The sequence below is a fragment of the Dipodomys merriami genome, unplaced genomic scaffold (assembly GCF_024711535.1).
Source record: "Dipodomys merriami isolate MVZ:Mamm:240054 unplaced genomic scaffold, mDipMer1.0.p SCAF_1, whole genome shotgun sequence".
In the NCBI taxonomy this organism is placed as follows: domain Eukaryota; kingdom Metazoa; phylum Chordata; class Mammalia; order Rodentia; family Heteromyidae; genus Dipodomys; species Dipodomys merriami.
This window is the reverse complement of record NW_027202270.1, coordinates 16,717,984-16,779,891: the sequence shown is the minus strand read 5'-3', so window position 1 is coordinate 16,779,891 and position 61,908 is coordinate 16,717,984. Positions and strand designations below refer to the sequence as shown.

General features: G+C 49.0%; 2 protein-coding genes across 10 annotated transcripts; both read right to left on the bottom strand.

Annotated features, from left to right (window-relative positions):
- Window positions 1–1,191: 1,191 nt before the first annotated feature.
- Window positions 1,192–3,864, bottom strand: Cryba2 (crystallin beta A2). Its single transcript, XM_070026319.1, has 4 exons — window positions 3,699–3,864; window positions 2,922–3,063; window positions 1,753–1,895; window positions 1,192–1,394 (listed from the first exon to the last, which is right to left on the bottom strand). Exons 1-4 carry the CDS (start codon window positions 3,857–3,859, stop codon window positions 1,247–1,249), a joined length of 594 nt encoding a protein of 197 aa, XP_069882420.1. The 5' UTR covers window positions 3,860–3,864; the 3' UTR covers window positions 1,192–1,246.
- A 9,559-nt stretch (window positions 3,865–13,423) lies between these two features.
- Cfap65 (cilia and flagella associated protein 65) lies at window positions 13,424–52,034 on the bottom strand. 9 transcript variants are annotated; one of them, XM_070016891.1, is made up of 36 exons: window positions 51,802–52,034; window positions 51,278–51,401; window positions 48,910–49,007; window positions 48,370–48,541; window positions 46,874–47,058; window positions 42,820–42,922; window positions 42,041–42,207; window positions 41,667–41,866; window positions 41,263–41,408; window positions 40,568–40,790; window positions 39,993–40,258; window positions 38,619–38,819; window positions 38,039–38,479; window positions 36,291–36,428; window positions 34,464–34,485; window positions 34,240–34,355; window positions 33,272–33,496; window positions 31,710–31,868; window positions 31,358–31,508; window positions 30,925–31,056; window positions 29,672–29,885; window positions 29,146–29,274; window positions 24,544–24,720; window positions 24,248–24,314; window positions 23,957–24,067; window positions 19,903–20,094; window positions 19,650–19,808; window positions 18,443–18,586; window positions 18,149–18,262; window positions 17,874–17,981; window positions 16,155–16,199; window positions 15,723–15,925; window positions 15,233–15,364; window positions 14,461–14,922; window positions 13,713–13,856; window positions 13,424–13,595 (listed from the first exon to the last, which is right to left on the bottom strand). In XM_070016891.1, exons 4-36 carry the CDS (start codon window positions 48,532–48,534, stop codon window positions 13,454–13,456), a joined length of 5,583 nt encoding a protein of 1,860 aa, XP_069872992.1. In that variant the 5' UTR covers window positions 48,535–48,541; window positions 48,910–49,007; window positions 51,278–51,401; window positions 51,802–52,034; the 3' UTR covers window positions 13,424–13,453. The 9 variants fall into 9 exon arrangements, 8 of the variants coding, with proteins under 8 accessions (XP_069872992.1, XP_069872950.1, XP_069872949.1 ...); XM_070016849.1 differs by having other exon boundaries at window positions 34,240–34,485; window positions 51,795–52,034; XM_070016848.1 differs by having other exon boundaries at window positions 34,240–34,485.
- Between the last annotated feature and the right edge of the window lie 9,874 nt (window positions 52,035–61,908).

Genomic DNA, 61,908 nt, shown 5'->3' with positions numbered 1-61,908 from the left:
ACCTAACCCAAGACCCATGAGGGAATAGGGGAATGTAGGGCCCTACACTGACTGCCCCATTACTCTTCCATAACACCTTAGACATATCAAGGACTTTTACATAGAAGGCAAGCACAGAAGGCAGGGACCAATAGCTCCACTGTACAGGTGAAGGAGCTGAGGCTTAAGGATGCTATGTAATCGTGTACCAGGTATTTTAATTTATGGTCCAGGGTTTTTCCCAAAGCGGCGGCTGCCAAACTTTGCTTGGCTAGACTCCTGGGGACTGCATCATCACAATGATCAGAACCCTTCCCCATATCCCTGAACCCAGGCTCGTATGTCAGTTAGTGGTAAGGGGTAGCCTCTCCAGCTCACTAGTCCTCTGAAAGGTAAGGAGAATAACAAGTGGCTAGTTTAGAGTAGATGAAAGGAAGGGCTGGAAATGCTGGAGTTGAAGATCAGAAGGTTATTATTATTATTCAGAGGGTCTGGGGACTGAGCTCATAGAAACAAAGACCCCTCCCTTAGAAAGACCTGAGAGATAGTGGAGCCTGCAAGTAATTGCTCTCCTGAGAATGGAGGAAAGACAACCATTTAAAGAGGCTGGTAGTCTTCCTTGACGAGATGGGGAATCAGGATGAAGATAAGGCTAAAAGAGGCCTATGTACGAGAGAAGGTTAACAGAGCATTGTCACAGGTTAACCGAATTCTATCTGGCATGTACTTGGCTCGAGTGTGTGTGTAGGCTGCAGTTCTATTGTGTGTGGATGTGTCCATCCACCCATCTAGAGGATGGAAGATGCCATCTGGGCTTGTAGTACCCCTGGCCTGTGTTGGTGGGCCTTTAACAGGGAGGGGTGTTCACTGGTTGTGTTTAACAGGATCCTCAGGACTACAACCAGCTGGTAACTCTCAGCCCTAATGGAGCCTACCCACACCCAGTCTAAGCCAGTTCATGCTTGATAGACAAAGGTGCTAGCACCTGAGAGAGAGTCAGGTTGCCGGAGAGCAACACTCAGAGAGACACCAGGGCTGGGTGTGTAGCTCAGTGATAAGAGTGGTTACCTAGTGTACTGATGGTCCTGGGTTCCATCCCCAGCATCACGGAATGCATGCATGTGTGCGTGCACACATGGGCACACACACACACACACACACACACACACACACACACACGGCTAGATATGAAGGAGATTAAGAGGGGCAGGCAGTTTCAGGGACCTTTATTGAGGATCCCTAGGGTAGGTGACTGGAGGTGTGGAAGCTAGTGCTGGACTCTCCGAATGGACTGCAGCTGTCCTGTGTGGGCCTGTGTGCCGAATTCACCATAGGTACGGAACTCCCCACTGTGCCGGTCCTGCTCCAATACATACTGGTAGCCTCGGTAGCCTGGGTATTGGTAGGCTACCCACCTAGGTCAGTAGGAAACAGGTGGTCATTGGGCTTTGCACCGACCCTTACATATGTCCGTTTAGAGGTCCTTGCTTCTTGGCTCTCATGTCTGGGAAGGTGATTGGCTGGCGTTCCAGGTTCCTATCACTCTCCTCATCCTGTCTCCCACCCAGGTTCTCAACCCTCCCCCTCCCTTTCCACATCATTCTCCATTTTGTCCCTCTGCCTCTCTAGCCTCTCACATTCTTCCACACCCCCTCTGTCTTCCATGACTCTTAGCACCCCATCATTTCTCCCCATCACCTTCTTTGCAGGTTACAAAGATTCACATTGCCTCCTAGCTCTTTCTAATCTCCCTGTTTGGGTGCCAGGACTCACGCTCCAGAGCTGACTTTGATGGAACCCACATCCTTGTTGGTCCAGCCCATGGAGGGCAGTGATGGGTAGTCATCATTGAGTTCAAACTTGCAGCCACGGAAGTTTTCTCCTTCAAACAGTGTCACTCGACTGTCACTGTGGTTCTGAGGCATAAGGGTGAGAGGATGGAGTGGTCAGGTCCTCCAAAGGGACACTCACAGATTCATCCTCAGCCCCATTTTCTCCCATCCCCACCCAACAAAAAACGGTGCAGCTTCTTTGGCTCCTACAAACACTCCTAGAGTTGACTCCATCATCTCCCCAGAAGTCAGGCAAGCTGGGACGCTCAGAGGCTCCACCTAGCCCCTGCTCTGACTTTGTGTTGGAGAAACTGGAAGAGTTCCTGGCGACCCTTTCAGGTTAGGACTAGAAGGTATTTTGTGACATGGGCTGTTTTTCAGAACAAAACAGAACAAAACCAGAGGTCCTGTGAGAAGTCAGTCCCCTTTATCAAGGCAGTCCTCTAAGAGTCTCATTGACTAGCCACCAGCCCACACACAAGGCAAGGCCTAGCTAAGGAGTTCTAGAGGGCAGACACAGACAGGCCAGAGTATCCCATTGCTTGTATCATGGCTTCCCTAGTACCAGGGCCTTCCTCCTTCCTGCAGGGATCCTCAGCCTCTTGGGATGCTGGGCTGTGTCCTCTGCCCTCTACTGCAGCCCTATGATTTACCAATACCTAAGTAAACAAATGGATAGTGAGGTCCTCCTTTCCAACACAAAGATATACACTGAGACTCAGCCTGGATCCTTAGACTGAGTCCTAGTCTCTTTTCCTTGTGACCTTGAGAAGTCACTTTGCCCCTCCAAATCCCATATCTGCACCTGTTTGTATATGAGGCTAGCAGCAGCCACTCCAACTCTTGGATGGCAGAGGCCTGGCTGTGGGTGTGAAGCACCATTGGGCCCTTCAGAATGTCGTATCTTAGCACTGTCCTTGGTGCTGACTTCCAGGGTTCTGGCTTTGCTCCCACAACCACAATTCTCAGAAACCTGTCTAGTTTCAGGGGAAGCAAGTGTAAGTAAACCAGTTATCTAAGAGTTTGTTGACATACCCTGGGCAGGATAAATAGCCTTTAGGGTACTTGGAGCTAGGAGGCTCAGGAGGAGGGGAAATGGGTTGTGCTCACCGCACAGAGCACTGGCCGGAAAGAAAGCAGCTGGTTGCTGGGGTGGCCGCTGCTGCCACTCCAGGCACTCCATCGAGGGTAGTCTCCCTTCTCCAGAATGAACTGCTGTCCCTGGAAGTCAGGGTACTCAAAGGCCACCCATCTGGGAAAGAAGAAGGGGAGCTGGGAGGCATCTGCTCAGCCTCACTCCTTCCTCTCCCTCCCCCTTGTTTGCTGTGGATAAAAACATCAAAAAGCCCAGTCTCTTTGTTTTCCAACCCTAGGTCCTTCCTTTGAGACACCCCACAACCACTGCTGGCCATTTGGCCTTTCTTGAGGCTGAGTTATCTGAGCTTCGAGGGGCCTCCAGGCTGGAAGAAGATTTTCAGGTTACAAAGATGATCCAACCAAGCTTGTCCTACTCCACGGATTTAGACAACCTGCATAAAGGAAGCACCCCGCCTCCCAGCCCTGTGTGTCAGCAACCAGGCCTCCGTTCTTCCAAGAGCTTCAATCTGGGCTCTAGAAGACTAGTCCCCCCCTCCTCCCTTTTGTTCAATGGAAGCGAGGAGCTAACTTTGCTCAGAGAAAAACTTTGGGGAACAAGGTCACCACACGGAAAACCCTTTGTGCAGACAGATGGGAAGTTTCGGGGGGATTTCCCACATTGGTGAGTCTGTCTCCGGGCTTTTCAGAGACGGAAGTCGGCCTCCCCCTTCCCAGATCCCACTCCCCTCGCCCGAATGGAAGCCGAGCTCCTGGCCAGGCTAGGCCAGCTTGGGCCGGAGGATCACTCACACGCCGCTTTCCACCTTGACCGAGCGCACCCTGCGCAGGCTCCCGCGCTCGCTGATGTTGGCGCAATCGCTCAGCAGCCGACAGCAACGACCCTGGAAGTCCTCCTCGTCCCAGAGCGTGAGGCACGCGGGCGCCGGGCCCGGCGCGGGGGCGCTGCTCATGGCTGCTGGGACAAGAAGGGCGGGACCATGCTCTCACCTAGCCAAAGCCTGCCCAGCTCCAATTGGGTGCGACGGACCCCAGCAGCTGGATCAGGCCTGGCTCCGGACCCCAGGCTGCCCGGGGGCTCTCCCGCATCTCGCCCCGCCCCACCCCGCCCCTACCCCGGGTATTCACCGGGTGTGTGAGCGCACCACGAAGGGAAAATGGAGAGGCTGCGCGCGAGCCTGGCGCGCGGGGCTTTATAGCCAGGCGGAGCGCCCGCCCCGCTCCCTCACCCGCGGGGTGGGGGGCAGCTGATTCAGCAGGCCGGCTTCGGTCCGAGCCGGCCGGCCCCAGGGAGCCAAGGGCTTTCCCAGCGCCGCCGATCTGGCCCCTGGCGGCGGCGATTACAACGGAAAGTGCTGAAGCGCAGATCGCGCGCCAGCCCAGCCCCGGCTGACTCCGCGCTTTCTTTTTCTTTCTTTCTTTCGGGCCTGAGCCGCCCAGCCCCGATGACCAGCTGCGACCTCGTGTTCCTGGGCGCAGCGCGCCGAAGTTCTTCCCAAAGTCTGAGACTCCCCACCCCCTCGCCCCCTTTCTTCATCCCTCTTTGGGTGACGCTCGGGCGGAGGTAGAGAAGGCCCTCCGCCGACACCTCTCCCTCAAACCTCGCACTCCTCTTCTCCCTGGAAGATCGTTGTATCGGGACCCCTGGCGACCCCTTTCTTCCCAAACTACCTTCCAGTGGCTGGCTCTCTAGCTCTCCCCGGGCCCTGGAGCCCGAGGTCAGGCGGTGGCCGGCCCTGGCCGCAAGGTGGCGCCAAGCGCAGAAACAACGGAGAGAGAGGCTTTCATCACCAACCTTGGGTTTAGCAATAATAGTAAGCAAAGCGGATAGCCGTGGCTGGTGGGGAGAACATCTCCATCTCTGGCTCCTACCCTGACTCACGGCGCTGCCAGTGTCTAGGATGCAGGGCCCTAGTCTTAACTTGGCCGGAGAGCTACCTCCTTACTATTGAGTGCTCAGTTTAGACCAGGCTCTCTGTTCAGGCTTCCCATGAGAGGTGTCAGCTAAATGCCCACACTGCTCTGTCTCTATTCTGCATTTCCCAGAGAGAGAGAAGCAGAGGCCTGGGCAGAGGGGTCCATGACTTGGTCAAAGTTGTCAACAGCTAGATGGCCCAGATGAAAATTTAAAGCAAAGGTCCTAGGTCTTGTCCCAATACTCCAGCGCCATGTGTGGTGAGGGGGAGAAAACACAAATACAAGGAAAAGGCTAGGGACTCCCAGGGAATTGCTCCAGGAAAGAAATTTCCCCACCACTGGCAGCTGTCCAGTAGGCACAAAGACCTCTTCTAAAGTGTGTGTGTGCGTGTGCGTGCGCCCGCATAGGATATTCCAGTGGAAGTGTGAAAGAGTAGGAAATGAACTAATAATTTGGTGCTCTTCTGAGCCAAGTGCTTCTGAATCTTCAGAACAGTGCAAAAAGGCCGTGTGCATGTGCAGAAGTGAACAGATCTGAGTTTGAATCCAAAGCCACAGCTCTGCCACACCCATGCTGTCTTGTGACTGACGGGGCTCCCTGGCCACACAGATCACCCCAGCTCCTGAAAAGGTAGCTTTGTTGTCTGCCATCCTTTCTGCCAATTCTTAAAGCCTACTCCCTCCTTAGACCCTTTAGGTTTACTGTGTGCATTCCCTGCTATGTGAATGGTAAGATGTTGGCATGGCTAACAGCTTTGTCACCTCCTGGGCGATAAGCAATTCCAGGCACTCTTGCTACCCACCACATCATGTAGTTTTCTCTTTAGCATTTATCATTCCATAAAGACAGATTTGTGCATGTGCCAGTCCTGGGGTGTAAATTTAGGACCTGGGCACTCTCTTTTATCTTTTCGCTTCCTACTAATGCAGTCACAAGTCCACTTCTTTTTGCTGATTAATTAGAGTCTCACAAACTATTATTCCCTGTCCAGGCTGTCTTCAAACCTTAACCCTCAAATCTCAGCCTCCTGAATAGCTAGATTACAGGCATGAGCCACTGGTGTCCTGCTCAAGACATTAAAAAGCGTGTATTTATGGGTGTGCCAATGTCTCCCTTGCTAGACTGTAAGCTCCACTCCCAGGGGCAAGGACTGGTTACCTTGTCATGGTTGTTCTCAAATCTAGCACTGTGTTAAATACATACATATAGGCACACAATAAAACTTCTCAAGTAAGTAAACAAATTGATGGTTAGGTGTGAGTCAAATGTCAGTAGGAAAGAGGTGCAGAGGAAATTCTCCAGTGGAATAGGGGGTTGTCCATCCTACTAACTTTTGTTGTTGTTGTTGTTGGTCATGGGGGCTTAAACTCTGGGCCTAGGCGCTGTCCCTCAGCTCTTCAGCTCAAGGCGAGCGCTCTACCACTTGAGCCACAGCACCACTTCCAGTTTTCTAGTAGTTTATTGGAGATAAGAGTCTCACGACGGTCTTTCCTGCCCGGGCTGGCTTTGAACCTCGATCCTCAGATCTCAGCCTCCTGAGTAGCTAGGATTACAGGCGTGAGCCACCAGCGCCCCCAGCGTCATCCTACTAACTTCTGACTCTCAAAGTTCTAGGTTACAGGGGCTGGGGGCAGAGTCCGAGTTAGAAGGATATGGGTCAGGACAACTTTAGATGGGTTCGATTAGGGTTTTGATCACACTGTTCCTTAGGGGGAATAGGCTAGACAAACACAAATGGGGTATAGTTTTACCCAAACCACAAGGAAGAATCCAAGCTACAGGCTGAGCCGAGAGCCGGTTGTGGACCTTGGTGTCCTAGCCCCTGCTTGGTTTCACAAGTGTGAGCATGCAAGAGTTAGTCCCATGGTTTTCCTTCTCCCCTTTCCACCCAGCAATTCTAGAGCTGGCCACCAGGAGGCATAGATAGCCAATCCTCACTGGCTGGAAAATCTGCACAACAGAGGTGAAGGGAGTGGGGGTGGGGGTGTTGAGGTCTGGAAGGGCTGCCTAGCTGGCTAGCAAATGCGTCAGATTGTGCATTTGCTTTGTCTGTGATACTGGCCCGGTGTGTTAGTTCCGAGGTGGTTTTTGTTATTGTTTTCAGAACTGGGACATTTCCAGTATAAGGGGTATTGGTCAGACAACAGTATTTCACAGGGAAAAGGGCGACAGAGAAAAAGAGAGAGTGAGAGCAAGAGACAGAGACAGACACTAAGAGAAGACAGGTGGAGGAAGGTCACATTGAGATGCAGGTCAGAATTAGACACCACCTAGCATTTGAGTGGAGATGTGAGAAGCCCCAGCCCCTTTCTAGTCTAAAGTTCTAATCCTGATACTAGCCAGCCTCTCGCTTCTCTATACCTCATTCTCCTTATTAGGAAAATAGTATTCAGATCCCACTGCTCCTTGGCTTTTAGGTGTGTCTGCAGCCGGTTCTCTCAGAACTTAGAGCCCCCAGCTCAGAAGCCCTCCCAGGGTCCTACGCCCTTCTCTGCTTTAGGTGTCATAGTCCCCCAAAATGGGAAGGAGCCATTGAGGGAGAGAGCCCAGGAAGGGCTCTGGTGTGCCAGAATGGGACGCATGGGGGTAATTCCTTCTCTATTCTGTGGCCCCCTCCCATCCTCCTTTTCCCATCGAGCTGGTCCAGCTCCCGCCCGTCTCCCCTCACACCCTCTCACAGCCCCAGCAGCTGTTCCTGTTTGTTTTCCCAGATCAGTTGCACTCAGCTTCCTGAAGGATAGATGCCCAGGTGGCTTTGTTTGCCAGCTCAGCACCATCACCTCTACCTGCTCCAAATCCACAGGCTCAGCCTTCCAGCATGGAGTAGGAAATCGAGTAGAAAAAGCCTGGCATCCTCAGATCTATATCTCAAAGACACCCCAGAATCCCACAGGGACCTCAACAACCTCAGAGAATCCCCAGGTGGAGTCCATCCAGTCTATCAAGATAAGGACCTTTGGATCTCACAGAGAAATCCCAGAACATTACCCCTACTCCCAACCTGCCTCACACCATGATTCTGCACACCAATCTCTTACAAACCTGGAAGATCCCATAGAGAAACCCTCATAGACTCAAGCCCAGTTCCTTCAGTGAGCCTCTCAAGATTCCAACCAGACCCTCTTCCCATGTGGGGATGTGTAGAATCTACAATGAAAGCCAGTCCCGAGCTCCCACACAGGCCTCCATCCCAGTAAAGTCCCTGAAAAGTCTCAGAGAAGTGCCAGATGGAATCCTAGTCCCCAGTCTTCCTTCTCAGTACTCCCGGGCAGTTTAGAGGTGCTGATAGCCAGTATCTTCTCAGGGTAGCCTGCTCCCACCTCTTCCTCTCATTTCACAGGGAAATGATCTGGACTTTGGAAACTGAAAATGCAAATTCTGTGAACGGTGCCCTCAGCTATCCTGGTCCCATCATCAGCCCCTCCTTTCCAGCCCTGCTTCTCCAGTCCCTTGCCCCACCCTGGCTCTGGAAACAGGCAGATGAACTCCTTCCCTGGGGCAGTGCGAGCCTGGTCTCCCGGGAGACAGAGATAGCTCTGTGCAGAAAGAGTAGACTGGTTCAGGCTGGCAAAGGAGGGAGCCCAACCCCCACAGATCCATTGTCCTCTTCTTCCATATCCCGTCTCCCAGAGCCCCTCTTCTCTGCCCCTGGCTGGTGCTGAAGAATGACCACCATCTAGAGAGATGGGAGGCCGGCTGCCTCCCATCACCACCGCCTGCTCACAGGGAGAGAACACCACACAGGATCACAGACAAATGGAAACACAGTCACCCACAGTTATGGAAATGTGGGTATGAGCCCACGTGTTTCACATGTAGAACAGAACACCTCGACATCGTGCTTACGTGTGGATAGACATTTGCTCACTAACTTATTCTTCAAATACTTAGTGAGATGGTATTATGTGCCAGGCACTGTGGGAGATGTAGACACACTTGAGCAGTGCCCTTTTATGTGCCCCACACCCCGCAGTTACACAGGCATTGAAGGGCTCCTAGAGTAGGCATGGGGGGGGCGGAGAATCAGCTTCCCGAGGTCACATCTCAGCTTGTGAATTGAATGACCTTGCACCCTACTTCTCCATTTTTCCTTCTAGCAAATGACAATAATTGTCCAAAGACTATTTTGAATATTTACACATACACAGAACACAAAACGGCCTGTACTATTCATCCACCAAGTACTGGCTGTTAACAGTTGTTGTGTTTGCTAGTTCTGACCACTTTAGCCCTGGGGCTGGATTGGGAGAGCCCAGGGCAGCCAGCATGGCAGCTCTACCCTCCTTGCCACCTTTGCCTTCTAGAAGCCAGCAGAGCATTCTCCACGGAATGCTACAGACGTTACAAGAACCACTGTGCTCATGAGCTAGGATTGAGGGGGTCAGAGCAGGTGCCCCAAATCTCTTTTGCTCTTGCTCAGGTCTCTGCTCTCCAGGAACGAATGCTGGGGTGTGGAACGGAAGATGTCTTCTGTTCCTGATGCTTTTCTTGGCTCTATAAGTGGCCAACACTTGAGCTACTCATTCTCTGTCTTGAGGCCTCAGGTTTTTGCCTGTAACAAGTGGACTGTTGCTCCTGCAGGGGCCTGCCAGCACCGCTAGCTTTAGAGCAGAACCTGGGGAAGGCTCCCTCCGCTCCCAGCCAGCCTCTGCCCGCCCCACCCAGCCACCCACCTGGCCTAGCCAGAGTGAGGGGGCAGCTGCTGCCGTCTCCATGGGGATTAATCTCCAAGAAGGTCATCAAGGCTCTGGCACTGCCTTGGCTGGATGGGGATTAGCACCTGGGTATGAACCCCCACCACCCACGGGCAAGTCTCCCCACTCTTACACAGAACCTGAGCAGCCTCCAAGCTGAGAAGTCCAAGGCTGGGGCAGTCATCGAGTGGGTGGAGGAAGGCAGCTGCCCCAGCTGTTGGCCTGTCCAGCTGTGACCTGGCAGGGAGAGATGGAGTCAGATCTATACTCATCACTCATAACCCTCAGTATCCAGCCAGGCCACGAATCTGTCTTTTAATGGGAAGAGACTGATCTTCTAACATAGCCCTTATTCCACCCCATTTCCAGCCCCAGCTGTCCTCATTTGCAGGCCACCTCTATATCCTCTATTGGGGGGGTAATTTCTGCACCCCAGTATGTTTTCACAGCTCCCTCTTCCTCTGCATACCTCAAGCCTCCCACCTCGGTTACCCAGCCTCTAATCCCTCACCTCTCTGCAGTTCCTACTTCCTGTTCTCCACCATTATGTGTGTGTTCCTCTTCTCCAGGTTTCTCTCTGGTTCTCTCTTCCTTTGGCCTCCCTTTAGGTCTCACCCTTACGTTGAGGGGATGGAAGTCTGCAGCCTCGCTGGCTCTATGCGCTCACTTTGTGCATCATCTCACGTGTTCTGAGCTGCACCGTCTCTTTCCTTCTCCCAGTGTACTTAGGCCTCTTTCTCATCCTTCCCTCCTCACCGTTTTGCTATTTCTCCTAGGCTGTTTCCCATTTCCCCAAGGCTGCATGTCAACTGCTCAGTCCCTTTTCTGTTCCCCTTACTACCTGCTCCCTCCCCCAGCTAAGGTGCTGACAGGGAAGACAGGAAGCAGGCTCTGGGCTAGGAGCTGTGAGGGGGGAGGGGCTGCCCGCACACCAGCTGCTGAGTACCCTCCCCCCACTCCCATCCAGTGCAGCACCTGCAGGCCTGCCAGGCTCCTGGAGGCTCCACCCCAGTCCTTCAGAGGAGGAGGGGTGTGGAGGACTGATCAGATCCCTACTGGCACCCAGGAAATGCGGGTCTTCAGGATGGGTAGGGTGGAGGGCTGGGGGGAAAAGGCCCTGATGAAGAGGCAGTAACTTCTATCGCCAGAGCCATCCCAGCACACTGGGTGGCCTCATTTTTCTTGCCACCCTTCCTCCAAGGACTGTTGCCTGTGTGTATGTGTTGGGGGAATCATAGAAAAGGAGACCAGCGTGTGCAGCATCAGGACCTGGAGTCCCAGCAGGAGAGGAGCTCTTGCCTTTTGCCATAATTGGGGGAGGGGAGTAGATTCTTTTCAAGACAAGCACCTGATTAGGCCCGGCCAGCCAGTGCCAGGCTAAAAGGAACAGCTGAGCGTCAAACAGATGCGTAGTCAGGGAGGCCAGGATAGGGGCCTCACACATCCAGATGGGGGCCTACAGATCTTCCCTCACACCTGGGAAAGTTCCACTAAGAGGCCACCCTCTCCCTAGACTAGCACAGGTAACATCAGGGTCATCTGACTACTACCCCAGAGGGACTCAGAAGATCTTGTGGGGCCTCTGGGTAGCTGAAGGGGGGGAGGTAGTTGAGTGAACATTTAGGGGTCATCTGCCTCCATGGGAGTGCACATATGGTTCCCCATGTGATGTTCCTCCATCCTAAGGGGACACCAAGGCTCTTCATCGCTGTTCAAGAAACCTTCCTCTACTCCCCACCTGGAACTGGTCTCCTTCTCTGGGCCTGACTCAGCACCACCATGCATTCTGGAGAGGTGGAATAGAAACTACCTTGAGTCATGGGACAGATTCAGTTCAGGACCAGCCTAAAGCCAGGCAGGCCTTGTGGACTCCTCAGTTCTGGGGTCCTCCAGCAGGTGTCTGGGGCCTCAGGTCACAGAATTTTGGGTAACTGAATAACGAGTGGCCCACCCCAGGTTTGAGCGATGACTTATGATCCACAGACTCCTGAGCTGTGGGCTATTTGGACATGGCCAGATGAGGGCAGAGGATCCAGAATTATGGAATTTTGGAAAGTCGGGTGAGCGCCTGTGTCTGGGGACTCTGACTTGGTTCTTTGCAATATCTGTCTCAGACATGTTTGGACTGGGGAAAAAAGGGGGGGGCGGAGAAGTGGCATGAAATGAAATCTCAGGATGTCACCAAAGAGATCAGAGGGGAATTTAGATCTTTCTGGAGGCTCCAAGCTAGATTCCCCATAACTCACACCTTTGGCTACAACCACTGAAAGGCACCCATTTTTCCTGTCAGGAAGTTCAAAGTAAGGCCAGGAGCCCAGGATCTAGGATATGGAGGCTGGGGAGCTCTTCCTGTCTGAGGCCAGGTAACTCTCCTCATTGTACAAATGGAAAAGGCTGGGAAACGACTTGCCCAAGGCCACAGACGACGCCGAGACAGAGCTGGACTAGAAACCAGATTTCCACCTCCAAAAGACCGTCTGTCCGGGACCACAGCCTCCGCCTCCAGACCCGCAGGACCCGGCTCAGGAGCCGCGCAGCCGGCGGGCAGTCTGCGGGCGTGGCTGGCTGTCAGGGGCCGAGTGGGAGCCGGATCTCCCCAGAGAGCAGCAACCCATATGGTGGCGGCGGCGGCGTCAGGCAGGTGCCCGCGTGGTGATCTGGCTGGCCGGCCCCGGGACTGGTGCTGAGCAGCCGCCCCAGCCTCACGCGAGCCGAACGAACAAAACGCTCAGGTCCGGTTTGTGCGAGGGGCTCGTCGCGGGGCGGGAGCGGAGGGCCCGGGGCCTGTGGGTGGCCCTTGGCCGGCGATCCGGTGTTCCTCGGGAGGGAGCGAGCGAGCGCTCCCCGCTCCGCCGCCCTCACCCGCGCACGGGCGGCTGACACGTCGCAGGTGCACACCTGGCCCGCCCCTCCCTTCCCGGCCACCCTCCGCCCGGCTTTCCAAGTCCCTGCACCCTGCCCAGCCCGACTTGGCCTCGTCCCCAGCCCACGCCCCGGAGCTTGTGCCCGAGCCCGGGCTCAGCACACTCTTATACTGCCAGTTCAGTGCCCGCCCCTACCACACACACACACACACACACACACACACACACACACACACGCACACACCTGTCCGGGCGCCCATTTGCTCGGGGCAAATATTGACTCACGCAGGCGGAGCGCCCTCCCCTCCTCCTCCGAGGCCGAGGCCGTGGCGGCGGGGGTGGAGGGGAGGGTGCTGGGGACCCGGGCGCCTCTGGAACAACACCAGATGTCACTTTTCCACCCACCTGCCTCCGGGCGGGGAGGAGCTGAGGACAGAGGCGGCCCGGCGGGGTGGGGAATGGGGGCGAGGGAGGAAGGTAGGGGAGAACCGAGAGGTGGCGTCTGTCTGGGGGAAGGCGGGACCTCTCCAGGTCTGGAGACCGGGTCGGCATCCGAGTTGCATAGTAGGTCTGTGACCCGCATAGGTCTGTGACCCGCTGTCTACAGTTACCTTCGCCCCAGAGCCTAGTTCCCGACCTTCCGTGGCGTGCCTCAATTTCCCTCCTTTGCCAACCCCTTAGCTGCGCATCCAAGAAGCTAAGCAAACTATGGAAAAGGCGGGTCGTGGGGCCGCTGGCCTCGCAGTGGACGCGGGGCGGGGGGAGGGGACCGGGCACCACTCTCCGTGGCCACTTTTTTCAACTGATCGAGGCTGGAGTTTGGCTTCTGTCCACTCGAGGACAAGGACGCTAGGGGTCAAGGCCAGCCCTGTGCGGTGCGGAGCGCCCCACGCCGGCGGGGAGCTGCGGGGCGCATCCTTCCAGCGCCCCCTTCCACCGGCGCGCGCTTCCCGCCCCTCTCGGAGCCCGCGCGCACTTTTCCCCGCCGGGGGAAATAAAGTTGAAGTAGACGCAGAGAGGAAAAAAAGCTGGATGCTTTTACTGACAAGGGTGGGAGGGGGCGGGGGGGACCTAGGGCTGAATATTAGAGGAGGTGGGTGGCGACATCGGCCAAGATTCGATCGTAGGGTCAGCGGTCGTATGGTCGGCGGCGGCCACGCTGGACGCCTCCGTTTGCTGCTCTGTTGGCTGCGGGGACGGCAGCACGTCAGTCCTGGAAAACAAAGCTCTAGGTAGGAGTGGGGACGAGGCTTCCGAGCCCCCGGGCGCCCTGGCTCCGTTCCCGCCTCTCCCCCGGGGTGCGCGCGTGCGCGTGATCGCTGGCCCTCACTTCAGGGGCGGCGCGTCCACCGGCCGCATTGTGATGATGCGCGGCCGCGAGGTGAGCACCACCTCCCCGTAGCTGGCCTCCACTAGGACGTTCTGGATCATATTCTCCAACAGCGCCTCCTGCAGGTTGGCGAAGGCACGCAGCCTGGAAGGGGGAGCGGGGACACCGACGTTATCCAGGCCCAGGGCCCTGCGTGCCAGTCCTCCTGCTAGCTCCTGTGTGTGGGCTCTCCACAGTTGCCCACTGGACTCCGCGCCCCGCCACCCCCAACACCGTGGGGACGTGCTGCTGCAATTGGGTAGATGCTCCACGAGGCTAGAAGAGATCATCCTATTGCTGATCTGCTACAACCCAGGCAGTGTAGTTTGGACACCCTAGAGCCAGATCTGGAGGGAGTGGTGACCAGGATTGCTGAGGAGCTGTGTGGGGGTATAGGCAAGGCAATCCCCAAACAGATAGAGTGCATCCGGGGAGGCAGAGGATGCCATTGGAAGATTCCCATTTGAAGAGACCTTGAAGACTAGCTCAGCTTCTGTGATGAGTTGGTAAATATGAACAGACTCGCACAGGAGAAAATAAAGGTCAGTTTTGTTCTGCAACAAACGTCCCAATTCAGGACTTAAGTTACCAACATAACGTCACAGGACCTTGAGTTAGCAAGAGATTTGGTACAGGTAGGGATCAACCTCAACATACCATGGCTACCTAGGAACTTTCGCCTAACCCTTATCTGGGCCTGGTAGCTCACCTTCCAATGGCCTCTTTCTCATCATGCTCCTGCTCTTCCTTCTTCATGTGTCTCAGGTTCTTACTCCACTGCCATTGCAGAGACTGCTGGGAATGCTGCAGCATAGGCTCAACCCCCATCCAGGTCAACTTTACTTCCTTCCCCTCTGTCTCTTCCTCCTCCATCTCCAGCTTTTCAAACTCATAATCTTCTTCCATCTCTTCCATCTCTTCCTCTTCTTCTTCCTCCTCTTCCTCCTCTTTTTCCTCCTGCTCCTCCTCTTCTTCTTCCTCTTCCTCTCTTTCCTTCTTCTCCACTGCCTTGTTGTCAGACGTCATGGATGTGACAGGCATCAGGTACAGGCTGCCGTAAGGGGCCATGGTCTGGGCGGATTGCTCACTCCAAAACTGGCAGAAATAGGGCACTTCCTCTACCAGGTTTTGATCCACAGCCTCCTGAAAGTTCTTGTCTTCCAGCAGGCCCCTGGGTGGCAGGGAGGAAGACATGGGCCTTCTGGGGGAAGGGGCTTGCAGCTCCCTAGGGAACCCTGGGTTTTAGGGCTCCCCAAGGAGTAGCTCTTGCTGGTAAAAACAGATGCCCTTGGGGAAGGCATCATGGAGCATCATAGATTCTTAGTCATGAATAGGAAGGAAGTGAAGCAGACACAGGCAGCAAGTCAGAATGATACAGATGAGAGGAAGCCCCACCCTCCACAGGAAGCCCCACTTTTAGGGGCTTTGATTGAGATAAAGAGATGAGAAGGTGAAGAGGAAGGTCTAGAAGTGGGAGGTACCTGATGATGGAGGTAAGGCAGTCAGTTAGAAGTTGCTTCATGTGCTTGGAGACAGGCTCCACCTCTTCATCTACAGCTTCTTCCTCAGAAGCCTCTGTCTCTTCCCTGTGGCTTTTCTTCTTTGGCAGTTCCCTGGAGCAGGCCATGACACTTTGATTGACCTAGGCAAGCCCACTACCCTGGGGCACAAGCCATGGTGGTAGGTACCCAGTCAGGAGAACAAAGATACTGTGGAGGCACCCCAAGGTTTAAGGCAAATACAGTACTCTATAAACCCAGGGAGCCACGCCTAGCCCTTCATGTCAGTGCAGGACCTACAGAAGCTCTGAGCTACCCAAGAGCCCTGAGTAGGTTCCCCACAGATTCTTTGGCCCCCCTCCTTATAAAGACTTAAAGTAGTAATAGGGGCATCTTGGGTCTCACTCATCCCAGCCCTCACCAATGCTGGGCTGGGCATCCCCTGGTGACCCCTGCCTCCCCAAAATTTCACCAGTGCAAGAAGTGGCGGGGAAACTCGGAGAAGAAGTTGGCCAGGTAGTAGTCAATGGCGTGGGTTCGGGCAGTGAGGCTCAGGCAGAGAATGGCTGGCGTGGGTGGCTGGGGGTGTGACCAAGGTGGCTCCTCCTTTGTCATCCGCAGTTTCCAGCTGGCAGGCGGGCAGGAGGGTTGCTGGTTTGTGATGGGGGGCAGCGTCTTTGAGAAGGAAAAACATGGATGATGGGGTGGTGGTGGTGGTGGTGGTGGTATTTTCATCACTTATGGGTCCCTTGACCTAGCCCCCTAACCAGGTCTTTTGGGTCCTCTAGGGGTAGGGCTTCACTTTCTTCCCTCCCTTCCTGGAGGCTGGGCCAGGGGATTCCAAGTATCTCTGGGAGTGAGCACAGACCTTCCCAAGTCATTCCAAGGAAGTCCCAGCCCTCACCTTATACCTCTTCACAGGTTCACAGGCTGTACAGAAAACTCTCCTCTGCAGAAGCAGACAGGTCCTTGCTTAGAATATGAGAGACACAGCCCATGGCCATTTCTGTGCCTCTTGCTGATCAGGACTAGGCTCTGTGGCCTTCTTGGTCTTTCCCACCTCCCCCCATCCTACCCTCTTCCAGAATCTTCCCTAGGGAAGTGCTGCCTGTTGACAAGGAAAATCTGTTCAGCCAAGTGAAAGAAAAGGAAATGCCACCAAATGTGGGCAGGCTGCCCCTGAGCTGCTTGTCCTTGTTCCCTGGGGACTAGGAAGCAGCCTATGTTATGGAGACTTGACTGGGAAGGCCCTTTGCGAGCTCTCCTGGGAAGAGACTGGTATTCACAGCAGGGAAGAGCTGCAGAGGGAGCAAAGTTTTTCTGGGATCTTTGTGTAGTGGACACAGAGCAGGGCAAGAACACCAGCTCGGAGGCTGGGAATGAGTCAAATGCTGTCTTGTATTTACTATTGCTCTCACTCTAGAAATACAAATAGCCGACATTAAGGGCATGTTCACTGGGTTCACTCTGGGGTAGGCATTTTATGTGCTTTAGCTCATTTAATTCACACATATATGTATATGTACATATAAGTATATAAATGCCCTGATACATTGTAAAGTATATAAATGTTTATACATATAAGTGTGTATGTGTGTGTGTGTGTGTGTGTGTGTGTGTGTGTGTGTGTGTGTGTGTGTGTGTGTGTGTGTGTGTGTACTTACATGGATTAGGACAACCTTGGATTTTGAACTCAGGGCCTTGTGAATGTTAGGCAGATGCTATTTGAACCACATTTCCAGACCTTTTAATTTTTGTTATTTAATTTTATTTTTTGTCAGTCGTGGGGCCTGAACTCTGGGCCTCAGCTCAAGGCTAGCGCTCTACCACTTGAGCCACAGTGCCACTTCTGGCTTTTTCTGCTTATGTGGTGCTAAGGGCCTCATGCATGAAAGGCAAGCGTTCTACCACTGAGCCACCTTCCCATCTCTACTTTTGTTATTTCTTGTGTATAGTCTTGCTTTTTGCTTGGGGACAACCTGGACTGTCATTGGGACGATAAGAGTGTAGCACTATACCTAGCTTTTTGTTGACTGAGCTAGAGGTCTCATGGAATTTTTGCTTGGGATGGCCTCAAACCGAGATCTCCTGATCTCAGCCTCTTGAGTGGCTAGAATTACAAGAAGGAGCCACCTTGATTAGCTTAAAATATGTTTGAGTTTTTAGTTTGCATTTACAAAAGGAGAGCAAATGCTACAAAAAGAATCCTCTACTGTCTAATCACTCAATTCATGGCCAGTCTTGCCTCAATAGTCCTTCCCTGGGTTATCATGAAGCTAATCAAGCAATCAAGTTTGGATGTTCCGTTTCCAAAGCCTCACTCAAAGCTACTATGCCATAGTTTCTTTCCTCAGAATTGCTCTGTATATTCCTGTGTTTCCAGTCCTAGTACCTAGAAGCTCCTCATGGAATCCTGCTACACGAGGCTAGGAATCATCAGCCAGCCTTCTCCACCCCCAAGTGACCAGGGGTGGCTATGGAGATGCTAGGCTGACTCCAGTAGTAGAATCAGATGTCTTGGGGCAGGTTTGCAAGGACTACTACTTTGGCCCACTACCTTTGTGCCTTTGGTAAGGCTAGTCCGAGGAATCTGTGTGTATGAGGCCCTCTTGGCCCTTCTCACCTTCACTTTCCTGTCTGTGATGATAAACTCCTCCTCCTGCCGCTTCTTCTCCTTCTCCCACTCCTTTAACTCCTTGTGGTACTTCCACATGAGTTCTTGCCGATACACCTAGACCCAGCACAAGGCAAGAAGATCTGGAGTGTCTCAGCTTGAGCTCGCTGGATCTGACTGACACGTGCCTCTCTAGAGAGTCTAGGGATCTCAGAGCCATCTCCAACCCCAGGACTGGAAGCTGTATCTTCATCACCATCTATCTCTCTTGGGTTGGTCCCTACCTTACATATCAGGTCCACGCCATAAAAGCTAGCATGCACTGAGGCCTGCAGGGTCACCACAAATGGGACTGTCTCTTCAGGAGCCATCTCCCCTTCCATGGGATCCACAGATATCTGTTAATTTGGGGAGGGAGTCTTCAGAATCTCACAGGAATGGGACTGGATATTAAGACATGGGATATTGTGGGACAAGATGGGATGGGATGACCCGGGATGTACTGAAATTGAGCAAGGGCGAAATCAATTACAAGCCTTGCTGGAGGTTCTGAATCAGCAGGTACAGAAGACTCTCACCTGCCCAAAGTCTATGGAACTTGGCTGCCAGGAGAAGAAGATTGTGTCCTTCTTGGAGGTGTTGTTGAGGAAGAGCATCCGGCTACACTTGCTCTGTACGGGGATGTTTCCGAAGGAGACATGGGACTGGGACAGGAAGACAACCTATGGATGGAGACAGCATAGCGGCAACTTTGGGAAGTAAAGAAACAATAACTATACAGCCATTGCCCATTCTCTGCATTCCCAACAAGTACTGTATGAGATGTTTTCCGTGTATGAGATCCTCCCAATGGACCTATGACATATGAACGACTATTGTTCCCCATTTGACATACATGCTGCTAAGGTTCAGAGAACATAAGCAACTTTTCCGAATGCCCTGTGAATGCAGATCTGGGATGAACTCAGCCTCACTCGAAAGCTTAGGATTTAAACCATCAAAATAAAGTTGGAAGAGGCTGAATCAGGACTAGTTTAAAGAAGGCAGAACTAAAGCATTTGAATCGTGAGTCGATAGTTCTAAATGAATGGGTGATGACCTGCTGGCATCTCTACTGGGCACAGCATAAGAGCTGTGTTGCATGAATTTCTGCAAAGACTGGGATCACACAGAAAAGGTATTTTCTCTCTGTCCAGACCCTGAGTCATTCCAGCCTTTTCTCTACAGTGCTCATCCTGGAGTAGAAATCCAATGATGGTCTGAGTGAAAGGGTAGACACATGGATAGTGATAGGATGGATACATAGATCAGTAACTGGTATGCAGGTTAATGAGTAGAGACGGTGGATGCATGCATGGATAGTTGGATGGCTGGGTGGATGGATGAATGGGTCAGACTTTCAATAATGAGAACCATATGACTTAAAGATAGTATTAATGACTTGATTTTTAAAAAACAATATCCTTCTAGATCCAGGAGAGGAACTATTCTATATGCAGATAATCATTAGCATGGGATGCCTTCTAACATCCCAGTCCTCTGCCCAGAGAAGAGGCCGAGAATGAAGCCCTGCAGCAGGTGGAGCGGCTGATGCAGGAACACTGTGGGCACTAGATGGCAGGGTAAGCCTTTCATGAAGCCAGGATAGTTCCAGCCTCACCTCTCTATCCTCCTCAATCCCACCTCATATCTTCCCCCAGTCTCTCCAGGCCTTTTACTGGCTACCGTGGGCTACTTAAAGCCCCCCCTCTAAGGTCTCAGGCCTCCCCAGTTCCCTTTCCTCACCTGCCCAGGAACCATCAGCCTATATGGTACGGAGCTGGAGTCCCACAAGCAGATGTTGTGGAATGGGGCTGTGTTACCCATGATGTTGGGGTCATAGCCCACTCCCCGGAAGTGGATAAGGGCTGAGTTCCATCCCTCAATGTGTATGGGCACATCCACCTGGGAAGGTAAAGGGTGGAGTAGGGACTCGTCAGAGAGGGACCAGGTGAAGCCGCCACAGCTCCAACCTTCTGTTTTCCAGGCTGCTGCTCACCGTGTAAGTCTTGGCTTCAATAGGTGAGAAGATCCACAGGATCCTAGCCAGGGTGCCTGGCTGGATCTCCCCTTTGGGGTTGAGGCAGCAGAAGACGGAGTGGTCAAAATTTTTTTCCTGAACCTGTGACAGTATACTGGTCTCGACTTGATATGTCACAGGCACTGAGCCACCATTATACAGCTCATAGATCTGTGGGGTGGGGACAGGAGAAGAGCGATTTCCACACCAGTTCAGAACTGCAGACTAGAGAGGCTGGAACTCTGTGTCCTTTATAGGAAGCAGGTTGTTGTCCATAATCACCCTGAGAGTCCCTAAGCATCCCAAACACCTCTGATTTCCCCTACGATTTGCTTACCATGTAAAAGAAATGGATAACTATATATATAAAACCTATATAGCCTGTGACATTTTAGGGTAATTTGCAATTCTATTTGTAAAGGAGAGATTTACCCTATTTTATTTGCCCTCAACTTATCCCCTACCCCCTCTCTGTAGGAGGGATTGTGCATGCTAGTCTTGGGCCTTGAGCTCAGGGCCTGAACACTATCCTTGAGCTTTTTTGTTCAAGGCTAGCATTCTACCACTTGCTCCAGCTCTACTTCTGGCTTTTTGGTGTTTAATTGGAGATAAGAATTTCCTGGATTTATCTACTGAGGCTGGTTTCAAACTGTAATCCTCAGATCTCAAATCAAGTCATAAGGTGATCTTTGTGTGGGTGTCCCTAGCAGTGGAATGTTGAGAAATGTTTATCTATATACCATACACACCATCCAGACCCTTCATTTTTCTTTTCTTTTCTCTTCTTTTCTTTCCTTTCTTTCTTTCCTTCTTTCTCTTTCTTCCTTCCTCTTTTCTTTCTTTCTTTCTTTCTTTCTTTCTTTCTTTCTTTCTTTCTTTCTTTCTTTCTTTCTTTCTTTCTCTTTGTCTTTCTTTGTCTCTCTTTCTCTCTCTCATTCCTTCCTTCTTTTGCAGGTCCTAGGGCTTGAATGCAGGGCCTAGGCACTATCTCTGAGGTGTGTGGTATTTTTGGCCAGTCCTGGGGCTTGAACTCAGGGCCTAGGCACTGTCCCTGAGCTTCTTTTGCTCAAGGATTACAGGCATAAGCCACTGGAGCCCCACCCCTTCATCATTTTATAGGCTCTCATTTTAGTCCCCAATATGGCTGTCACTCTCCATGTATGACTTTAAAGGAAGTCCTATTTAAAGTAGGTAAAGGGGGGGCTGGGACGGTGGCTCAGTGGTAGAGCACTTGTCTTGCATGCATGAGGCCCTGGGCTCAATTCCTTAGCACCACATAAGCAAAAAGAAAAAAGCACTGTGGCTCAAGTGGTAGAGTGCTAGCCTTGAACTGAAGAGCTGAGGGACAGTGCCCAGTCCCAGAGTTCAGGCCCCACGACCAGACCCCCCCCCAAAATAAAAGTAGATAAAGGGGTGAAAGGAAGGTATGAAGTACTCAAAGACTGACTGTAAAGAGCATCCTGGGAGAAAATCAGCATTCTTCTGGTTCAGTTTTCTTTTTTGAGATAAGAAAACTGAATCCAGAGAGTATAAACAGTGAAATGGTCCTGGACCAACTCATCTTTCTCAAATTTCACACCCAAATAGGCTGACTTTATTTTTCTGGTCCGGCCTACTCCCATAATCTCTAGGCCTGATGCTATGGACTGAATGCTTGGATCTGCCCTCACCCCCAAATGTATACGCTGACACCTAATTCCCGAGGTCATAGTATTGAGAAGGAGGTCCTCTGAGATGTCATGGGGATGAAGCTCCCATGGATGAGATTTGTGCCCTTTTCAAATGAGAAGTCACCATCTGCAAACCAGGAAGATACGCTTTCCCCAGACACTGAACTTTCCAGCTCTTTATCTTGGACTTCCTACCCTTCAAAAATGGATGAATTAGCTGGGTGCCAGCATTACACACCTGTAATTCTAGCTACTCAGGAGGCTGAGATCTGAGGATCATGGTTCAAAGCCAGTCTGGGCAGGAAAGTCTGTTAGAATCTTATCTCCAAATTAACTGGAGATCTCCACTTCCAAAACTGGAAGTGGAGATGCGGCTCAAGTGGTGGAACCCTAGCCTTGAGTGAAAAAAGCTAAGGGACAGCGCTCAGGCCCTGATTTCAAGCACAAAGAAGAAAAAAAAAAGGAAATGAATGTATGAATTAAACATTTTCTTCTTTATAACCCACTCAGTCCATGGTGAATTAGTAGCCAGAGTAAAATTGGTATCCACTGTCTACTGAAAAGCCTATGGTATGTATATTTCAAATTTGAGTAATCATTTTTTTTTGTCAGTCTTGGGCTTGAACTCTAGGCCTTGGCCCTGTCCCTCAGTTCTTAAGCTCAAGGGTAGTGCCCCATCACTTGCCACAGCACTACATCTGGTTTTCTGGTAGATTGAAGATAAGAGTCTCAGGGACTTTCTTCCCAGGCTGGCTTTGAACAGTGATCCTCAGATCTCAGCCTCCTTAGTACCTAGGATTACAGGCGTGAGCCACCAGCTCACAGATGTGTAATCAACTATTCATTCTAAAACCTGTTCCTTTACCTAGCAGTTCTCTTTCGTACATGTTTACTGCAAGCCCCTGTGGTTTAAACCACCTTCTCTATCACAGCCTGAGTGGGGCTGCTGGAAGCCAGAGGGTATAGGGGGAAAAAAAGAAAAGAAACAAGAGCTCAGTGCTCAAAGAGCCCTTTTAGGCCCAGGAAGCCCATTTGGCTTTTATTCTAGGCTGAGCAGCTTGAGACCCCTGCCTAGAAACAAGAGCTTTTCAATGGTTGGAGATTTTACAGCTGTGTAATGTTTTAGAAAATACGTATGCTCTCCTTTTAGGAATGCCCAATGTTTTGTGTGTGTGTGTGTGTGCATGTGTGTGTGTGTGTGTGTGTGTGTGTGTGTGTGTGTGTGTGTGTGTGTGTGTACGCGCGCATGCATGCTGGACCTCTGCTCCTTAGCTTTTTCACTCAAGACTGATATTCTACCACTTGAGTCACAGCTTCAATTCTGGCTTTTTTGTGGTTAACTGAAGATAAAGTGTCTTGGCAGACTTTCCTGCCCGGGTTAGCTTAAAAATGATCTCCAGACCTCTACCTCCTGAGCAGCTAGAATTATAGGCCTGAGCCATCAGAGCTCAGCCCAATGTATATTTTCAAAGCAAAGGTGCTTGATTCTTGCCAACTGATAAAGTCCATAATTCCAAAAGGATTAACAATCCTGTATCTTATAATCCAGAAAGACATTCTTCTTAAAGCAGTGATTTCCAAACTGTAGCTGAGGTCTATTAGGGAGTAAGTCTAAATCAACATAATAGACCAAATCCAGAATTTAAAGAATGGAAAAGATTGAAGGTAGGATTGAGATGGGTAATAATAGAGGAAAGCAATAGACAGGGTGATATAGATCAACATGCATCGTACTTAACTTGATTCATGGAATTGTAAACTCCTTGTAAAACTACTTGACAAGAAAACTTTTAAAAAAGAATAAAAGAAGTGGAAGTGGGGCGCCAGTGGCACATGTCTGTAATACTAGCTACTCAGGAGTCTGAGATCAGAGGATCATGGTTCAAAAGCCAGCTCAGGCAAGAAAGCCCATGAGACTGTTATCTCCAATTAACCACCAGAAAACTGGAAGTGGTGCTGTGGCTCAAAGATTGACAAAAAAAAAAAAAAAAGAATAAACAAAAAAGTCATGTATGTTGCACACAGTAGCCAAAGATTTATGATATTTTGGTTCCAATTGTATGTATGGTAAATACTGGACTATAAGCATACGTAATATATAATATGTTAGCAAGGCTCATGGTCAAACAAGTTTAAGAAATCTTGTGCTAAAGGGAAAATAACCTTATTTTTACATAGAAACTGAGCTTGACCAAAGGACTTAGTACTTAGGAGGCCTCTGACCTTGGGTCTCCCCAGTTGTCCAATCTGTCTTAGGGCACTCTACAGGGCAGTGTCTTTGTCAACTGCCAACAGCAGATATGCAGATATGCAGAGATCAATACTTGGAGTTCTTGGTGATCCTGACAATCTAAATCACTGACCTGCCGCGGGGGCAGCGTGTCACCGATGCGGACAGGGGTGAAACTGTGGTTGGTGGAAGCGAAGTGCACATACTTCTGGTCTAGCTCCACAGTCACACCTATGAAATTCAGCTGGAAATAAAAAGCCCATGAGTAGCATCGCTCCCTGGGAGAAACTGGCTGGCACACCCAGCAGAGATACCCAAACCCCAGATCCCCTGGGGGCGTGGTTCCCTGCTCCTCTCTTGGTTGTCTAGGAAGCCTCTCTTACAACCTGGGATTCAGGGCAGGATCAGGGTTCTGGGGCCTCACCAGTATCTCTCGGCCGTGAGACACCTTGAACAGTACGGGGAGGCGATCCGTGCCTATGAACAGGTGGCTAGAAGGGAGGAGATGAGTTCAGAGTGAGTCGTGGGCCTGGTTCCAGTGAGAGGACAAATGGCTCGGCATACCTGTGGCCGTTAGCCTACTAACCCCTGGGAGAGACTCACAGCTGAGTTGGGGTAAGATATAAGACCTCCCCTGTAAAGGATGGCCTCCCATTCAAGGTATCACCACCAGGTGAAAAGTGTGGATAGAAAGTACAAGATGACAGGGTATATGATCACCTGTATTTGAATTCCACCATCTGCTCCTCTCCAGGACACAGACTCCCAGACTTGGGGCTAACGGAGAAGAGGCAATTGTCTTCCACGCGCATTTGATGGAGCTCAGTGCTGCTGAGCTCTACTTGCTCTGCCCACAGCTCCACGTCAAGCCGCTGGTCACTTGGAAAGAGAAAGGCCCTGGAAAGAGGAATGGGAAGCAAGGAGGGTGAGACCATGCAAAGGATGGGGCAGTCAGCACAGAAAGGGGTCCTGCTCTGGAGGAACAGAGACAGAAATCCCACCATCCCTATTGCGCTAATCCCCCTTTGGCCGGCCGGCCATATACAGCTGAACAAATGCAATTGCGGGCATTGCCATTTTGTAATGCTCTTAAAGCCTGGGAACAGAAGTAGAGCCATAGTAACTAAAGGAAAGTGAAGATTGGGGCTCCCTTTGTGGATGGTAGGGGCCACCAGGGGCCACTTGTATATGTGGATCACTTAGAGGTAGCCAGTTAGAAAGGGGCCATTTGAGCCTCCCAGGAATGCTGGCAGCATCACCGAGGTGCCCCTGGAAGGCAGGGTACCAAGGCAAGCTTGGGCACTGAGTAGAAGACAGTACTTGTGCTCGGGAGAGATGGCACTTCTTTTGTCTGCTGGTACTAGGGGTTGAACTCGGGCTCATGCTCCCACTTGAATTTTTCACTCATGGCTGGCACTCTACTACTTGAGCCACACCTCCACTTCTAGATTTTTGCTGGTTAATTGGAGATAAGAGGGTTCTCATGGACTTTTCTGTTTGGGCTCGTTTTGAACTACAGTCCTCAGATCGCAGCTTCCTGATTAGCTAAGATTATCTAGGCCTAAGTCACCAGTGCCGAGCTGCGCTGGCAGTCTTGAAACAAGCATGAAGTACACAGTGTAGAGTTAGTGATCCCAGAGCCTTGCAAGGTAGGGAAGTAGACACTGTGCCCCAACCAGCTGACAAAACCAGTATACAAAGGGATCCCAGCGTCACAAATTGATAGAATTCCTCCATCTCACAGAGATGGCATGGAACTGACCTTGGCAGCAAACTCGGCCAAAGAAGTGAATAGGGGGCATCCAGAAAAAGGAAAACAGCCAATATGTATCCCCAAACCCCTGCCAAGAATCAGGCACATACAAACCAAAACACAAAATTTTCACAGCAGTGATGTGAAAAAGATATATCCAATACTGCTAATTTTAGAAAGAATGGACAACCTCAGAGAGGGGTTGGGGGAGAAAATTGCTACTACCTTTTGGAAAAAATTTTTGACAGCTTCTATTAGAATAAGAAATACACATGTCCTTTGACCCAGAAATCTAATTCTTGGGAATTAAACTGTAGAAATAAAAAATGCATACATGCATGAGGCACACATGCATAGGGCTTGAACTTAGGGCCTAGGCACTGTCCCTGAGCTTCTTTGGCTCAAGGCTAGCACTTCACCACTTTAGCCACAGCACCATTTCTGGCCTTTTCTGTTTATGTGGTACTGAGGAATCAAACCCAGGGCTTTAAACTCATGCTAGACAAGTATTCCACCACTAAGAAACATTCCCAGCCCTCATTTTCTTTTTCTTTTTTTTTTCTTTTTTTTTGCTGGGGGAGGGCAGTGCCAGTCTTGGAGTTTGAACTCAGGGGCTGAGCTCTGTCCTTGACCTTTTTACTCAAGGATAGTATACTACCACTTAAGCTCCTCTTCTTTCTCTCTTTCTCTTCTTTTTTTTTTCTCTCTCTCTCTTCTTTCATTCTGTCTCTCTCTCTCTTCTTTCATTCTGTCTCTCTCTCTTTCTGTCTCTCTCTCTTTCTGTCTCTCTCTCTTTCTTTCTTTCTTTCTTTCTTTCTTTCTTTCTTTCTTTCTTTCTTTCTTTCTTTCTTTCTCCGTCATGGGGCTTGAACTCTGGGCCTGGGCACTGTCCCTCAGCTCTTCAGCTCAAGGCTAGTGCTCTACCACTTGAGCCACAGTGCCACTTCTGGTTTTCTGGTGGTTAATTGGAGATAAGAGTCTCACAGATTTTTCCTGCCTGGGCTTGCTTTGAACAGTAATCCTCAGATCTCAGCCTCCTGAGTAGCTAGGATTACAGGTGTGAGCCTAGCCACATCTTCTTTTCAACAACTTTCTTCAAAGTGTATGCACACACACACATGCACACGCATGTGCACACACACACACACACACACCAGGAAACAAAGTCTTCTAATAAAGCTACGATTTAATCATTTAAGGTCCTCTACATGTAGAATAAGCAACTGTTTAAACAATTGAGGATGTCAAAGCTCCCTGCAGGAGGATTGCAGGCTCAGCATGTGTTGGTCCCTGCCTACTCCAATCTTTCCTGTCACAGGCTTTTCCTGTCACTCTCCTGGATCCAGCTCTGCCTATGACTTCAGGAAGACGCCTCAAAGCTTCTGTGCCTCTTATACCCAAGGCTACAGGCCTGCCTCCGGTATAGCTTGTCCAGAAAGTCTTTTAGATGTCCTCCACCAACCAAACATGGCCCTCTGGGAACTGTACATTCCTTCCTAGCACACGTATCACCTGCATCTAGAGGCCACTCAGTGCAGGTCTCTGAAGAAGGAGAGACCAGGCTGGTCTATACTCCTGTTCTGAGGACATGCCTGAAGCCTACATCTGGAAAGCACCAGTAAAAGGTTTAGACAATGGGTAACAAATAACATTAAACAGCATATTTAACATCTATAAGGAGTATTGCCCTTAAACACAAGTCCCTGTACATCTTCCATCCTGGAACCAAGCAGAGCAGAGGTGTTAGGAGGAGGGGGCTTGCTGCAAAGCTCCCTGTTGGCTCCCCCTCCCACGTGGGGCTCCCCCTCCATCCTGCCTTCTACCTCCAGGTCATTTTTCTCTATGCACTCCCATTTTTGGACGGGTCTTGGCAGTAATAAAACTCTCTGTCTGTTCTTTATGAGCTCAAGAGAGGCAAGCTAGGATTTGCAAAAATAGCCTTCTAAGAAAGTGAAAGGAAACACAGTAACACAAAAAAGTACCGGAGAGTCGGGCCCTGGGAACCCTGGAAGAAGTTAGAAGAAGCACGGCCAGCTTTCCTGCTGGTGAGGTCCAGCAGTGGGCACTCTGCCTGGATTTCCTCTCACCTTGGTTTCCAATAGCCTGGACCCTCTCCACAGTGTGATCTGGGCTGCTCGTATGTGTGTTTGTGTGTGTGTGTGTGTGTGTGTGTGTGTGTGTGTGTGTGTGCATGCGCGCACAAGCGCGCGTGCATGCGCGTGTGTGTATGTGCCTTCATCCACCCTACTCTATTCTAGGACACAGGCCAAAGCCCTGATCCCTGCGAGGGCTGGTTCCTGCTTTGCTTAATAGTTCAGTGAATGGCAAATCCGGAACTCAAAGAAGGCCCTGGGCTTTCCTCACCAATAGCCCTGCCAAACTTTCCCAGTTACTCAAAGCCAGCAGCCATGAGTTACTCACAGACCAGCCCTTCCCAGACAGGAGACGCCCGAAAAGCCAATCTCTCCATCTTGTTCCATTAGGGCTATCAGAATGCAAGGGCATCCACTTCAAACTGGACAGTACAGCCCCCTCTTCCTTATCCCCCTAGACCCTGCAACCCCTCTGCTCAGGCCAGCAGGTGCTGACCACAGATGCCCCACCTGCGTCTTTTCACTCACACTGTACCCTTCCATGCCCAGGCTGGGCCTGGCTTTCTCCCCAGCCTGACCCAGATGGAGACTCCACTTTTTTACCCTTGCATGAGCCAAGCAAAATTGGAAGTTCTCAAAAAGATATTTAGCAGGAAATCCAGGTCCATGGCAGAGGCAAGGAGGAAGGACAAGCTTTGGCGTGGAAACAGGATGTTTGCTGGATGCAAATTCTGGGCCCAAATGGGAGGACGGTGAAGCGTAGGACAGCCCAGACTTGGTGGACTCAGGTCTCCAGCCCTGCTCTTCCTCCAGCTTCCCCACAGCCCCAAAGCTCTGTTTAGCTGTGCCATCGCAGCTATTCTATCTGTGGTGGCAGATTCCTGTTTTTTCCATACACTCTTTACTCATTCCCATTTGGGCCCAGTCCCTAAACTGAGACCTGTCAGGCAGTCCCATGTCTAGATGCTCCTGGTATTCAGAAACAATGCAAAACTTTGCTAACTAACTGGCATAGGCAGGGCCTCTGGAATTGGACATAGCTGGGTTTGAACTTGGCTCTGTCTCCACCGATGAATGGCCTTGACTGCAGACTCTCAGGCCTCTATGAATGAGTTGGCAGAGTACTCTGAGAGAGAACAGCTTGTGAGGATCATAGGATTGAAGGCAGATAAAGCACAGAACATGGCACACAGCAGGTGGTGAATGAACATTTCCACTTCTCAGCTAAGACAGTGATGCCTTGTCTCCATGAGCACAATTCCACCTTGCTCTAAGCTTATTACAAGTCTTAGTAGCAACAGGTCCTGAGAGCCACTGGGCAACCCACATTGCACTTGGGCCCCACACCTCATCATTGGGAGGCCGACTCACCACACACACAGAAAGCCAGGTCTCCCATTGGCAGGACTTTCTCAACCTCAAAGGTCCTGACCCCTTGCCAAACCCCACCCATGACCCCCTTTAGGCCAGCCATACCAGTCCAAGGGTACCACTCCAGTGTTCTTCAAGATCAGGAGTACCACGGAGGGTAGAGCCTTGAATGGTGCTGCCCCAAAATTGAAGTCAAGCTTCAAAGGGGTTAAGATGGTAGGTATCCTGTTGATGCTGTGTAAAGCAAAGAACCAGATTCAGAGCAGAGGATAAAGACAGGGTGGGGCTCGGTTACTTCCCATCCCCTCACCCGACAGGTGTGACTCGGGGGCAGGGATGAGCTACCTGGCTCTGTATCCCTCCAGCCAATCCTTGCCCTCCCAGACCCTTCCATGATCAGATAAGAATATGAGCAAGGGAAGGGGTGACATTGTCCCAAAAGGAATGTACTCATTACCTGACTTGTGTAACTGTAACCCCTCTGCATATCATCTTTATAACAGCAATTTAAAAAGAGAGAATTTGGTGGCCCTTCTCTCGAAGAGATGGGAATCAGCTTCTTGCTGTGGCATCAGCAGACATCTCCATGCACACCCCTGATAGTCCCTGCTTGTTTCTAGACGCAGCTTACCTGTGCTTAGTGGGCACCTTGTAGGTGAGCTCATTGGGGGTGGGCTCATGTGCCAGGTAATTGTTGAGTGTGTCAAGGTTGAAGAGGCGCCACAAATACCTCCTGGTGATGCCCTCAGTGCTGCCCATGGAGTAGCCATCCAGGATGGAGAGGAGAGGATACACAGCCACCAGGGAGACACGACACAGCTCCTGTTTCTCACTAACCTTGTTATCTGGGGTCAGAAGGGTGGAGAGAGGAGGGAGCTCACTTCCCAGAAGCCTCTGGGGTGAGATGTACAGGACCTTGATGAAAGAGCAGCAGCCATGGCTTCAGCTTTGGATCATTTGCAACAGCAGCCAACCCTGGCCTGAGACTTACTGTGTACCAGATACTGTCTCAAGTGCTTTACATTATCCCTATATTTAATACATATCACTATTAATTTTCCTACTAATTTTCATTAAGCACTTTATTGGCACACAGTTCAATGCTTTTTGTATATTCACATAATGGTGTGAATTTAACAAATGTCTATCATACACCAAAGAAAACCAGTACATTGCTCCCATTTACCCCTCACCCCGTCTTGGTAACCATGAATCTTACTGTGTGTGGAAAAAATATACATGTACACACACATATATATTTATACACATTTTATGTGTATACATAAACAAACACACATACATATTCACACATACACATTTTCTCTTCTGGATGGTCCAAATAACTGGAATCATTCCATATGTGGCTTTTTTGTGACTGGCTTCTTTCCCTTAGCACCACGCTTTCAGGGTCCTTCTACACTGTGGCCCTACATTCCTTTTGGGGGTTTGTTGCCATTATGGTCCTCATTTTATAGATGAGGACACTCAGGCACAAGGCATTTGAAACAACTTTGTAAGACCACAGGACCAATAAGTGTAGGAGCCAGAACCCAATCTCATGGAGTCTCCCTTCTCCCCTCCTCCCCCATCCAGCCTGCCACGAGTCAGGAGAGAACGGAGGCTGAAAGTGTGCCTAAAATCCCACTGGCAAGCAGCATGCTTCCTAACTCTTCAGAGTGAGACTTCCACAGCTCAGATACACACACATATGGACACCCACCTAGACAGACTTGGCATCCACAATCAGACACCATCCAGTTGGCCCCCATGCACTCTGCCAAATGTCCTGGACCTCAGCATACCTCCACCCAGTCTCATATGCCTCCTTGCTTCCCTTTTGCTGCCCCACCCCCACCTTGGCTCTCTGCACTGGGTTTCAGGTACCTTTGCAGGACACGAGAGAGTAGCTAATGGTCCAGGAGTACTGGAAACTGTGCTTAGGGTAGGCCGTCAAGCTGATGGTGTCCTGGGAACGGGGTGGCATGCTCCCCTCTGAGTGGTCCAGATGCAGAGCTGCTTGGGAATGATGGGTGGGGGGAGTTCAGGATCAGTTGGCAGCTTGGCCTCTCCTTTCCTTCTCAGATACCCTCCCCTGGGCCAGCAAAGCTCTGGCTGAGAGTATGCCCAAAGTCAGGGGATGAGGAGCAGGTCAGGACTACACTTCACTGTGTTACAAGTACCCACCTCACTACTATAAACTGGAAGCAGTGGGTTTTCAGTTCTGCTTTGCTTAACCCAGACCACAGTGTCATCGATCTGTTGTAAGCAGGGACTCTGCCACCCCCACATACAATTCCCTTGCCCCCTATTCAAGTACCTGGGGAGTCATGTTCTACGCCCTCAGGACTAGTCTGCTCCAGGGTCAGGCGGTAATAGATGGTGCAGTTGCCTTGGTTCAGGAGAGCCAGGTCCCTAGACTGCCTGCTGTTCACCAGCACGTTTCCAAAGTCCAGCACTTTCGTCTTTGCCTAACACCAGAGTCAGCCAGCCACCATGGTTCCCCCAGATCGCACCCCTGCTCTCCCACCTCCTTCCTCAGAGCACACCCAAGGAAGGGTAGGTCCTGGGGTGTGGGTGGAGCCTCTGCCCTCTTGGAGCAGGGAACCTGGGGCCCTTCCTCATAACTGGTCCCTGTCCCCTTCCTCCCACCCCACAAGGTCCACACTCACACTGAGGCTGGCAGTAGTGCCCATGCCCACCAGTCGGACCATGTAGTATGTGTTGGACTGAAGCTTGGTGTTTAGGTGCTGGCCAGCTTCCCAGACCCACATTCCCACTCGGTACAGGTACTTGGTCTGCTCCAAAGGACTGAAGATCCACGACAGTGTCTGTGGTGATAGAAACGGTCCCTGCATGGGGGCTTCCTGAACCCCCTCCCCGGGCTCCTAGCCAGCAGAGGTCCCATTGCAAGTTGTTAAAATTTTGGTAATGCTTTCCTAGTATCTACCTTATGCGGTGCATTTTACACGCATGATGTCACCTCTTGAAGCCCCTTAATCACTGGTATAATAAAGATTTTATATGTGTGTGTGTGTGTGTGTGTGTGTGTGTGATTGTGTGTGTGTGTGTGTGTTGTGTGTGTTGGTGCTGATCCTGGGGCTTGAATTCAAGGCCTTGGCACTGTCCCTGAGCTTCTTTTACTCAAGATTAGTATTCTACTAGAGCCACAGCTCCAATTTGGGCTTTTTTGGTAGTTTATTGGAGATGAGTCCCCTAGGCTTTCCAGCCCAGGCTGGTTCTGAACCACGATCCTCAGATTTGTTTCCTGAGTAGCTAGGATTACAGGCATGAGCAATTCATGCCGGGCCCTGGTATTATTTGTAACACTCATTTTGTTATGAGGAGTTGGAGCCTCTGAGAAGTGGGGTAACTAGCCCAGGGTTGACCCTAGTTAGGACAGGTGCTGGGGCAGGATGTTTGAGCCAACTCATGAGTCTGCATGACTTCTCATGTCCACGTTTACTGTCTCTGGGCTCTTATGGGCACCAAGTATTGGTGGTTCTTGCTCCAAGTCTGTCCCCTAGGCTGGGGACAAGGCCTGCTGTTTTGGGTTATAACTCATACCCCCCTTTTAACTGCAGCTGAGACCCCTGGGAGTCCCCTTCCTCATTGCTTTCTGAGAGCTATTCATTTGCCCCAAACCCTGCCAATCCACACTACCCTCCTAGCCCTCACAGCTTTAGGAGCCATGGATAAAAGGGTGTAGGGATGCCCTGGGTACTGACATTAGAAATGTTTGCCAATGGCTCAGACCTATAATCCTAGCAACTCAGGAGGCTGACATCTGAGGATCGTGGTTCAAAGCCAGGCAGGGCAGGAAAGTCTGTGAGACTCTTATCTCCACTAAAACTACCAAAAAGCTAGAAGTGGAGCTGTGGCTCAGGTGACAGAGAGCTCTAGCCCTGAGGGAAAAGAAGGTCAGGGACAGTGCCCAGGCCCTGAGTCAAGCCTCAGGATGAGCTCAAAAACAAAACCAAAGAAATGTTTGTCAGATCCTAGCTCTGCACATCCTAAACCTTGATCTTAGAAAGTGACTCTTTCCCGAGTGTGAATTCTCTGTCTGATGGAGGTGATGAGTTGGTAGTAATACCTACTCACAGGCTGGGAGACATGCTGTGGGGGAAGTGTGTGTGTGTGGGGGGGTGTAATACATCACAGACCACGCGTGTCACAGTGAGAGATGATAAAGGTGAAGAGTACTTTCTCTTTCACCTGGGCAACAGGCACTTACAAGGGTCTCATTGGGATGGATGGTTCCCTTGGAGGGCTGGACAGCCAGTGTCCTTTGGTGCTGCTGGGAGATCCTCCATTCAAACTCCAGAGGCATGCGTGTGGGGTTGCAGAATGTGAAAGGGCTGGTGGAGGAACAGCCCACCCAGGTGGGCTTGAAGTAGATGCTTTTGTAGGTGTCCAGCTTCAGTTGCACTGGCTCCTCCCGGCTCTGCATGCTCACCTCCTGGGTCAGAGGAAGGAGGGAAGTACCTGGTCTCACCTTGAGGTCCTGGTTCCCCAACATCTCCAAGGCAGCCCACCCCTGACACCTTGGAAGTGAAAGCAAAGGCCTTCTGCTAGCCTTGGTGTAGCAGCTTCTGTTGAAGGTAGATTAAAAAGAACATAGGAACAGGTGGGTGCTGGTGACATATGCCTAGAATCTTAGCTTCTCAGGAGGTGAGATCTGAGGATCATGGTTCAAAGCCAGAATGGGCAGGAAGGTGCATGAGACCCTTATCTCCAATTAATCACAGAAAAAGCCAGAAGTGGACCTGTGACTCAAGTGGTGGAGTACTAGTCTTGAGCAAAAGAAGCTTAGGGACAGTGCCCAGGCCCCAGCACTAGCAAATAATAGTAGTAATAATTATTATTATAATACGAGGACAAAGGGTGTAGATCATTTCATGAGTTCAGATGTGGTCCACCATGTTGACCTGTCCATAGGCTGGATCTAAACCCTCTACCAGGTACCCTTTATCTTGGTTCCAGACTTCATGGAGGTACACAAGCAGAGCCCTGATTGGGGGGTTGGGGGAAGAGTCATTTTTTGAGGGAGCTAAGAGGCCTTTCCTTACAATGCTACTTTCTAGAAGACTGGCCCCCGGTTACTTCATGGGGGCTTTAAAAACCAATGTCAATGTAATTTTGATAAAAAGTCTAGCTTATGGCCTACTCCCAAAGACTCAGCTGTCTTACCCCTGCACCTACCTTGAGATAGTGGGGGTAAAAGTTGAACTGCAGGTAGAAAATGTGTTGCTTCCAGGCAGTGCCCTTGGGGTGGGTGCTGATAATAAAGATCTGGTGAGCTCCAGGCGCTACAATGCCTGAGGAGGGTCGGAGGGTAATATCTGAGCTGCTCTTGGGGGTCAGGTTGAAGGTCAGCATTTCGGAACCTTTGTTTTCCAGAAGCAGGCTGCGGTAGGAAGACTCACCAGAAGGCACTGCAGGAAACAGCTGAGGGCACGGGAGAGGAGGAGGGGGAAGTTACTCAGATCTCTACTCTTAGATACATACTCAGGGCCATCCATATGGACTTTGGGGGTGGGGGGCGAGGGGAGAGGGTGTGTGTGGAGACTGTCTCCAAGGAGATCCAAGATGACAGCCCACAGTCCAGCCAAGCCCTAGGGTGAGGGAATTGAGGGAAACCAGAGCCTGGCACCAAGAAATGCCTCTGTTCCCCAGAGACCTCCAGACACAAAGACTGGATGGCCACAAGTCTTGGAGAAACTCACATCTCCAAGTCCTGCCCTTAAAATGACAAGTTACTCTTTGGAGACCCAGTTTCAGAGATCCTGGAGAAGCTTAGGGATGCAGTGTCCTCCCCTTTTCTTTCCTGGGCTTGGGGATTGAAACAGAGCCCTGCCACATGCTGGGCAAATGCTTTACCACTTCAATCTCACCTTTAGTCATTTCTTCTTTTTGTTTTTGAAATAGGGTCTTAGCTAACTTGGCTCGAGCAGGCCTCAAACTCTCAATCCTCCTTCCTCTCTTACCTGAGTAGCTAGGATTATAGGTGGTGGACTACCACACTGGGCTTCAGCTCCTTCTAGATAATTCTTACACAGGTGGTTGAGGGGAGCTAGCTCCTACAAGTCTACATCCCAAATTCTCCTTGGACTATAACCAGTACCAGGTTAAGAACTGACCAAGGTTACAACACAAGATCTATGATCTCAGACCCAAGTTCCCACCCAATTAGGGTAATGTGTGTGTGTGTGTGTGTGTGTGTGTGTGTGTGTGTGTGTGTGTGTGTGTCTGTGTCTGTGTCTGTGTCTGTGTCTGTGTCTGTGTCTGTGTCTGTGTGTGTGTGTGTGTCTGTATAGGCATATGCATGCCTCAAAGCAACAGGGACCAAAATCTGCTAGACTGCACTAAAGGCCACAGACCATTGGGAAGAGCTGCCAAGAGCAGGGGCTGAGGAAGTCAGTGAGGAGAACCCTATGAGCTAGGGAGGACTTTGGGAAGGAGAGACCCCCTGAGCCAGATATCAGGATGATTCACATTTGGACTGGAGGGCAGAAGGTAGCTGGTGGGGGAAGCAGGATCGTCTCAAATTAGGGCCCTTCCAGTAAACCAGACTACTAATGAAGAAGCTCATGATGATGCCAGAAGCCACAGGTATCAGAGGCCACAGAAGAACTGGCAGCTGGCAGCTGGCCTTCTTACACTGCGCTTTTTAGCCCTATGTCAATCTGCTTCTGAGGTTGAACAGGCTCCTCTAGGACCTGGGGAGTGGGCTGGGAATTCTGCCCCCCTAAGAGTGCTTTTCAAGGACAAGGCTCATGGGTTGGGCTGTCATAATCCCTAGGGCCTAACCTGGGATTTGGGGCCTGGCAGGTGGGTGCTCAATGATCAGGACAGAGACAGATGAGAGAGCAGGAGTGTTTTAAACCCAAAGGTGAGAGGACCAAGTGAGTACTTTAGAGAAGGCAGGGCAGGGCTGCTGTCCAATTCCCAGAAGGTTCCAGCTCAGTGTCATGGCTCAGATCCACCCAGGGAAGCTATGGAGATGTACTCCAGAGGCCATCAGAGAGAGGGGAGGAGGGAGAAAGAGAGAGAGGGAGGGAGAAAGAGAGGGGAGGAGAGAGAGGGAGGGAGAGAGGGGGAGAGAGAGAAAGACGAGTGAGAGAGAGGGAGGGAGAAAGAGAAGGAAGGAGAGGAGAAGAGGGAGAGGGAGATGGGGAGGGGGAGAACACAAGAGGGATCTGCAGCCCAGGGCTCCTCTGCTCCCCTCCCCCAGCTGTCAGGACTATACTCACCTTGGGTGTATCCAGAGAATATTGGGGTATACGGTGTTCCGAGACAGCGCTATAGCTGTGGCCTCGAACCTGCACTGTCAGACACCAGGGTGGGGACACAGTGCAGTCCTCTTCTATATTACTGTAGCTCCACAGGGCCTGTGGGGAGCCAGCCCAGAGGGAAGCTCAGAGCCTGGCATCCAGCCCTGGAAGGCGGCCGCCGTGTCCCCTCCCCGCCCCTCTGCTGCAGGCATCCGACATTGGGCATAGAAAGCAGAAGCCCAGGAAAGACCACAGAGAACAACAGCTATACACAGCCCCTCCTGCATGAGCAGGCCCTGTGCTGAGGGCACCCTCTCTGTAGTCCTTATGGCTGCCCAGAGGAGGGTTGGGTGGGATGTGAAGGCAGCATTCATTCTGTAGGAACGCGCTGAGAAGCGCTCGCCAATGGAAACACAACGCGAGCCACAAACGCTGGCCACAAATGCAATTTTAAATGTTCCAGTGGCCACATGAAAAAGTAAAACATGTGAAGTTAATTTCAATAATATTTTTTATTTAACCCAACAGATTCAAAATTTTAGGGCTTAAGATACATAATCATCATTAAAATTATTAGTAAGGTATTTTACACTCTCTTCACAATAAGTCTTTGAAACCTGGATATATTTTATACTTAGAGCACGTCTCTACACAAACCAGTCACATTTCTTGCTTTTTTTGTGCCAGGGTGGGGACTCGAACTGAATGCCTCACACCCTCATATGGCTTTTTTGTTCAAGGTTGGTGCTCTACCACTTGAGTCACAACTCTACTTCTAGCTTTTTTTTTGCTGGTTATCTGGAGATGACAATCTCTTGGATTTGTCTACCTGGCCTGGTTTCGAACTGGGATCCTCAGAACTCAGCCTCCTCAGGAGTTAGGCATGAGCCACTAATAGGCTTTGGACCTGCCGTAGTTCAAATGCCCTGTAGCCAGGTGTGGCTCGTGTTTGATTTATGGGTCAGCATCAGGCTAGAGCTGCAACCCCAAAATCTGTGTTCAGTCTTGGCCATCTGGGAGACCAGGGCCTTATTCTTATAAACTTCTATACCACCCTACTGTCAACACAAGAGAACAGGGGCCATTAAATACTCTGCTTTGTGATGTGTCCTTCCAAATCTGGGTAAGGTTCCAAGATTGTAGATGAAAAGGCTACGGCCAGAGACATTACCAAACGTGCCCAAGTTTCCATAGTTGCTAAGCAACTTGACCTTGACTGCTACCTCGCTTTTCTAGCCTAGCATTGGGCCACTAGGAAAAGCCAGTATGTGGGCAGAGCTGAGAAGGAAAAGAAAGCGGGGCTGCTGAAGGCACACAAGGACTAAAAGGCTGGCCAGCTCAGCAGAGCTGGGAACAGTCTGTGTGCTGTGTGCTGAAGTCCTGGACCAAGGGAAGTTGAGCTAGAAGCCTCCCCCTTGATATACTTCAGTGCCCCAAATTCCAGGCTGCCTCCTGGCCTGGTTCCTGCCTGCACAGCTCCCATAGAGGGACCACTTCTATTTCAAGAACTGGAAGCCAGAAACAACCCCTCCCTCACCAGCCAGGACCCTGAGGGAAATAATCCTTCAGGCTTTATCTCAGTTGAGTTGAGGTGGTAAAGCAGGGCCATGAGTCTGGGAGGGTCTAATCCCAGGGGACACCCTGCTTTCCCCTGCCTTGAGTCTCCAGGCAGAGAACTCCCTTCCCCCCACTCATCTAGTCTGCACACATGTACCCACCACACCCACCTTGTAGACGGCAAAGGCTTCGAGCTCCACAGCATAGAGGCTGTTGGGGCTGGGTGGCTGGAAGTGCAGGCGCAGGGCCATAGACTTGAGTGGGGGTACATCAAAGGTCTCCGGAGTCACCCAGAAGGGGCAATCAGACCTGTGTGTCCAGACTACTGTGATCTTGCCTTTGGTGTGGTTTGAAAGGCACAGGGGGATAGGGTTGGGGGTCTCAGGCCCAGGGCAGGAACCAAAGTCCACCTCAGCAGGCTCTACACGGACGACAGGGGGAAAGATGGTCATGTCACTGGTGCCATCAAATAAGAATTCCGTTGTGGGCGGGATGCGGGGCAATTGCAGGGTTGGTGTGTTCATGTCCTGCACAGGGAAAGACAGGGACAGAGCCCTACTGCCGTTTCTCCTCCTGCTGCTCTCCTTCTGCCCTCTCATTTCCAGGAAAGTCTGCAAGAGTTCCAAGCAAGTTATTTCCAGCTACAGGGGTGGCCACAAAGCTCTGAGGACACAATCACCCAAGGATTAGAGAGGATAGCATGTTCCAGAGGAACCTGGAGTGTCTGAGGCCCAAAGGGATCCACAGTACCTCCCGGGACACCATGAGGGCCCCATTTGGATCCTGTTCTAGCTTCTTCTCCCTTAGCATGGCAGTCAGGATGTCAGGAGGGTAGGACACCAGGCCTCGAGTCTGGTGGATACGGTACCAGGTGAGATGCCGAGGCTTCAGGATGACTGGCTTGATGCGGTCTGAATGGCAGGTCCCAATCAGGTCCAGGAACAGTGGATCCTATGACATTTTCCATGTGTGACAGGGCACAGAAAGGATGGTGGAACAAGAGAGTGCTAAGGACTGAACTGCAGAAGTTGCAGGTGGAAGGAACAATCTGATAGCTGCTGGTTGGCTCAAGAATCAGCAAGAGTCCAGGATAAGGCAGGAGTAGGGCACTCAAGCCCTCCAAGTGGGATGCTCAGCTACTGTCTGTCTGTCCCTACACAATCTATGGGTTCCTAAGGTATTTTACTGCTTATCCTGCTGCCAGCCAGGAGTCTATATGACAAGCATTTGTGGCTTTTTTTTGGGGAGGGGGAGGGGAGGCGGGCAGGGAGCAGAAACTGGCTGTGTTCTGTTCATCTATTCCAAAGCTCATATTGTACCTGCATGAGAATTTTTTTTTCAATTGTGGGGCTTGAATTCAGGGGCCTGGGCGCTGTCCCTAGAGATCTTTTGCTCAAGGCTAGTGCTCTAACATTTTTGAGCCACAGCACCATTTCTCGTTTTCTGGTGATTAATTAGAGATAAGAGTCACACAGACTTTCCTGCCTGGGCTTTCTTTGAATGGCAATCCTTACATCTCCTAAGTAGCTAGTATTACAGGCATAAGCCACCAGCACCTGGCTACTCGAGAATTTTGCTTATTTGTTAGCTGTGGGGCTTGAACTCAGGGTTTGGATGCTGTCCTTGAACCTTTTTGTGCTCAAGGCTAGCATTCTACCACTTGAGCCACAGTGCCACTTCCAGTGTTTGAGTGGCAGCTATACTTTGGTCACACTTGCCATTATGCACAGACACCCATAGGTCCACACACCACGTGCCCAGGGATCAGGGTTTGGGGTCTAAATTCAGATCCCTCTGTTCTGCATGCATGGTATGGAGTGACATCCAAACCTCCTCATCCCAGTCCAATGGCAATAGCAGTAGCAAAGCAATAAGAAATAGCAAAGCTGCTGACCTGGCAGTAGTCAGGAAAAGCTTAACACGTTCACCTAGCTCAGAGTGAACCCTCATGTGTGCCTCCCATAGCCTGGGCTGGGGTCCTGAAGGAGGAGCTGACCCAGGTAGACAGGCTTAGAAGTTCCAGAATACAGAAACGTGCCCACTAAGTTGTGTCTTCATCACTGGTCTCAGATTGCCCTTCCTCCCCCCCTATAAGACAGAGGCCCCTCCACACCCACTACTCACCTGGTGGTGGATAAGACAGGCCACCCGTCGAAAGTAGATGTTGGGGTGAGTGGGCTGGAAGGCACAGCGCAGGGTCATGCGGACCTTGCCCAGCAGGGTCCCAAAGGTAGGGCTGATACTGAACACACTCTGCTGGCAGTCAATGATAAATTGAAAATGGGCCAAGCAACGTGACTGGTTCTCAATCCACAGGATCTGCTCTGAGCGTTCTCCAAGTATGACCCAGCTGAAATTGACACAGTAGTGCTGAAAGGACACAGCAGGACCTGGCCATAGGAGACAGGTCTCTGTGAGTAAGTGGGTCCTGAGGCCACTTAATTGGTTATCAGCTTTCTAGAGGATGTCTCAGAAAGGGTCTCCCTGCTAGGAGGTGGTGCTAGCTGGAGACACAACCAGACTGGATAGGCCCAAAGCCCCTTCAATCTAGAGTCATGGAAAAAGATATCCCTCGGTATCCACAATGCTTCCTCCTTGGGCCACCAGGGGGCAGCAGACACCCAGGCTGAGAAGCCAAGAGGCAATGCCTCTTAGGAGGGAGCTGACTAGGGAGTGCAGCCTCCTGGGATTGTCAGTACCTTTACATAAACCAATGACTTGGAGCAGAGTTTGGGAAGCACATCCAGCAGGTAGGATGGAGAAATATTCCACAGTTTTACTGTCCACGGTCTTGGGATGGAAGAACAGAGACACACATTTCTTCTCTCGTGGGGGTACAATGCCATAACTCTTGGAGCACGAGAACTCCTGGTCTTTGGACAGAACATCTGGGACCATTTCAATCCGGAAGGGAGCATTTACCTGTGGGGCAAGGTTGTAGCAAAGGGCCAGCACTCAGGGTTAGGCAGTCTAGGCACTGTACCAAGCATGCCAGCGAGGGGATAAGGGACAGTCAGGCAGGGCCCACTGGCTGCTCTGCATGTGAGGTACAGCTGCTTCACCAGAAGAGTAGGCCAGGCCAGGCCCAAAAGGAGCACTGTTTCCTTTTCCCAAAGGTCCTATCAGAGCTAGCTACGGTTGTGGGATCAGGATGCTTGGGGCTGCTTAAGGGATTTCTCCAGGGGACCTGTAGATACCTAAGCCTAGCCCCAGCTGAGAGGAACTCCTGTTGAGAGATGTTGACACATGTGCATCAACAGTCATTACTATGTAAAGCTTGGGATCAGAGGGATGGAGAGCACTGGAAATGGATTATAAGGGTACCCAGACCTGGGGTCCCTGAGTCCTGTCTCTCCCCGCCCCCCCCCTCCATTATCTCTGGCCCTATACATACTGCAGATGGGTTATACAGTTTGATCTGTCTCTCAGCGATGCAGCCCACAGAGACAGGGCCAAAGTGCAACACTTTCTGGAGGCCCTCTATATCTTTGTCTTCTGATCGCTTGTGTCTGATGCTCACCAGCAGCTGAGCACATTTGCCTGGAACAGAGATGGGGAGTCTGGTGAGGAACCCACTGGGGTCTATGTGGCTTCAGCTGAACAGTCCTTAGAAGGCACATATTCCAGGAAGGAAAATCTGATGCCGTCAAAGAAAAAGCCCAAGCGCTGGAGGAAAGATGGACTGGTGGAAGCCAGCAGGAGCCAAGCCCATGTGGGAGATGGGAGGTAGCCTGAGGCCTTGAGACCCAGGTAGGGGCAGCAGCTGGCTCTGAGGACAGGTAGGAAGACAGGCCTCACCTACACCCCGAATCTGGATGCTGCTCTTCTGCTTGCTGTCCTGTCCATAGCGGCACGTGGCCTCAACTTCATGGATGACAGCTACGAGGGGCTGAAAGGTCACTTTCATCTTACAGGCCAAGCCTGGCTCCAGTAATCCCGTGATAGGGAAGATCTGGAATGGGCTGGGGAGCTCCCAGGTGAAGAAGGTGGGCAGGTCCCTGAGAGGGTGGGCAAGAGGCAGGTCACTGCCACTGTGCTTTTCCTTATGATTGCTACTGTCTGAGCAAGGTTGAGGCTCTGGGTGGCCTCTCTGCTTCCCACTAGGAGGTACCCATCTTCTCTCCTCCCAGGACTTGCTCTTGCCACCTCTGAGTCTCAACCTCTAACCTTACCCCACATTCTCCAGGCAGAACCAGGCTTCGACTATGTCCCCAATGGCACACATGGGCAGGTGTAGAGATGATGGGCAAACTAGCTTGTGGCAAGGCAAGATGGCCCTCAGACACACAGGGAATATCCCCTCCTCTTTCTCAAACCACATCTGGTCCATGTATTCCTTCTGCAATGGCCGGATGAAAAGGGGAGAAGCAGTCACTGACCAGTGGTCCTCGAGAGACAACACGTGCCACCCATTGTAAGCCATCCTCTCCAACAAAATCTTTGGAGAATGGGCTGGGCAATAGCCCACCATATTAGTGTGAGGAGAGATTCCACTTCCTTTACTCCTAGACTGTTCAGGTCTCAGAGACTACAGCCTGTTTTTCAGGGAGCAAAGAATTTTGAGGAGTTGGATATGCTGGTAAGTCTGTCATTCTAGCTACTCCGGAGGCTGAGACAGGAAGATCACTTAAGCCTAGAGGTTTGAGACCAGCCTCACAACATAGATTATGATTCAACATAGTGCATTTCAAAAAAAAGTTTTACAGAGAGTCTTGACATTTGTAGGGAACAAAAGAGGCCAAGGAATCTGAAAGCTAGCACAGTATTGCAGCTTTTAACCCAGCATCCAATGGGGAACACTCATGTATAATGATAGCGAGTCCTCTTGAGGACTTCGCAAAGGGAAGTGTTTGCTCTAGCTGGTGGGACATGTGTGTGGAGAAGGGAGCTCCTTGCTGCTTGGCCCTCAGTCCTGTTCCTGACCCTCCACTACTTGTCTGGCAGGCCTCACCCTCTCCAGAGGCCGGAAGACGATGGGGATTGTGAGGGTGATGCCTGGGCTCAGGAAGATGGGCTGAGGGATGGCCGTGAAGAAGAACTTGGTCCTGGGAGGCCTGCAGAAAAGAGGAGGGAATGAGCACTTCGAGCAGAAAAAGTTAAGGCACAGTGCCCAGACCCTGAGTTCAAGCCCCAATACCGGCACACACAAAAGGGGAAGGTAGGTAGGTCAGTTAACACAATCTATATTACTAAGAGGGAGAGGAAACCCAAATGATAACCTCAATAAAAATATTAGATACATTTCAATATATGATAAGAAAACCTGTCAGCAGAACAGGAAGAGAAAAAAGGTCCCTAAGAATTATATAAACAGGGTGAATTTGATCAAAGCATATTATAGGCATGTTGTTAATAATACAATGATATCCATTGTGTAGTTAGTTTATGCTAATAAAAAAGAGAAAAGAAGAAAATAGAAAAATATCCTTAATCTGATAAAAATCTACAACCCAAACCAGAACAGTAACCCACAGGAAACATCCAGTTTGGTGGCGAAACTTTGGAATCTTCTGCTTTGAGACAAGAAGAAAACAAGGAGATCTTTTATACTACCCTGCTCAGCACTTTTGTATTTAGCAGTAGAGAATGGAAAGACAAAACATGTAAGAATTGGAAAGGAAGAAAGGGGAAAATACCATTTTCTACATAAAATAGAAATGTGCATACGGAAAAAAGAAATAGTAAAGAAATTATCAGACTTATAAGAGGCTTTATCAAAGTTTCTAGATACAATAGTCATATGAGAATTAATAATGTTCAAAAAGCTAGGATTGGGGGTAGTACCTCAAGTGGTAGAATGCTTCCTTAGCAAGCATAAAACCCTGGGTTCAGCCCTTAGTACTGTTTTAAAAAAGCAACAAACAAGAAATGAAAACAACTTTAAGATATAGGTGTACTGCTGCATGTCTGTAATCCTAGAACTTGGAAGGCAGAAGTAGAATTTTGAGCTTGAGGCCAATCTGGACTATCTAATACGGCACTGTCTCACTTACACAATACATAATCACATATATACACACACAAATATACATGCCTGTGTGTGTGTGTGTGTGTGTGTGTGTATATATATATATATATATATATATATATATATAATCATAAAAAATACTGAATAATGAGCTGGGTATCAGTGGCTCATACCTGTAGTCTTAGCTACTTGTAAGGCTAAAATTAGAGGGATTGTGGTTCAAAGTCAGCTCAGGCATAAAAGTCCTGGAACCTCTTCTTAACTGAGACATGAGTACAGTAGCACTTGCCTGTTTTCCTAGCTATGAAGAGAGGCCTAACATGCAAATTGTGGGTCACTAGGCAGAAAGTGAGACTCTATCTAAAAAATAACCAGCACAGAAAAGCTCTAGAGGCATGGCTCACTGGTAAGAATAGCTGCCTTATAATATACATGGCCCTGAGTTCAAAACCTAAGCATAGCCAAAGAAAAGAAAATACTTAGGAATAGGCTAAAAACTGTGCATGCTGTCTACAGAAAAGAAAACAAAATCAGCAACAAAAACAAGTCAGGCACGAGTGGCTCACAACTGTAATCCTAGCTACTCAGGAGGCTGAGATCTGAGGATCACAGTTCAAAGTAAGCTAGCCTGGGCAGAAAAGCCTATGAGACTCTTATCTCCAATTAACCAGTGAAAAGACAAAAGTGGAGCTGGGCTCAAGTGGTAAAGTGCCATCCTTGAGTTAAGGGAGAACCCTGGTTTTGAGTTCAAGCTCCAGTATAAGTACCAGTGCGTGCTTGCTCTCTCTCTCTCTCTCTCTCTCTCTCTCTCTCTCTCTCTCTCTCTCTCTCTCTCTCTCTCTCTCTCTCTCTCTCTCTCTCACACACACACACACACACACACACTATAACTTATTAAGAAATATTGCACTGCCTTCATGGATTAAAAGACTCAGTGTTGTCAGTTCTCCCCAAAATTGATCTATAGATTTGATGAAATGTCAATACAAATCACAATTTTTTTACATTGTTTGAAGATATATATGAAAGTTCAAAGGATTAAGATTAGCTAAGGCAGTCTTGAAGAAGGAAGGGGTTAAGACTTACACTATAAGATATCAAGATTTACTACAAGCGTTAATAACTCAGGCTTGTATTGGCCTGATACAAGGGAACAAAACAAGAGTCCAAATATGGACCTGTATGTAGCAAGACATTTGATACATGCCAGTGGCATGGAGATCATCAGCGAAAGCATGAGCTTTTCAAGAAATGCTGTGGAGGGGCTGGGAAGTTGGCTCAGTGGTAGAGCGCTTGCCTTGCATGCATGAGGCCTGGGGTTCGATTCCTCAGCACCATATAAGCAAAAAGAAAAAAAAGCCGGAAGTGGTGCTGTGGCTCAAGTGGTAGAGCGCTAGCCTTGAGCTGAAGATCTGAGGGACAGCGCCCAGGCCCAGAGTTCAGGCCCCACGACCGGACCCCCCCAAAAAAAATACTATAGGAAAATATCTCCAGGATCAAGAGGCACAGAAGGACTTCTTAAGCAAAGTACAAAACACTAACCATAAAAGAAAAACTATGGATAACTTTGATTCCTTTGAAATTAAAAACTTCCGTTCTTCAAAAGATACAATAAAGAAAGGAAAAGTCACTTGGTGGGATAAGACAGTCATAACACTTAACAGAGTGAGTGTTAGTATCCAGGATGAGAACTCAGACAAAAAGTGAGGAAGACAAAGGCGAAGAAGAACTAATCTAATAGAAAAATGGGCACAGGGCACAGGTGGTGAGGCTCCAGCAGCAGAGCACTTGCATAGCAAATACAGGCCTTAAGTTCAAACACCAGTACTGGCAAAGAAAGGAAAGAAAGAAAAAAAGGAAAGAAGAAAAAAAAGAAAAGGGAAGAAGAGAAGGAAAGGGAGGAAAGGAGGAGGAGAGGGAGGGATGAAAAAATGGGCGCAGACTCCAACATCAATTTCAAAAATTAGGAAATGCAAATGGTTAATAACCTATGGAAAGATGCTCAGCCTCAGTAATCAGTAATTAAAAAAAATCAGGGATCAAGGAAATGTAAATTGAAGTCACAAGTTACTATTAGGAAAATTCCAGACAATATCACTTATTGGTAAGGGGATAGAACGGAAATTCTCACAGGCTTGAGGGGAAATATAAACAGATTCTATCTTTGTACTTTGGAAAACAGTTTAGCTTTATATGCAAAAAGTGAACGTGTACATATCCTAAACTTCAATTCTCCTCCATATCTAAACTCCAGAAAAACAATTGTATTTGTGCATCACAAGACTTTCACCTGACTTCTGGGAACAATCTCAGCCTAGAAACAACCCAAATGTCCCTGCATAGAAGAATGCCTGGCTATGTCATGGGCACACACTGCCCTATAACAAGAAGAGATAACTATAGATACCCATGGATATGTTTTATAGACATAACTGAGCAAAATAAATTACAAAAGTACATTCTACATTTACATTCTAGCTGGGTGCTGGTGGCTCATACCTATTATCTTAGCTACTTAGGAGGCAGAGATCTGAAGAGCTCAGTTTGAAGCCAGCTTAGGCAGCCTGGACAGACCTGAGAGACTCCTATCTGTAGTCAACCAGTAAAAAACCAGAACTGGAAGCAAGACTCAAGTGGTAGAACACCAAGAACTAGAGGCCTGACTCAAATGATAGAGCAACATCCAAGCAAGAACTCAAGGCTCTGAGTTCAAACCCCTGTATCAACACAAATAAAAAGTATGCCACATTCTTCTATTTACATAAAATTTATAAGAAAGTATATTATTAAGGGACACTGACACAAGTGGTAGATCTATTTGAGAAAAGCAAGAAAGTCTTACACAAAAGGGCTCTTTTACCATCTGTCATTATTCCACGAATGAATCCAGTCACATGAGGACCTTTTGGTAGACTTCCTCAAATTGCACATTGCGAGCCTTCATCTGACTTTATATGGTACTTTTAAGTTTGGTTTACAGAACCTGCTTCAGGCCTGAGGGCTCAGTGGTTGGGTTCCCTCTCCCTCATTCTCATACCTGTACTTCATCCTCTGGATCTTCATGGAGACATTTTTCAGGATCAGGTTCCTTGTGGTCTCCTTCCCCAGATCCCAGTCTTTCCATTTCAGCTCCTCAGCCACCTCAATGCCCCAGAAAATCCTCTTGATCACTCTTTCCAGCTTCTTTGGACTGCACTTTTGAGTGTCTATGGAGGCAGTAGGCTGTTCAGTGGGCAGGGTGAAGGAAGGCTGCATTAGTAGGATGCAAAGACCCAGAAAACATGCAAAGATCTGTCCATCACCATCCCTGTCTCTAGCACGTCATGAAGAACAACACCCCTCCCTGCTGGGGAATGATACGGGGTCTCGTGAACTTTTCTGCTCAGGCTAGCCTTGAACAGCGGTGCTCCTCTCTCAGCCTCCAAAGTAGCTAGGATCATAGCATAAGCCACTGGTGCTGGTACCCAGCTTACCGTGCCATTTTTATGAACACTCAACTCATTGCCCCTTTATCTTTACCAAGTATTGCTCATCTGTTTTTATATAACACAAATATTTGTTGACTGTCATGTACCAGACACTGTGTGAAGTGCTGGGACTAAGACCCACAAATCCATTCTCTTGGAACTCCCACTTTAAGTTTCAACATTCAATACAGAATGACCATATTTATGGCCAAATACTATATTTCCTTTCCTGGACGATGCATGGAGGAAAGGTAACACATGTAGGAGGATAACTTACTGTAAATATCAATTGCATCAGCCACCCTGGTGCTTAGAACATGGAGAATAATTCACAAATAAGGGCAGTGAAGGAACCTAGGGGTTAGCAGTACTGAGTAGTGATCAGGTGAGGGGAAGTAGGGGGATTATTGTAGCCCTATAGCCTGTCTGGTAGGAACAGGAACCTTGGGGGAGATACAGCCACTGATGTAGACTCCATCAAACACAGAGAAATAGAGACAGGCCATGGCTTCTCTCTTCCTCTCACTTTCCAGTCTCCTCTCAGCTCATCACAGAGCAGGAAGGGCATCCAAATGGCACAGATGGAAGGCAAGATGCCTCCCATGGACCCCAGTCCAAAGGAAGATTAATGAAATAACATCACATCGGAGGGGACAGGTGCCACTCTCATACACACCACACCAGACACAAGGTCATACCTCACAGTCACAACCCTAGACATTAACACTGCTACACATCAAGAGCTACAGAGTTACAAAAGGTCATCAACATCCACACAGTGATTAAACACATAGTCCTATGAGTCAAGGCCAACAAAGCTTCTTAAGTGAAGAGAGAAACACTGGCCACTCAGCCAGCCTCCACTTTGGCCCAGCTCCCTGGAACGCTCTTCCCACAGCATCTCTATTGCACGATCAAATCTACCACCATTCCATCTTTTTGGTACTCTGTCTAAGCAGGCTCTGATGCTGGTGTGTGCACAGAAAGCCAGGTCCCTCAGTTTCACACCTCATGCTCCAGCACTGCCCTGTCCTGTTGTGCTCCACTGCCCTGGGCAGGTCCTCACCTGCGCACTGTTGCTGCTACTGCAGACACTTGGACTCATACTGCTGTCATTGATGGTGGGGCCAGCCATCGTGCTGGCACTCACAAAGGATCCACCAGAGTTGACAGTGCAGTCGCCACTTTCCTTGAACTTAGTGACAGGGCTGGGGCTTGTCTGGGTGAGCATTGTGCACCTGGAACATAAACAACATCTTAATTAAGCTACAAGTTCCTGGCAGATCCAGCTGAGTCGGGAGCTGGGAGGAGGCCAGAGGGGATGAAAAAGGAAGATCCTTGGGGAAACTCACCATGACTAATGTGGAGATGGAGCTAAGAGCCTGCTCTCTAGCTCTGGCAAGAGGTGGCCCCATGGTAAATGTGGCTGGACATAAAACCTAGGACTTTACCTGAGGGCCTAGTGACTCACTACTCAGGAAAGGCACTTGAAGGAGGAGTTTGGAATAAGACTTACCCAACCATGCCCTTCCTTGGCCACACCTGACCCCATCAAACCCTCAACAGGGAAACATACATTACTGTTAAGCTGGATTTTACTCTCTACCTGTTTCCTTAGAACAGATCTTGCCTGCTGAAAGACGAGTAAGGGGGGATGAATGAGACTGCTGGGGTCTTGGTTTTCTGGGTTTCCTCTACCAGCACCTGCAGACCATATATAAAATAAATATTCACTTGAAATAATGATTTAGTTAAAGGATAAATGACTGAATCTCTAGAGCAAAGGGGTCCTAGGTAGACTTCAGCTGAAAATTCTATACAAGTGTATAGAACTATCACATGGAAACTATATGCAGTGTGTCATACATATTACACAGATGCTATTTGTCAGAACACCCATAGCTTTCTCCCAATGTTCAAAGGGGTGACAGGGACATAAAGTGTCTTAGGCTCTAGATCTATCACCTAAGTTCTGTTCCTTAGCTGGTTTCTTCAGGTTTGCCTTTGGAACCTAGCCAAAAGGTATCTAGTTCCACATTCAGAAGCTTTTAACTATGGCCAGCCCTGCTCAGATGCAAGACCGAGTACATGATTTTTCAGATCTCTATGCTGATCCACCTTTAACACTCAGCTTGAGTTACTCTTTATACTCAGTATGGAGCCATCATCCACAAAAATCCATTGACACACACACATGACTTTGTCCTCAAAATATAATGAAAGCCACAAGTGTAATTCATTCTAGAAGCCATATTAAACAGGCAAAAAAGAAGCCCAGTACTAGTGGCTCACGCTTGTAATCCAAGCTACTCCAGAGGCTGAGATCTGAGGATTGTGGTTTGAAGCCAGCTCAGGCAGGAAAGCCCATGAGACTTTTTTTTTGGGGGGGGGGTCTGGTCGTGGGGCTTGAACTCTGGGCCTAGGCGCTGTCCCTCAGCTCTTCAGCTCAAAGCTAGCGCTACCACTTGAATCATAGCACAACTTCTGGCTTTTTTTCTTTTTGCTTATGTGGTGCTGGGGAATCTAACCCAGGGCCTCATGCATGCAAGGCAAGCGCTCTACCACTGAACCACCTTCCCAGCCCCCCCCCCCCATGAGACTCTTATCTCTAATTAACCACTAAAAAGCCAAAAATGGAACTGTGGCTCAAGTGGTAGAGTGCTAGTCATGAGCACAAAAAACTCAGTGACACTGCACAGGCCCTGACTTCAAGCCCCAGGACTAGAATCTCCCTCTCCCTCTCTCTCTCCCTCTCCCACTCTCCCTCTCCCCCCTCTCCCTCTCCCTCTCTCTCTCTCCCTCTCTCTCTCTCTCTCACACACACACACACACACACTCAGAGCAAAAAGAAATAGGTGAAATATATTTCATTTAACCCACTACATAGACTACTATCACCCAATGTGATAGAAAACTATTAAGAAACATTACATGATTGTTTTGTGCTGTGAAATCTGGTAGCATTGTTCACTTCTAGAGTATCTCAATTCAGACGGTCCACCTTTTTGGTGGGTACTGGGGTTTGCACACAGGGCCTAAGCTTGCAAGGCAAGATCTCTGCCACTTTTTTTTGCTTTAAGGTTACTTTTTGGAGAAGATCTTTCATTTTTTCCTGGGGCCATCATCTTCCTACCTACAACCTCCTGCATAGCTAGGGCCACAGATACAGACTGCCATGCTCAGACTATTGTTGAGATGGAGTCTTGCTAACTATTTTGCCTTGCACTGTGATTATCTTAGTCTGTGCTTCCAGTGTAGCTCTATTATAAGCATGAGCCATTCCCCTCAGCCCAGATGACCTATTTCTACTGTCCAAATACAGTTCATCAGCTACATTTGTGTAGTACTCCAACACATTTTTTGAACACAAGAATATTTTCAGACTATTTGGTATCTTTTTCCACTTCTTCATATAGCAATCTCAAAAAGGGTATCAATTTTTGCTGATATGTGAGAATTTATGTGTCATATGTATGTTATTAGGACCTTAGTTCTTAAAACAGTTTGCATTGCATAGGACTTGCTTTTTATTTTGCCTTTTCAAGTTTGTAGTTAAATTCCTTGTCATAATGTACTTTAATTTAATAAGCAAAAATTTAAAATCCAGTGCTGGTGACTCACACCTGTAATCCTAGCTACTCAGGAGGCTTAAAATCTGAGGATCATGATTTGAAGCCAGCCTGAGCAGAAAAGTTCATGAGACTCTTAGTTCTAATGAACCAGCAAAAGGCTGAAAGTGGAGATGTGGCTCGAATGGCAGAGTGCCAGCCTTGAGAAAAAAAAGACAAGCAAGAGTGCAAGGCCCTGAGTAAAAGCCACAGCATTAGCACTAAAAGAATTATAATTACTCTTAGGAATTCATACACTAGACTGTTTCCTCCCTGGTACCCATCCAAAACAAAAAGATTTTGTTAACTTAGAGTTCCGAGACAGTTCTCAAAACACTGAACAAGACTATTTTAGGTTTTACTCACTTATTCATCCATTCATAAAGCACTTTTTAATAAGTGCCTACAGGACAAAACAGCCTTGGTGCCTATCTTCAATGGCTTTGTGGTTGTTCTGGTGGATTTTTTTTTTTTTTTTTTTTAATGCAAGCTGGGAGGCAAAGAAGAAAGTGTCATTACTTTTCTGTCATGGGGTGGCTTTGCAGTCCTGTCCCATTCATTGCTGTCTCTGGCTTCAGGGGATTCTACAGAGTTGTGAAAAATCTCCACTCAGCACAAACTACCCCCCCCCCCCCAATACAGAGAAGAACGCTGGTCCAGCTTGGGCTGACAGAGGAGAGCGAGCACTGTCCAAAGGGGGCAAGGAAAGCAGGGCTCCGGCCTCCCCCCAAACTCTCTGGACACAGGCAAGCTTCAGGCTTCCTTTATCTGCCTGATTTCAGTCAACCAACGTTGCCAAAATGACCAGTAGGAGAAGTGTGCGTGCGGTCGAGGGGGAAGGGAGGGAAGGGACCCTGCAGAGCTGAACAAGAAATAGATAAACCGAACACCAGCGTCTGCTCAGCGCTGCTCCCGCCTTGGCTTCCGGTTGCCCGGTCTGGTTAATCTTGCCCAAATCTCAGTCTCACGAGGCTCTCTGCAGGGCACGGAGGCGACCCCGGGCCGTCGCTTTCGGTACGGAGACCTTCTCCAATCACTCCGGCCGTTCGCGGGGACCCAGACCAACGCTAGGAACGCACACCATCGCCATGTTTTCGTCTCCATAGATACGAGACGCGCAGGACACAGCGTCTTCTGGTATCCTAGGGCAACGACGGCGACCCGGACGGGCCAAGATTCACCGAGGTTGCAGGTGCCACTCCCCGCCCCTGTGCGGGCATCAATGCAAGGATTCAAGCGTATTGGGCAAGCGCTCTACCAGTAAGCTACACCTCTGACCTCTGCCAGCAGAATTTAAGCCCCAGTCTGCCCAGTTTTGATTCTCTGACTTTCCCTGTTGTAGTAATAATTGGACTTCCACCAGTCCTGACTGTATATATTACACACACACACACACACACACACACACACACACACACACACACACACACACATACATATATATATATAAACATATATATACATACATATTTCCCACATAAATCTTCCCTCCATATTATATGTACATATATATGTGTATGATTATTTATTTATTGCCCTAGTCGTTGTGACTTCCTACCAATCAAGACTTTAGTTGACAATCAAATCCATAGGAGGCTGCTTTTTAGTCTCACCTGAGTGAGGATTATTCCTATTTTCTCTCTCCACGCATAGTAGACAGAACCTCAGCTGGAACCTCATTCCTTGTGACTGCAATCATTCACTTGAAAGCAACCTGCTGTTAATTCTTATTTGCATATGGCTTTTTGTAAATGTGTTCCTTTCACTAATATGAAAGAACATCCTTGGCTTTTTCTTCCAGCATTTCTTCTGGCTCAACACCCAGGTGGATTAACTATTTTGAAGGAAGGGAAAAGTTAATTATTGTAAGAAGAAAAACAAATGTTACTCATAATGTAGATTTGAGGAAATTCATTTGTTTGTTCAGTTGTTGATATGTGTGTTGGAAGAATCTAAACATTTGGTGAAGACTCTTTGGATAGGTGAAGATGAAAGTCTCAATGTTCATTTGTGGGTGTTTATAGATGATCCACTACCCAGGACAACAAACTAAAAGCGTGAACCCTTTTTAGTGTGTGGTTTTTGCGGGGAGACAGCTTAGTAAGACGAGGGGTAAACCCAGAAAAGAAACTATGATTTGGGGAGGGTTTGGGTTGACTTGTGAAAGGAGAGCACTGGGCTGAGATGACACGGTGACCTGAGTTGGCCTGAGCCAGGAAGAACTGGAGGGAAGGGGCAAGCCCAGGGTGCAGCTAAGTTATGCTAGCATGATTAAGCCTGGATTTTTCTTGGGATCAAGGAATGTGGAACTGAGTGAGATCTCACTGGTTTTAACGGGATTCTCAGAATCTAAAACCTGTACTTTGGACATGACGACTTTTATGCTGTTTATAGTTTCTATAATGATTTCCTTTTTGTTTTTCTTCTTGAAATATCAGCCTGACTCAGCTGGAACTTACACACAAAGAAAAGAATCTTCATTCTTAGGCCAAGAAGAGATAGCATTGACCCTGAGAGCAGGGCTTGGCAGGGACCTCAGGAATCCCTGTAAGAAAACCCAGATGAGGGGGCTGGGAAGGTGGCTCAGTGGTAGAGGGCTTGCCTTGCATGCATGAGGCCCTGGGTTCGATTCCTCAGCACCACATAAGCAAAAAGAAAAAAGCCGGAAGTGGTGCTGTGGCTCAAGTGGTAGAGTGCTAGCCTTGAGCTGAAGAGCTGAGGGACAGTGCCCAGGCCCAGAGTTCAGGCCCTACAACCGGATCCCCTCCCCCCAAAAAAGAAAACCCAGATGAGAAAGAAGAGCTCATGCTAGGAGCCATACTGTCCTATGTCTCTTCACTGGTGGAATCGCCCTCCAGACTTCTTGTCTTCTCATTCCTTGGTAGAATCTGGACTTGGGATGATGAATGGCAATGTATCCTCCCCATCAGGCTCCCTATGAGGGTCCTCTAGGAGAGTCTAACAGCTTCCAGGAAGCTGTGAAGCTAGTGACCTCCACTGACATGGGGACTCCCAGAGAGATCCCTGCCTATTGGACTTTGCTCAGGTTGGTGAATAATCTGGAAAGAGATATGGCTAAGGGTTGAGTCAGAGGAGGGACAGGTGAAGGCTGGGCTTGCTTTGGAAGTTCCCTCTTCAGGAGCCTGGAACCTGTGGGAGATATTTATAAGTGCTGGGTCCTGCACTCCCTAGGCCCAAAGAAGACCATGGCAGAAGGTGCTGTTTGGTTCAAGGTCAAAGATGAATGAGGATTCTGGAAACTGGTGAGCAACAGGATGCAGAGGAAGAATGGGGAGCGGGGATAGAGTCCTAAACTCTCCTGGCTTATAATCTGAGGAGGTAGTAAAACAAAAGTAAAGCACACACTATTCAAGCTCCCCTCATGCTTCTACACCGCTCTCCATGGAATAGAGAGGTGTCTGGAATGAACTCTGATGCTATTTACTGGCTGCATGACTCTGATGCTATTTACTGGCTGCATGACTTAGGGAAAGCCATATGATCTCTCTGAACCTGTTTGCTCATCTGTTGGGAATCATTTCTTCTTTTTTATTTTATGTCAATACTGGGGGTTGAACTCTCAACCCTATACTCTTATTCAGCTTGGCCTTTTTTACTCATGACTAGCACTCTACCATTTGAGCTACACCACTTCAGGCTTTTTGTTGGTTAATCAGAGATCAGAGTTTCTCAGAGCTGCCTGTCGGGACAGCTTTGAACAGCAATCCTCAGATCTTAGCCTGTCAAGGAGCTAGGATTATAGAGTTGAGCTCCAGCAAAGTCTGGGGATCATTTCAGAAGAGTAAAGATTGAGTGATTGAGTATGTGTATACAACAAACACACACATGCATGTAGATACATACACCCAGTGGAGGTTCCATTTGAACTACAGTAGTCCCTCACTATATCACAGTTCACTATTGTGGCTTTCACTGTATTGCAGGTTTTTTTTTTAATATGCAAATAGTGATTCCTTACCTATTGTGGGATCTATGTGCATTCCAGAGATCCCTGCAATACGTGAAAATCCATGATGTAGCAATAAGTGAACCATGATATGGCAAGGGATGACAGTCTAACACTGCTACTTCATAGATTTTCATCTATCACCAGGTCTCTTGAATGTAACTCCCGCGATAGGTGGGGGATCACTGTAGGTGCTCTGCTTCCCAAGTCACCTGCTTCCAGCACTTCAGCCCTCTCCCATTTTTCTTGACTCTAAGACTGGCTGTAGTTTGTTGGTTCTAGAATCAGATTTCTTTTTTGGGGGGGGGATCCGGTCCTGGGGCCTGATCTCTGGGCCTGGGCGCTGTCCCTCAGCTCTTCAGCTCAAGGCTAGCACTCTACCACTAGAGCCACAGCGCCACTTCTGGCTTTTTTTTTTTTTTTTTTTTTTTGCTTATGTGGTGCTGAGGAGTTGAACCCAGGGCCTCAGGCATGCAAGGCAAGCGCTCTACCACTGAGCCACCTTCCCAGCTCCTAGAATCAGATTTCTATCCAAGATGCTCTTGGAAGAAGGAAGCGAGAAGGTAGGCCTGCCCACAGAAGCTTCTAACCTGAGTGGGGAAAGTCTTCTCAGTCCAACATGGGGGGGGGGCGTGGAGAGTGAGAGAAGGCTGCAGCTAAGAGAGCTAATTAGGGCTGGATCTAGGATCATGCACTAGTGGGCCAAAGTCTTCTAGGCCTGCTAAAATAGAGGGGTATAAGAGTATCAGGGGTTATCACCAAGCCCAATAGGGCTGCCAAGGTACAAGACTGGAGAGGTTTGTTATACTACAAGATAATTCAAAGGAAAGAAATCCAACCTTCTTGGGACCACTCTATGGTTTTCTTTTTCTCTCGTCCCTTTTATTTGTTCCCATTTTCAGAGCAGCACCATGTGTTTTTCTAACTCTTCTATGCAAACTCAGGTTCTCTAAGAAGATATCTTTTTTTCTCTGTTTATTCTTCCTACCGCAAACCAATAGTAAAGGAATAGAGGGGAAAGAACATGAAGTTTACTCTCAGAAGATTCAATTTCAAGTCCTGGCTCCAACTTTTAATAGCTAAGCAGAGCTAGGTATGGTAACGTACACCTATAATCTCAAGCACTAGAGAAGGTGAGGCAGAAGGATTGCAAGTTTGAAACAGCCTGTGCTATTCCATCCACTGCCTCAAAATAGCTTAGCAATGTCAGAAAAATTGTTAAACTTCTAAAAATCACACTTTCCTCACTTGTAAAATTATTAGAACAGTTGAGAATAGTGCCTTTTTTGTTAATCATGGGGCTTGAACTCTGGACCTAGGTGCTGTCCCTCAGCTCTTAAGCTCAAGGCTAGCACTCTACCACTTGAGCTACAGCACTACTTCCGGATTTTCTGCATATGTAGTGCTGAGGAATCGAACCCAGGGCCTCATGCATGCAAGCACTCTACCACTGAGCCACCCTCCCAGCCCCAATAGTGCCTATCTTAATGACTGGTAAGATACAAAAATGTACACGAGTCTCTTGGAAGCCCACATTGTGCCAAGCCTTAATACTTTATAGTTTGGAGGTCGTGGAAGAGCTGGGTGTGCAGGAAGGGGACTGGGGGAATAAGCATGGCAGTGGAGGATTATCAGTGATGGTTTGTTTACCAGTGGTACAAAGGTTATTTTCACATATTAACAACCAGTAGAGCTGTACTATACTGATTACTAGCAGTATATACTGTTATTTATTTCACCATGAAGTCTCTCAAACTTGAAGTCTCCCCTTCTTGGTGCCTGCTTTTTGGCAAAGGATCTGTGACCACACCTAACTGCTCATTTTCTTCTGGTCTGGTCAGTGGTCGGTCTCTATGATAGCCCACCTTGCTGTCTCCCCCAACCCCCACTTCTCCCAACCCTCCAGCTCTATGTTCCAGCACCATGGACAGCTCCAGCCACCCATCCCTTGCTAGGCCATCCCCTACTTCCTTCCTTTGCCTTCTAGTACCTCTTCCCCCATCCAGGCCAACCTTCATATCCCAAGATATAAATCAAGTGAGGGTGTCCCTGAGAAGACAGTGGTTAGGAAAGGTCTGGAACCATAATCGCAGATTTGAATCCCAACCTCCTCCCCTCAATCCATTGTTTAATCTCTATCCTTTACTATCAGAGACACCGTTTCTTCATCTGAAAACAGGGAAAACTTTACCATCTACCTCAAAGATTATGAGGTTTTAAGGGAAGTACTCAAAGAACTTAGCATACTTCCCAGCTCACTCTTAAGTTTAGGATGAATGAAGAATACCATTATTCTATGACCTTCCATTCTATTAATTCCTCCATCCCCCTTCTGAAGATCTATTTCTGACCAGAATTCTTTCTCAAGCAAAGGTGTCATCACATGACCATTTTTCAGAACAGCAGGCCTCCCTTTGGGTGTGAAAGTCACCTTGTACTCAGGTATGGTAAAGGAGTTCACCTATGACTGGCCCACAACATTTCATCAGATTTTTTCATATTTTATAACTTATGTTAATTTTAGATGTGCAGAAGATTTACACAGAGTTCTTACAAACTTTTCTCAGCTTCCCATTGACTAACATCTTATATGATCATAGAATGCTTATCAAACAAAGAAACTGATGAGCGTGTTAGCACACTCCTGGAATTCCAGTACTCAGGAGGCTGAGGCATGGGGATCAAGAGCCCAGCTTGAGCTATGTAGAGCCCAGCTTGAGCTACATATTGAGTTGGAGACCAGCATGGACTATATATAGATTCTAAAAACAAAAGAAATAAGCTTTAGTACATTAAGAAAAGCACAGAAATTGAAGCTACACTAACATTCTTTTTCTTTCCAGTATAACCTGGGTTTCCATCTGTCATTAAGTCATCATGGCTCCTTGGCATCCTTCACTCTGGGGCATTTCATAAGCCCTTGGCATTCATAACTATTACTCCTTTGTTGTTGTTGTTTTGTTTTTGATGGTCCTTGGGCTTAACTCAGGGCCTGGCCTCTATCTCTGAGCCTCTCTGTGCCCAAGGCTAGTGCTCTACCACTTGATCCTCAGCACCACTTCCGGCTTCTGTTTATGTGGTACTGAAGAATCAAACCCAGGGCTTCATGCATGCTGGGCAAGCACTCTACCACTAAACCACATTCCTAGTCCACTAGGAAATCTCTTTTGAAGAGCATTATTTGCAGGATATTTCTCAATCTACATTTATCTTATTTTTGTGGCTTGTGTCAAGTTTGTATATCAGGAAGAATAATACGAGGGTGATTTAAAATTGATCTTTTTAGCCACTGATCTCTTGTTGTTAGATTTTATTGTTAGATACTGATTATGCCCATCTTTTGCTTATTTAGGATTTAGATGCCTAAACCAAGAAGCCAATACTCAAGCTGAGTGATAGTAACTCATCCATGTAATCCTAGCTACTCAGAAAACTGAGACTCAGAGGTTCATAGTACAAGCTAGCCCAGAAAGAAAACGCTGCAATACTATCTCCAATTAACAGACCAAACAAGGGACTAGAAGCTTGGCTCAAGCAGAAGGGCTCCATTTGTGAGAAAGAAAACCAAGAGAAAGGGCAAAGCCCTAAGATCAAGCCTTGGTACTCTCTCTGTCTCTCTCTGTCTCTCTCTGACTCTGTCTGCCTGCTTGCCTGCCTGCCTGCCTGCCTGTCTGTCTGTCTGTCTGTCTCTGTCTCTGTCTCTGTCTGTCTCTGTCTCTCTGTCTCTCTGTCTCTCTGTCTCTCTGTCTCTCTCTCTCTCTCTCACACACACACACACATCCCCTATCCTTTAGCCTTTCTTCCCTATACACTACTCCCAAGTCATGTTCAGCCTCTACTATCTGTTTGCTTTTCTCTGATTTTTCCTAAATCCAGCTTCCAGAGGTTTGTACAAAATCCAGACACAGAAACACCTGGAGTTTATTAGGGCACCAGAGTGCTTTCTGGCTCCTCTTCATAGAACTTCTTGCAGAGGTCCTGCATTTTCTGCCTGTAGGGCACTCTGGACAATGTGGTCAGCAACTGCTCTCAAGAATAGCCAACCCCTTCCCCAGCTCTGGCCCCGGCATGGAGCACTTTTTTCAAACTTATCATTTGGGATTTAAAAATCTCTAACAGCATTTGTTTCCATTTGGCCACTTATAATTCCTTGTTGTCTGCTAGTCCACATCCCTGAGCTTCCTTCCAGACACCTCAAGGCCTGCTCAGGAGTTTACTTTATCATCAGAGAGCCTGCCAGAAGAGCGAGCGCACATTTTGTCAATCTATTAAGTGTGGCAAGATGTTCTCATTCTGTCTTCCGTGTTGCCTCCATCCCCATCTGTCCGAGTTTAGTCCTTCTTGGTGTGTTCTTATACCATCTCTCCAGATGTTGAAAGGTGTCACACCTCCTCCAGCCCCACTAAACATCCATTTCTGAAAGCCTTTGGATCTGAATTGTGTGAACAGCCTCTGGAAAACCTCAAGAGATGATTCCTCAGCCCCCATTCCCTGTCTGGTCTTTCTGGTTACTTGAGACTCCATGCTGGGAAAATGGTTCAGGGGTAGAATGCTTGCCTGACAGGCATCAAGTCCCAGGTTCAATTCCTCAGTACCACATAAACAGAAAAAGCTGCAAGTGGTGCTGTGGCTCAGGTGGTAGAGTGCTAGCCTTGTGGGAAAAAAAAGCTCAGGGACAGTGCCCAGGCCCTGAGTTTAAGCCCATGACTGGCAAAAAAAAGTGACTCCAAAATGTAGGTTACCAAACAACCATTTAATTTTGCTTATGATTTTATGGGTCAGAAATTTCAAGCTTGACAGTTCTAGCCTAGTGTCTCTTACACAGTTATAATCAGATGTGATCAGGACTACAGCCAGCTAAAGGCGTTTCTAGGCTGAGTGTCTCAGGTGGTAAACTTCGGCGATGATAATTGCTGCTGCCTGTTGTCTAGGAGTTGAACCCGAACAGGTACCAGACCACCTATCTATAGGCAAGTTCTGTCTCAGAGTAGAATCTAACAGAAACTGCATGAAAATTTCTGTGTGTGTGTGTGTGTGTGTGTGTGTGTGTGTGTGTGTGTGTGTGTGTGTGTGTGTGTGTGTACTGGTACTGGGGCTTGAACTTAAGGCCTAAGCACTCTCCCTTAGCTCCCTTAGCTTTCTCTCCAGTCAGGCATACTACCATTTGAGCCACAGCTCTACTTCTGGCTTTCTGCTGGTTAGTTGGAGATAAGAGTCTTACTGGCTTTCCTGCCTGGACTGGCTTTGAACCACAATTCTCAGATCTAGACCTGCTAAGTAGCAAGGATTACAGGTATGAGCCACCAGCATGTGGCTTTGCCAACATATTTTAAACACTATATTCCCTGCCTTGTGTCCTTCACAGTACCTAGAAATGACATTTCCTGGTTCACCTCTCTAACCTTGTTCTGGCTACTCCTGGCCCCATTAAATCCTTTAGATTGAGGCTGAGAATGTTTTCTTCCAATTCCCCTGGTATGAGAACTTATCACTTCCTACTGCACTGGTTTGCTGCTGTAGGGGACCTAGGTTCTGATCTAGAGTTTGTTATCATTTGATGTTGGGGAAAAAGCACATCTCTCTGGGCCTTAGTTGCTTCCTGTGTGAAGGAGGAATGAAGAACACCCTCACTTCCCAGGCTTGTAGGACTAAAAGTGAAGATGTAAATAGCATAACCTCACACATTCGGCTCATAGTAGGAAGAAATGGTCACAAGCAAGGCAGTTTCTGTCTTAGGAGTTTTAATTTATTCATCTCTGAAACAGATTTAATAACTTTATTCTGCTGCTCCATGAGATGAGAAGAGCCTTAAATAGGCTGCCGAGAGGGATTAGTCCAGAGATCAAACCTGCCGCCATCTGAACAGAAAGGCCCCCTGTGTCTATACCCAGCAAAGGTAGACAGGTGCGTGAGAGGCGGCTGGGTGTAGTACGCAGGGCCAAGCTGATATCTACCCAAAGAGGCCTTATCAGATCCGGGCTGGCCAGCTTCGGTCTGTGGAACAAAGAAGCTTTGAGAAGCAGGCTAGGGTGTGGGACATGGGGCTAAGCCCCGGAAGGTTCAGCCAGTCAGAGGCCAGAGGGCACAGGGTGGGAGAGCCACTGCTGCCAGGCAGGTTTAGCCTGTTAGGGGCACCCTCCCAGTGGGTAGCGTGGCTTGCACTCTCCCTCAAAGGTCTCACTCGCTGGAGTCTGATCTCTCTGAAGAGCTGCTTGAGGCACTTCACACCAGGTTCTTGGCTCTTCCCTTACCGTGGGGTACATGCACACCCTCAAGTCCTTCAGGCACTTTTCACCCCAACAGCACCACCAGTCCCTGAGCTTGCCCCGAACCTCTGCTCCATGCATCAACTCCTAATGCTTCATTCACCTACCCTTACCAAAGTAACTCAGAGGCTTGAAAGCCCTGCCCTAAGTTTTTCAGTGAAAGGCACTTACCTTCCTTTCTCTCAAAGAGGCCCCCAGATGCTACCATCATGGTTCAAAGCCAGCCTGGGCAGGAAGGTCCATGAGACTCTTATCTCCAATAAACCACTCAGAAAACCAGAAGTGGCATTGTGTCTCAAGTGGTAGAGTGCTTACCTTGAGCTGCAATATAGGGTTGCTCACTATTAAATGCTGTGTGTGTCTGTGTGTAGTGTGTAGCATGTGTGTGCATTGGGGTAGAAAGATACAGGCCCATATGGCTCCCAGAGAGTCACTCCCAGTACAGTTGGTGCTTTCCAACAAGATAGAGGAGGCTGTAGGACAACTTGTGGTGGGTACCTGCAGAGGGGCTACAGCACAAATAGGCAGAGGAGCCTAAGTGCGCTGGACCCCCATGTTGAAGTCTGTCTGCAGCTCCAGAGACCTCATAGCTAGGAAGTTCCTCTACTTTATCTCCTGGGCCCCAATGCTCCAAGTGACATGGTGACATGTCCAGAACCTGTGGGCTTAAGCATAGGTCTTGCACTTTTCCTTGACTGGGCTACAGGGGCTACTCTGAGTTTCTTCCTCCTTAAACTTCTCAGTGCCAGTGGGAAGGTGTTAAG

What these genes read in the sequence shown, in the direction of transcription:
- Cryba2 (XM_070026319.1), bottom strand. Translation starts at nt 3,859, where the DNA reads ATGAGCAGCGCCCCCGCGCCGGGCCCGGCGCCCGCGTGCCTCACGCTC. An exon ending in GTCAAGGTGGAAAGCGGCGT is followed by an intron (nt 3,064 to 3,698) that starts GTGAGTGATCCT and finishes CTTCTTTCCCAG; the next exon opens with ATGGGTGGCCTTTGAGTACC. An exon ending in TCCGGCCAGTGCTCTGTGCG is followed by an intron (nt 1,896 to 2,921) that starts GTGAGCACAACC and finishes CTTATGCCTCAG; the next exon opens with AACCACAGTGACAGTCGAGT.
- Cfap65 (XM_070016849.1), bottom strand. Translation starts at nt 48,534, where the DNA reads ATGCTCACCCAGACAAGCCCCAGCCCTGTCACTAAGTTCAAGGAAAGT. An exon ending in TTGAAGCCAAGACTTACACG is followed by an intron (nt 19,809 to 19,902) that starts GTGAGCAGCAGC and finishes TTACCTTCCCAG; the next exon opens with GTGGATGTGCCCATACACAT. An exon ending in GAGAAAGAGGCCATTGGAAG is followed by an intron (nt 13,857 to 14,460) that starts GTGAGCTACCAG and finishes TCCCCCTTCCAG; the next exon opens with GCTGCGTGCCTTCGCCAACC.